Source organism: Gobio gobio (genome assembly GCF_949357685.1).
Source record: "Gobio gobio genome assembly, chromosome: 15".
In the NCBI taxonomy this organism is placed as follows: Eukaryota; Metazoa; Chordata; class Actinopteri; order Cypriniformes; family Gobionidae; genus Gobio; species Gobio gobio.
In genome coordinates, this window is record NC_137108.1 from 24,118,947 (window position 1) to 24,191,035 (window position 72,089).

Consider the following 72,089-nt stretch of genomic DNA (forward strand, 5'->3'; position numbering starts at 1 on the left):
TATACACCTATATAGACCACGGCGACCTCATAGCTGACTACGACCATGATAACAGTCGTGTAGGCAGCCTATAGTTTACCTCAACACCTCTGTTCACATGGTCGGCTGGTTCAGCTAGTTTCGCCACAGTTTCTATCACTTCAATAGAGCGGCGAAAGCGCCAATAGAGTTTGTCAGCGCTGTGCGTGAGATGGTACGACTGCTGGATCTATTTATTGATTAACTTATCTGAGGTGCCAGAACGCAGTTCCGGCCCACTTTAACCCCTGTTTATATACATAATAATTATACACAGTACACACACACGTGACATATATTATGTAAACTTTATTTTGGATGCGATTAATCACGATTAATCAATTGCCCAGCCAGCACTAAAAAGAATGCAAGAGAAAGGAGCTCTAGGAAAGGCTCGCCGATGCAGCGCAGACGGAAGGCCTTTGGTATGATAAATGATGCGTGGCACTGATATAGAGGTAAATAGTACTGAACTACTGTCAAAGTAAAAACAAAGGCATGCCACACAGACACATGAGCGTAGAGCTGCGCAACTCACGTTGCAGTTTCCTGTCCTGTGTGTGTGTGACTGAGTGTGTTTGGAAGAAAATGTCAGTGTAGCTCTGAGATCCTTAACAGAACACACACACACTCTTTTCATCAGAACTGTAAGTATTCTAAAGCTCTGTTACTATGACAAGCACAAACTATGCTGGTTTTTGTTATTAGTCTGCATGTCTGTTTTCTTGTATAAAGCCAAGGTGTTTTGTTTTCAGCTAAATCTTAGACACAAACGATGAGCTATAAAGTATTCCTTACAAAATGACAGCGGTAGAGAGGTGTTTGTTAGTGATTGATGTTTACAAGCAGCTTGTTTTATTCATTAACATAATATGGTCCTATTTACTGTTTTAACATTGCATCGTAGTGTGAAGTTTTGCGCAAAGGTTTCAGATGCCGATCTGACGTTTATTGGTGTTCTGTCTGTAGTAATCATGGTACTGTATGATCAGAAGTTTAATAGCTGGATGATAAAATTTTTGTTTTGGTGTATTGTCTGATATACAGACATAGTATACTACATCTTTGGGGTTTTTTTTTTTTCTTGAAGTCTTACTGTATAATAAGTTATTGTGTTTGTCAATGTGCATTTGTTATGTTTTATTAGTACTCGTTGTTGTAGACATACAATATTTAAATGTGTTAGTCTTCACTGTGCAGAATATTAACAGATATTAGGCATCGTGTTAAGTAACTCGTGTTTAACTCTAACTGTTCTGTAGGCCAAGGCCTCAATATGGAGCATTACTTCAAATATTATTTGTTGTCGACAGACAAACTCTTATAAACTGGGTGAAGATCAAGTCAAAGACTTTAAGTAGTGTTCAGGTTTAGTGTTTTATAGTCTTGCGTGATAAGCTGAACTTCGGTTTGTAGTTTCGTGATGCGTTGAACGTTCACAGTCCGATTGAATACTTTTTTATTTGTCTTTTTGTATTTGCTACATTTACTTTCAATCATTTGAAGTCATTGAGATACGTAAAAGTAAAAAATGTGTACATTTAGGTAATATTGAACAGAAACAGCCAATTTTCATAAACGTAATTCACAAAATTAGACCATTTTTACATTTAAATTAGATTTTTTTCCCCATGTTTAAGTCACTAGTATACATATATCACATAATTTATATATTGTTTCAAAATTTCAAGGTACGGGTTGCTCTAAAATGCTGGCCTTTCTCTGTTTGTTGCTGTCTGTGCAGGAAGCGAAGACTGTGGACAGTTTTTGTACTAGGAATTATTCATTTTAATAGACACCATCCTCATCCTCCACCCAATTTTAATAACGGATATCCATCCAGATTAATTGCAGTTTATCAGAAAGTATTCTATACAATGACCACTTAAAAATGAATGTCATTGCGTTAGATACAAAATATCAACGCAAGCGGTATCTGCATACAAAATGCGGCTAGAGCTTTCCTCATTAACTAACTTTTCTGATTCCTGTAGCTCAAACAAGGCTTGATTCCCATTGAGGGGCTGTATGAACCTGATCAAATGCAACTGAATGCAATGCAAGGTGCTTTGGATGAGAGTCTGCCAAATGTACACATTCAAAACTGGTATTAAGATGCTTTTTAGTGGATGTATGAAGTCAGTTCCCAAGTTCACACAGGTGTCCTACCAGAGTAACCACAGGTGTAGCTCATCATAACTCGTCTGACAATCCAAAAGTATCCAAACACTCTTCTAGTCTTCATTTGAACAAGTAAATCTTTTGTTTTATCACTTAAAATAACTCATTAAAAAACAACAATAACGTTGTTGGATATTTTGTTATCTAATGCAATGGTATTCATGTGTTTAAGTGTCAAAATACGTTCTGAGACCACTTTGTGTTCTGCAGGGAAAAGGAGTTATGATAGAAATACAAACAGATCATAAAAAAACTGCGTAATTGTCAGACATCGCTGCCTTTTTGTTGAAGATCTGGTTTTGTTTGTGGATTGTTGAGGAAAATCACAAACAAAACATAAAAGTAGGTCTGCTATCCGACGTAATAACATCAATATAGGGATTTTTTCAAGAGTACAACACATTACGTTCCATCAGGTGAATAAAATGTAGCAATGCATGCAAGCATGTCGAAGATGTTAAGTAGATATTCTGTTTGTCAGGGTATAGCAATGTACTCGCAAATGCCTGGGTATGGTTATCTTAATGCTTTTTATATCATGCTAATTTTATCCTGAAAATATCATTTCATGCATGACTTCACAGATATGCACTGACTTTATGCAGAGACAGCTGCACTGTAGGAGCTTTATTAGACTTTGCCGACTTTGTCTCGTTGTGTCATGGCCAGATGTACCGTCTGAGAAAAAAAAACAGTTTACATGCAAATCATCAAAACATCTTTCCAAAATTCAACACATCAAGAACGCTTTTGACCTCAGCTCATGGCACACAGTGAAAAAAATGTCAAATATACTATTGACATTTTTTTTTTAAATAATCACCTTGGGTTACACTTTATTTTGAGGTGACATTGTTCAAGTGAAATTGCACAAATACGTACTAAATTTTTATGAATTACATGTACTTATTTTATGGTTTGGCTTAGTTCCTTGTAATTATGCATAATTTACTGTTATTACTATAGTAAGTAGTAAGTACATGTAACGTGTAACTACGTCACCTTAAAATAAAGTGTTATCCCAACTTTGTGTTGTTTGTGACAGATTATTTAGTTCCTAGCCGTTTGCTGTTTAATGCAGCGGCCTGTATGTGGAGCGGCACTTGTTCAGTGATAGAAACAAAACTCTGAAGTGGAGGACAAAGTACTTCAAGACATACACTAGCACAATGAATGTATTCAATGAGCACAATCATAAAATCTAGCATCAGCTGTTTGCGCACACATTGTGTATACCAAATGCATTACAATGTGTGATGCATAATGCAAAACAGCTTCATTTTTTATAAACCTTTTATAATAAGCCATTAGCCATTCTATATAATGTATATGATAATATATATATATATATAATATATATATATATATATATATATATATATATATATATATATATATATATATATATAGTACTGTGCAAATGTCTTAGGCACGTTTGTATTTTCACACACACACACAAAAAGGTTTTAAGCCAGTTATTTACATCTTTTGTTGTAGTGTCAGTAGGACATATCAGTTTACATCTCCAAACATTCCTTTTACCTTTATTTCGTAATAATACAGTGAGATTTTTTGTATGCACAAGGAGTCTGATAACAGCCGGTATGTTCCACACAGAGATCGGATCTCATTATCATCAAGTCCATCTGGGATTACATGAATAAACAGAAAAAACTGAGACAGACTAAACTGCAGCAATATCTCCTGAAGAAACCTTCCTGCAAAGCTACCTGAAAAACCTGTTTTAAACGCAAAGGGTGGTCACACTAAATATTGATTTGATTTAGTTAATAGACGGTAATTGAGGTAATTGAAGGCAAATAATCTATTTATGACATTATTTTTGAAATCATCCTTTACGCAAGTACTGTAGCTTTGCAGGACGGTGCCGCAGTTCTGGTGTATTTAGTCTGTTTCAGTTTTCTTTAGGTAATCCCAAATGGACTCGTTGATGGTGAGATCAGATCTCCGTGTGGAACATACCGGCTGTTGTCAGACTCAATGTGCATAGAAAAATCTCACTGGATTATTACAATTAATGGTAAAAATAATGTTTGGAAATGTAAACTGATATTTCCTACTGACATACTACAGCAAAATATGTAAATAACTGGCTTAAAACCAGTTGTGCATACATGCATTTTGTCAGCTTATGAAAGAGAGTTTGGACAATGTACATAAGCAATATGCCTCACATAAATAATCTTTAATATAATGGCACTCCTTCATTAAATAAAGTCCAGTCAGCAGATGTTTTGACCCTAAATTTAAGGAATCAAAGGAATCAGTCGGACAAACTATGTGGAAAGAGTAGTTAACGGCACAATGATGTAACATTTTTAGAGCTTTAATTAAAATCTAAAGAACATTAAGACCTATTCCTTATGTTAATTATTTCAGTTGATAGAGTCATTAGATAGAGTCATTAGGTGTTATCAATATAATGAAAGTTATGATTAGTATACAATATTTTATGTACTTTTAAATACGATCACCGGACAATATCTCTTGATGTTCTGAGAATTCAATCCAGCATACTTCTCTGACTGTAAATGACGAAAAATAAGTCAGTAAATCATTAAAGGGATAGTTCTCCCAAAAATGTAAATTCTGTCATCATTTACTCACCCTTAAATTGTTCCAAACCTGTATACATTTCTTTCTGCTGCTGAACACAAAAGAAGATATTTTAAAGAATGTCGGCCTCATTGGCTTCCATAATATTTTTTATTTCCACACCATAATGGCTACCGTCAACTGTTTGGTTACCCATATTCTTTAAAATATCTTCTTTTTGTGTTCAGCAGAAGAAACAAACAAAACGTTTTGGAACAATTTGAAGGTGAGTAAATGACAAAATGTTCATTTTTGGGTGAACTATCCCTTTAAGTCAGCATCCTGATTCCAGAACACATATGTGTTTCATAGATTTTGCATTGGATGAGGTCTTAAAAGAATGGGATAAGTGTGTTTTAATAGTCAAGGAAACCTTTTTGAGTGGTCCAGTGTTACATCACAATGGGTGTGGCCCTTCATTTTCATTTCTGCACCATGTGAGTGTGAAAAGGTGACCTTTACAAGTTAAAAATAGAGAGTGAATCTGTGTTTGATTTTGTTGTTAGAGTGCTGCTGTTATGAAGGAGGGAGCGATTTTCATAATGAGAGCAGGATTCCCTCTTTCACAAAGTGTGTCATACAGACATTTTTCTCTATTTCTCATCCTCTCACTTCAGCTTTGTCCCACACACATACCACACAGTTTGTCAGAGTGTTTTCCAACCTGACCGTTAGTTTCATTCTGGAACAGGAAAATGTAATTCATGAGAAAGAAACCAACAAATCGGACTTTCAAGAGGCATTCAATAGGCTTTTTGTTTTTGAATGTTTAATATTTTTTAACTTTACCTGAGGATGTCAGGTGATTCATTAATCTCTGTTCAATAAACAAGTATCATCTTAACCAGATGTGAAATGTATGGCAGCCACAAAAAAATATTTGTAATATATTTTGCATTCAAAGGAAGGCTACTTCAAAACAAAAATGAGAACAAGTATAGGAAATGACGTTAGAGATGGCATATTTCTGAAAATATGTATGAATTTTATAAGCATTTCTGTTGAAATACATGAATAGAAACGGCCATTTACTGATAGGCCCATCAGCAGGAAAACACAATGTGCAAGAAATAAAATGACGTGAACGCACCAATTACGCAATGGAACAGAATCATCATCTATACTGTGAGGTTTCGAAATGTACAGTCTAAAATATGATCTAATCTTCTGTACATTAATCTAAAAATACACATTTTTGTAAGCCTCAGACCAAATGTCAGTAATCTCTCGTTCTCTCGACATCTCTTTCCACTGACATTTAGCTATACTTGCATTTCAAACCTACAGGGCTTCATTAAATGGAGGAGGTTTGTAACTGAAAAGTCAAGAACGAAAGAGACAAATGCAATTTGTCTTTCTATGTAATTTCCACTCACTTTTCCAAAACAGCCTGTTCACCATGTGAAACTATTACACTAGAAAACCAGAAGCTGTTGCCTGCAATGGCGTCCATCTTAGCCTTCTTCAGCACTCTGCACTCCTCAGACTTCTTCAACATTTCCTACGGCCCACAGACTAAGCAGATTTGTGTGATTCACTAAACATTTCTGAAATTTCAGATCGGGTAGTGGGATCCCCTGTTAGTCACGCTGCCATGGCCATTCTCTCACAATATATGCGTACAATTATTGCTAATTTTAGCAAAACAGGCAAAGATTGTAGATAAAATGGCAAGAAAAAAGAAAAGTGTTGATTATTTGCCTCAAAAAGTCCTTCGTACAAGTTATAAGGTAAAACGTGTGGGAGATGAAGACAATATCAGTTATCTTCAGTCAAGAGCACACAGAAATGACTTGCTGAAGGGGAAACACGTAACGAAAACCTGTATGGGACATATTGAAATAAATCGCCCACTTTTCTTGCTTGCTTTCTTTCAGTAATGATTATGTTGGTGTCTTGACACCTTTTCAGCCTGTGTGAGTAATGAGGGATCCCTCTAAAATGGGTCTTTCCTTTCAGCTCCGCGAGAAAAAAGAGAATCAAGGAGAATATGGATGTAAGGGTAGATAGAGAGAAAGACAAAATAGTGATCTAAGGAGTAAAGAACTATGAAGCTAAAGGTTTTTTTTTTTTTAACAAGATGAACTGAGCATGGCAGGAAGAGCGAGAATGACAGAGAGGTGAAACCTCAGACACAGATGTGAGGCAGGCAACATGTTTGTTTCAACCTTCATGTGGTTCCCCTTAGCAAACCACCCCTGTCCTATACAGCGCTGAAAGATGCTCTACCGTACCTGTCGCTCTCTCTCTCGCTTTTCTTTAATGTATATTCTCTTTTCAAGGCGGATGCTTTATTCACTCTTAAACATGTTACAGTTTTACACACTGATGTTGTTGGATAGTCTTTGAAGTTCCACAAAGAACTTTTTCTTAACAAAACTGAACAGAATCAATGCGCTTTTGCTTTAAAGAACCCAGAAACTAATATGCTGACATGTTCTCAGAATGTAAGAGCATATGACCAACTCAAAAACCTTTCAGCGTTGGTTCTTATTAAGAAAAGCATTCTTTGCCAAACCCAACTTGCTGCAAAGAACACTTTTCTTAATTAGAACCAAAGCAGGTTTTTGAGTTGATCATATGCTTCTTTGGAGATGAAGAAAGATCTTTGATTATGAGTACATCATGTAAGAATATTAGTGCATTGGTTTTGTTCAGTTTTGTTAAGACCTACCCAGAAAAAGTTCTTTGTGGAACTTCAAAGCCTATCCAACGACATTAGTATGTAAAACTTTAACATGTTTAAGAGTTTCTTATTAAGAAAAGCATTCTTTACCAAACCCATTGTGCTGCAAAGAAAGGCCGACGAACCTTCATTTTTAAGTGCACCTTGTTACGGTGTGTATTAAGACTTGTTAATCGCTTTAACGCAAATCTAACACAATAATCAGAATACGAATCAGAAGTAAATGAATTTGGGCTTATGAGGTATTTGATTTGGTGAGTTACAAACTATAAATGTAAGAGATAAATCTAAAGAGAAGAGGAGCTTTAAAGAGAATAATTGTGCAGAAATACGCTGACTTGACATGATACTTTTATTTGGCTGTCTTGAAAAAAACATTGTTCTCTTTTCCTAAACATTGTTTGGCTTTCTATCGTATTCTTTAGCTTTTTTTCCTCTAAGGAAGCGCATTGTTCCACCGAATTAGTTCCTCTTATATCAGAATTGATACATTACAGAGAAACCTTTTAGTCAGTAAAAAATAAAGTTAACACACACCCTGTATGAGATCAGTCCTTTTTTAGAAGAAGTTGATTCATTTATTTTAATAATATAAAAAAACAGTAATCTTCAGTTTATTCTTAACAAAACTAAACAAAACCAATGCACTTTTGCTTTAAAGAACCCAGAATCTAATATGCTGACCTGATGCATATGACCAATTCAAAAACCTGCTTTGGTTCTTGTTAAGAAAAGTGTTCTTTGCAGCACGTTGGGTTTGGCAAAGAATGCTTTTCTTAATAAGAACCAACGCTGAAAGGTTTTTGAGTTGGTCATATGCTTCTTTGGAGATGAAGAAACATCTTCATCTTACATTTATCTTACAGTTTATCTTCTTTAAAAGCAATTCATTCAAATCTATATTTGAATGCATTTTAATCTTCACATTTGCCTCATAATTGCATATTACAAGTATAAATGAAATAAGTTGCATTTGCACTTATACTTTTCAAAAACTGTTCCTGTGTTTTAGTTTTTTATTTATTTAATGAAATAACATTTAAATCAAGAAAATATTATATAGAATCTACATTTTATTCAAATTCTCTGTCAAATAAAATTAATCTGTGAACGTATAGCTAAAAAAGTCGGTATGTGATGTTATACGCTGATTTAGCACACTGAGATAATTTGTACAGGTTACAATTTTTAAAGTTCTTTTACAAATTACACTGATTTATCTGTCATTATATGGTGTAACATCCCCCTCATATTTGCTGTAGCGGCGTACACACTCAAGTTCAAAGTGCAGGTTAATAATATTAGAATTAGGCATCTGATCACTTTAAAAGAATGATGCTAAACATTTTCTGCATAATGCAGAAAAGTAAGGAAAATGGAACAACTACAAGACAACAGAGGAAAAGAAATTAAATAGAAACAGAAATGAATAGAGTTTGTTCTGTCGGGCTCGGAGGGTTGCGGGCTGATAAGGATATTCATTCGTAATAAAAAAGTGTTTTTAAATGGAGTGGATTATATAACTTATCAATAGCTCTAAACTAATAGGACACAGACATTTAAAAGTATAAATAGACATGATTGAGTCAGTTAAACGATGTGGCGAACAAACAACGAACCATGAAAAAAATAAAATAAAATAGGCTGTTCAGAATACATAAAGGTTTCAGAAAAAATATTGTCCTTTATTTGATAAATAAATCAGATAATAATTCTCAGAACTTTTTTGGACGTAACATGACAATGTCTCAGTTTTTCTGGCTATCATTGGAAAACTTAGAAAACGAATTATTGTCATTTAAACTTTTATTAATCTGATTGTAAAGTTCCCTACGAATTTGAAATGTATTATAAATAATTATGTTGTTCTAACAATAATGTTTTGGAAGGAGAAATAAAGCGGTTTAAAAAAGTAATTATCATACTCATTTTCAAGCGACAACTTTTCCGTGGAAAAAGGGGAAAAATGTATAACCAAATATACTTAAAAAAAAAAACTATTTAATTCAACAGCCTCATGTCAATAACCGGACGTCTTCTTTTACCTCTCAGGCCAATCAGACTGAGGGGAGGCGTCAACGAAGGTTAAATAGAAATATTTTGGCCTGAAAGTGAACACATCCGCTGCACAACTTTGAAGAGGAACGATAAAGTATTTCGCTCATAAGGTCAGTATATTTACACAAAGATGTACATTTAATTATAAACTGTTTAATTACACATGGCAACTTTAATCAGTTTTTATTATGAATGATTTTATTTCATTTAAACTTTTTTTATGCTTCTCTAGATCAGAATAGGGGATAAATTCATTTTTCTACTTTTTTAAAGTTACATTTCCTTAAAAACAAAAAACTAAATGAACATACATTATTTACTGTGTATTCTATAATGCTGTAGAAATTAATGAATTACATTTTTAAAAAATGAATAGGAATGAAACTTTGCACTCTTTATATTTTCAGTTCGATTAATTTGACGGCATATGTGTTACATTAAAAACTTTTGAATACACAATATATAACATAAGACATGAGATGTACAAGGGTTAGTAAAACAGATGTATATTCTCCTGGTGAATGCGATGCTGTGAAAATGAACTGAAGGACTGTCTTCGGATCTATTAAAACATGATCATGATCAAACATTCATGATATCAGGACATCAGTGTTTATATTTCCACCTTCCTTAGTAGTACTAAACTGAATGAATAGCACTCGAGTATCGAATTTTTTTTATCTCAATCTCCAAAAAAATAAAGTCCATTACTTTTTTTCTGAAAGTTTTGTTTCAAGTTCTTAGTCTTACTAATGTTCCCCTCCTTTCTCCTCCATCTCTGTGTGTCTGTTTACTGTTTAACCTCCATCCTGACCACAGCCCTGATCATCTGTCTTTCTGGGTTAGTTGTTCAGGTGCAGTCTCTGGCTGTCTTTATCTCTACATCTATCGTTTGTGTTTCTTTGTGTGCTTCTCCTTCCTTTGTTTCTCATTCTTCACAAACTTTTCCCTCATTTCTTACAATTTTTTTTTTTTTTGCTCCTCTAGAGACTTAAAACGTTCATCAAGTGCTAAGTTCACCATTAGACAGTTTTATAATTAAAAGCAGCAAAATGAAAGAAAAATGTTGTCACTTTAAATTAGAGGCCAAATCTCACTATTAACTATTGCCTCAATAAACTCCTAATTACTGCTTATTAATAGTTAGTAGTTGTTACGTTTAGGTATCGGGTAGGATTAGGAATTTAGAATAAGATTATGCAGAATAAGGCATTAATATGTGCTTCATAAGTACTAATAAACAGCCAATATCTTAGTAATATGCATGCTAATTAGCAACTAGTTAATAGTGAGAATTGGACCCTAAACTAGGGTGTTACCGGACATTTTAATTCAGAATCAGAGCAACAAAAACATTTTGACCTTACACACAAATGCTTGAAACTATTATAATTGCATGTCTCCACTAAAGGTTTTACATGTACTTTTATTCATATGACAGACTTTTTTTTATCTAAAGCAGCTTACATTCCCAGGATTCAACCACTGATCACCGAGAGCTGCGGATTAAAGATTTCTTAGCCATTGATACATCTTTTTTTGAAAATGGCACTTTTTCAATATATCAATATATATATATCAATTATATCAATTTAAGCCATATCATAAATGGCCTTTAGCCCGATGCCCACTTAAATATTTAGAATTACACTCCGCATTAAAATATAATTTCCATATGCCTAATTATGCATGATTTTGAAATATATGTTGTTAAAAATGTAACTGGCATGAACAAAAAGTAAACTATTCTATGCATTGTACTTTTGTATATGCAACTATATGGGTGCAAATTATCACATGAAGTGCACTCTAAAAAAAAAAAGGTTCTATATGGCACTAAAACTGGTTCTTTGTCATCATAGGGGAACCACTTTTGGTGCTATATAGCACCATATCTTAACATGTTCTGTATATGGTAGCGGTGCTATATAGCCGCTTAGTCAGTGGAACCGGTGAAGAACCGCTGAAGAACCAAGATTGATGCTATACAGCACTTAAAAAGGTTCCCCTATGATTACGAGCCAAGAACCACTTTTAGTGCTACATATAACCTTTTTTACTTTTGACTTAAAAGACAGACCTTTTTTACAAGTCCTACTTTTTCAAAATGGCTCGCTTTAATTTATATATACATTAAATGCTTCATACTTTGAATCTTGATAGACTGAATCTAAAGAGCCACTTGTTGTTCTCAGTAGTGGACAAGCTTTAAAGAGAAGAATTGTGCAGAAAGACGCAGACTTGGCATGATACTTTTATTTGGCTGTCTTGAAAAAAACATTGTTCTCTTTTCCTAAACATTGTTTTGCTTTCTATCGTATTCTTTAGCTTTCATTTCAGTATTTGTTTAGTTTTTTTTTTCCCTCTAAGGAACCACATTGGTTTGAATTAGTTCCTCTTATATCAGAAGTGATACATTACAGAGAAACCTAGCTTGCTTTATTTCATATATAAATTAAATGCTTCATACTATGAATCTTGATAGACTGAATCTAAAGAGCCACTTGTTGTTCTCAGTAGTGGGAAAAAATTAAACCAAAATTGTGAAAAAAATGAACAATTAGATTTTCTTAAATGTGCATCTATGTTTGAGCTTGTTGATCTTAAAATAGTCATAATTTACATTTATGTATTTGGCAGACGATTAATTCAAAAGTGATTTACATTGCATTTAATGTATATTTCATCATTTCATGCATCCCTTAGGAATCAAACCCATGACCTTACCGATGCTGATTTAGAAATCTAAATATGAGAAATATAAAGAACATTGCAAATTAAAGTCAAAAGCTAAACAATTCACAGAGCGCGCATTGTAAAAAGTCAGTCTGCATTTTTTTGTTTGAATAGTCAATCTCTTCAGGGGTAAAAGGAGAGATTTGTGTGAATCGCATGCACAAAAAGAGAAAAAAGCCAAGATCAGATATAACAGACATAACGCACACCGCACTCCAAGCTCAGCGACACCACCAGCAGCGCCATGTGGTGTTTTTTTTCTATGTGTAAGCGTGGAGAGATCCGCCTTTCGTGGAACAAGGGAGGAAGAGAGGGGGTGTTTTGGAGGAGGAGGTGAAGAGGTGAAAACGAGAGGGATCTGAATCTCCTCCCTATACAATCTCAGCCCACCACAGACACACCTCTCTGCGTCTCGTCTTTGTCTCTTTCTAGCTGTTGTTCTTTCATGTTTCTTCACTGGCACTTGTCTTCCTTTATGTCTGTAACCCATAGCCCACCACAAAGTTTCTGTCTCCCCCTCACCATCCTGCTCTGTTTCTGTTACTGTTTCCCTCATCACTCAACAAATCAGAGCCCACCACAAGCCCCTTCCTTCCTCTATGTTATGTGATGCTCTTGGTGATGCATTTAGACTATGGCTATGTCTTACAGATCACCCTTCATCCTCTCTGGCTCAGCTCTGAGGACAGAATGATGTTTCGTTGGATACTAATATCACTGTTCGTTCGATTTCTCAAAGCGCAAGGTAAGATGTAAATACCTTGACAGTTGTTATATGGCGAAGAGCATGAAATTCAGCCTGTAAGCATTCTACAATTCTGACCGATGTGTTGTTCTATCATCAGAAAGCCACATAGTAGTTTACGCACAGATAGATGGGACCGCTACCCTACCTAGAGATTTATCGGTAAAAAACGAAAATGTGTATGTGAACTGGATCCGCGGGTCAGATCAAAACCCAACTATCAGCAGGAACCCTCAGAGTGTGAACCAAAAGGGTGAGATGCATGTTTTTTTTTTTTTTTACAGAGTTCATGCCTTTTTACTCCCCAATAATAATCCGGCTACATGTTTGATATAACTGCACATGTACTGTATGTTTGTCTTTTGTAGGGAAAGATGTTAACACGCATTTGTCTCTGTTACCGGATTACTCTCTCCGAATCTCACCAGTACAAGATTCTGATTTTGTAGTTTGGCGTTGTGAACAACATGTATTATCGGCTATTTCCACCAAGACCTACAAACTGTACCATGGTAAGACAAAGTAAAAAGAGAGAGAGAGAGAGAGAGAGAGAGAGAGAGAGAGAGAGAGAGAGAGAGAGAGAGAGAGAGAGAGAGAGAGAGAGAGAGTGTGTGTGTGTGTGTGTGTGTAGAAAAGAGACGTATACAGGCACATCATCTCTTAAAGAGATCACTCAAAAATTGCGTCATTCTTACTTCTGTGAAACACAAAGGAAGACATTTTGAAGAATGTTTTTGTCTATACAATGAAAATCAGTGGGGTCACTGGACAACAAATCAACAAAAAACATAAGTAAATAAATAAACCTTCTTTTGCATTCCACAGAAGTCAAATATGTTAAAATAAATGATGAAAGAATTTTCAATTTTTGTTGAACTATTCGGTCAAGTTCTACAGTTGGTTTTTCAAATAGATGAGGGCATGACACCTATTGTTGAGCTTGATTCAGTCAAGATGTGAACACTATAACCCCCCCCCCCCCCAATATATTCTATAATCATCAATCTCCATACTACACTCATAAAGGCAAAGATTAAATTGTATATTATATTACTCCACTCACACATACATTTTGACATTTTTGATAATTTGTGGTGTAGGCTATAACTTTACACATTACACGATAAGATTCTCAAACATTGCAGTATTGCACCTCTCACCCCCTTTTCTCTGTTTCAGTCACTATTCCCGAAGTGAAGACCATGATGGCTGGTGATTCTCTGTCTCTGGAATGTAATCTGGACCCTAGTTCAGCCACGGCCAGTGTAACATGGATTTCACCCAAAAACTCAGATTGTGATCAAATCAAGCTTTACAGAAAGAAAATTTCAGTCAAAGATGTGTCCAGGTGTCATAGTGGTGTTTGGACATGCAATGTGGTGTATGATGGGAGGGAAGCTCAAGCAACAACAACTGTTTCTGTAATAGGTGAGATTCCGTGTGTTAAACAAGCAGATGCAGTGTATCTATCCACTTATTGGAGTTGTCACATTCTGAGAGTTGCTTACAAAGCAATAAGGAATGTATAATAATACACAAGAAACATAGATGATTACAGTCCAAATCTAAGGAGGAATGTAGTGTAAAACTCATTTTTTTGTAATGCTATTACAACTTAATATAACAATTTAATATAATTTCAATTTGATAATTATACACGTTATTTTATTTGTATTATTCTATTAATTTTGTTATTATTTTTTGTTTGTTTTATGACAAAAACTGGTACAAATTGTTAATAGTAATAATAATAATAATCTGCCCTTTATTTTCATCTCTTTTCCTTTAGACCTCTCCCCTTCTCCACCAGATCCGATTTATACCTCTGTCTCCTCGTCCCCTATAGTCAGCATTCCATGTTCCCTGTCTTCTAACATTCCCTGGTCCGTGTTAAATAAGACTGGCCTTCAGGGTGGTAACTGGAGCTTCACTCCTCTCAGCGACCAAACCCAGCAGCAGCCTCTCCTCAGCCTCAGCGTTGGTCCCGTGGTCAGATGGGATGTCACACAGGGCACAGACATCAAGGTCATAGGAAGAGAGTTAGAAGACCATGATCTATCAATTCGTAATCTGCCTGTATCAGAGAAGATCAGAGGGGAGTACAACTGTAACCTGAAGTTCAAAAGCAGTACCCTCAGCAGGAAAGTCAAGGTGGAGGTTTTGCAAAGTAGGTGAAATGACAAGTGTCGGGGGTCTAGTCTAGAAATTAACGATGCTACTAACTGCTACTTTCAGTCATTATTCTGACAGCACTTCCATAATAGTGTAGCTTTCAAAGTCCTTTTGATAGAACGTTTGTTCACTCTGTGGCCATTTTTGAAACGCCTCGGGAAGCTATTTCAGGCCAAGACCAAGTCCTATCTAATTGAATGGGGATATCCTGAAAACTCAAAATGTTTGCAGTTCTCAAATGTAATTAATTTCCACTCAGCAAATTAATCGGATATGAACTGTCCCATAAATGTTGTTTCCTATGCTTAAATAGCATTAAAAAAAGTTGATCTTTCAGGCTAGACCAGCGCGTCTCAGGACACCGTTTCTATAGCAATTTTAAATTAACAGTTTAAATTGAAGGTTGGACTAGATGTAGTGTTCCTTACAACTTACCAAAGATCCAGCGATCCATGACATGCAGCCAGGAGTCGTGTTTCCTGACATTTAGGCTATATGTGCCTGCATTTCAACGCTGGGGAAATACATAAAGCAAATTTCCCTGTGAATGCTTTATATAAATATACAACAAACGTAGGTCTAAGTACAGGTGATGATATCTTCCTATCGTCCAGCCCTAAAACTTGTATAATTTTTGTCAGTGTTTTTAAAAACATCCAATTTATTCAGAATATAAGCTGGTTAATATTAAATTGATGAGTTGTCAATACAATACATAACAATACAATATAGGCTATGATTTTACCCCAAAATGATGTCCAGTTGTTCCTGCGAATTGCAGCTATCCATTTTCACTTTTCTGTAGCTTTCGGCAGTCTGTAAAAATGAAGGCTACATCAGATTTCTGGTCAAATCTATTTATACAGTCAATCTCAAATCTCTTTCCCTTTTTTAGATGCGTTTTGTGTGCTTTTCGCGGAATTCACGCAGTAAACCAATGTTGCCTTTCAATCTTTTTGCCACTCAGTGGGTGTAATCGCAGCCACTCTGGCCGACGGTGACGTCACGTGCATAGCCTATACACTAAAAAAAAAAAAGTTCTATATGGCACCAAAAATGGTTCTTGGCTCGTAATCATAGGGGAACCTTTTTTAGTGCTATATAGCACCAATTTTGGTGCTTCAGTGGTTCTTCAGCGGTTCTTCAGAGGTGCTATATAGCACCTTAGTCAAAGAACTGCTGAAGAACCACTGAAGCACCAAAATTGGTGCTATATAGCACTAAAAAAGGTTCCCCTATGATTACGAGCCAAGAACCATTTTTGGTGCCATATAGAACCTTTTTTTTTTAGAGTGATAGCCTACATATCTATGATTGCAATAAGTCAAGATCAAACAGAAATGTACTTATACTGACACCTAGCGGTGTGGGTGCACATTTAAAAACAAATTTTTTTTTGTTGTACTATTATTAATTTATTTGACATGTAAAGGTGTCCAATAAGCTTTTATTAGACTGTAGTTAGCACATAGGCTATATGAGTGATTTTAAACATTTTTTAAAAATGTTATTCGAAGTAAAACTTTTTAATAAGGAGAAAAGTACAGTGTTCCTTTAAATTATGAGCTTGCCTTGTAGCTTCCCAACAAAATTGACACTGGACATTGAAATGACTTTGGATGAATAAAGGTTCACTGTGTGTCGTTAATTATTACAAAATTATGGCTTGAAACTTCATAATCCATTTACAATGCAAACATTTCTTGACTTGTTCATTCTGAAGTCTGTACATTTCTCTTTCTATTAGTTTCCTTATCTGGAGGTTCTTCTCGAGTACTATATGAAGGCGAAAGCGTGAATCTGACATGCACATTAGGACATCCAATTGGGGCTGACCTTCAGATGAAATGGAAATATCGCTCTTCCTATACTTCTCACTCTTCACCTTTTCTGTCCATCCCTGAAGTGACAATGAACGACAGGGGCCAACGGATATGTGAACTCTGGAAAAAAGAGACAATGCTGACATATGCTGCGCTATCATTAAAGATTGGTAAGAGAAATGATAGAAAAAGGGAGGGTGATACATGGGCAATAAAATGTGTAACGCTTCTGCTGTCAATAAATTGTTTCACAGAGAAAGCTCCAGTGGACATCTGGCTTTGTGTCGCCATTAGCAGTGGAGTTGTGGTCTTCATCTTGCTCCTTGTTGTCGCCATCATATGCATTCGCAGACACAAACAAGTAAATGTTCACAAGTGGTTTTAACACATTGCCGTCATTCAGGAAGTGTTTGAAAGGTGAAAATCAAATGCCTTATTTCTTTCATTCTTCTTAACAGATGATGATGTACAGACGACGCAAGACCAGATTCTGCTGCTGCAAAAAGTGAGTTTGGTGGTTGTTGGATATGCTGATTTCAAAATAACTTAAGCTACTCTTAAAATATGGTATTTCATTATACAACTAAATATCATCTTTATCAATTTTATACTTTAAAAAGCGTTTATACTTATAAGTTTGCTAGGATTCAAATAATAAACAGTAGATAAACGGTTACAAATTTTCATATGGACACTTTTTGGTTGCGATATGACAATTCATTACACCTGTGGTTACTCTGATAGCACACCTGTTTGAACTTGAGGGGAACTGAAACTCAAGTTTGTTTAAAATAATTGCAAAAATTGCTCAGAAAGGCCTATAGTATAATTTGTTTGCAGATGACACATTTTGCCAATGCACTGAAATCATGTTTACATAACGTTTTAAATGTGCAAATGCCTTTTGTGGTTACTGAACTTATATATGAACATGCATCCTCATCATCATGTTTGGTTGTCTCTCTCTGTCTCAGTCCTCAGCCAAAGGGATTCTACAAGACCTGAGGATCCTCTGCTTTTCAGTTTTATTACTGATTTCCCAAATAATCGTGTTAATGTACAGTTGCCTGAACAAAGCCTCTGGTCTTCATTGTGCAGATGATACTGGTATTTCTTTGTTATTGTTTTTGTAAAATACTCTCATAACCACACTATATTATACTTGAACATGCTTGATAGGAAGCAATATTATATGGAACTCAAATAATATGCTGTATTTCTTTAGGTGTAAATAACATGCCATATTATAAACTTGTCTGGAAGATAAATGGGCCTAGCATATTGTTACAGTAAGGATCTGTACATTTTATATTAAAATTGCCTAAAGTGCCTCCTTATATTGTGCTGATATTTTTCATCTATACTTATTAACTTTATTTTGCTCTTCTTTGCTTGTATTTCTTTAGAAATTAGAAACATTTTAAAAAACCGTCTGAAAAATATTGACAATGTAAAGTAAATAAAAAATTATGAAACAAAAGTGTATGGCCATTCTCACACCAAAATGTCTTCATTTAAAACTGATATGAAATGGAAGAGTGATTGTAATATTGAGAAGTAGCCTACCGTTGCCAGTTGTCATTTGTTTTCAGAGGACCCCATGACTGGAATAGACAGTTCCAGCAGAACTAATTATTAAAACATATAACTAAAATGTCATTGTGCCTTCTCTAGAAAGTTAAAGGGTTAGTTCACCCAAAAATGAAAATAATGTAATTTATTACTCACCCTCATGCCGTTCCACGCCCGTAAGACCGCCGTTAATCATCGGAACATTTTTGTTGAAATTCGATGGCCAGCAATGACATTTCCTCTCTCACAATCCATTAATGTACTAAAAACATATTTAAATCAGCTCATGTGAGAACAGTGGTTCAATATTAAAGCGACGAGAATATTTTTGGTGCGCCAAAAAATAAATAAATAACGACTTATATGGTGATAATAACCGATTTCAAAACACTGCTTCATGAAGCTTCGGAGCGTATGGAATCAGCGCCGCGGTTCGGAGCGCCAAAGACACATGATTTCAGCAGTGTGGGCGGTTCAACAAAAATATCTTAATTTGTTCCGAAGATGAACGGAGGTCTTACGGGGCGTGGAACGGCATGAGGGTGAGTAATAAATGACTACATGACTACAAAGACTACATCCACATCAGATTCAGAACGATGATCAACAGATGGAGTAGATCGAGTCCATAAACACCCCTGTCCTGGGTCCACATTTCATTCAGTAACATTTGGCAGTTTTGATTTATATGATGTTTAATGTTGATGATCACGTTATTTTATATATGCATCTGCTTACATTATCGCTTGTTTTGTTTTTCTGTTTTTTGCGTTTTCCTCGACTGTGTTTTGTTCAGGAGATTCAGTAGCCTACTCATTCAAAGATGCGTAATAGCGCCCCCTGGTGTATAACAGTGAAAACACGGAACAGCAGTTTAAATCAATATTAATATAGCAGTAAATATAAGCTGTTTTCACATGGATTTTGTCATATAATCATTTAATATGCATATCATGATGTACAATGATCAAAATGTTAAAACATAGCCTATTGATCAATGAATGGACATACGCAGTAGTTTATACTTCATGGATACAACTATACACCGTTTTTATTTAAAAAATAAATAAATGTGTAACATTTTACACTACCGGTCAAAAGTTTCAGAACGGTAATTTTTTAAAATGTTTTTAAATAAGTCTCTTCTGCTCACCAAGGCTGCATTTATGTTATTAAAATATACAAAAAATGTAATATTGTGAAATATTATTACAATGTAAAATAATTGTTTTCTATTTTAATATATTTTAAAATGTAATTTATTCCTGTGATCAAAGCTGAATTTTCAGCATCATTACTCCAGTCTTTAGTGTCACATGTTCCTTCAGAAATCATTGTAATATGAACATTTGCTGCGCAAGAAACATTTTTGATTATTAGTAATAATGAAAACAGTTGTGCAAATTTTTCTTCTGAAATAGATAGTATTTATCTGAAATAGAAAGCTTTTGCAACATTGTAATACTGTACACAATAATACTGTTTTTACTGTATTTTGGATCAAATAAATGCAGGTGAGCAGAAGAGACTTCTTTAAAAACATTTACAAAATCTTACTGCTCCTAAACTTTTGACCTGTAGTGTAGCCTATGTTGGTATTATTTCCTTCACATTCATGTTACAAATAATACTGACACAAAGAATGGTGAGATTTAATGTTAATGGACACAAACACTGTACTGTTACTGTTACTTCAACTATACAACTTTTTTATTATTTAAAAATATGTTAATATATGTGTAACATGTTGTAAAGTGTTTCCCATTTGACTATATTCAATAGTATTATTTCCTTCATGTTCATGTTGTTACAAATTATATTTAATGATAGCACAGCATGTGTCAGCCTCATCGCTTTTTTTTACAGAGAATGTGACAAATTTCAAATTTTCAAATGTCAAATAAAAATAACCATTTAATACAAGGCCTAGAACAAGTGATGTTTCCCTGTATTAAAAAAAAGGACATTTATAAAATATTTATATAGGTTTAAAACGTATTTGAACGGCTCATAAAAAAACAAACAAACAAAAAAAAAAACATGCAAATAACAAATAACCATCTTAAAACACAAAAACTTGTGACTATTAAGCCCATATCACGGCAATATTGTTTGTGACGTATTAATTTCTCATTCGGGGTGTCAATCGACTCGGTTATTAACATAACCTTCCAGAGTGAAGGGAGCGAGTATTGCGTAGTCAGTATGCTAGGGGGACTCCTAGTTCCTTGAGAATTGAAGCAAATTTTATCCTTAAAATTATACATGTAAAACGCAGTGAGGCTGCAGACCTAGCAGAGCGTATAAGTGATTGACTGATTGGCTGTGCTGCGGCAACTGCACGAACCTATGGCGGGGCGACTGAGCGGGGGGACCAATGAGGTGGCTCCCGCCCAAACAGTCTGCCTGAATTTGCATAGCGCGTCTATAATAGGAACTCAGTTTATAAATCGGCTGAAGCGACACACTGAGCGAGCACAAGCACGGCAGGCTACGCAATACTCGCTCCCTTCTCTCAGGGAACCGAGGTTATGTTAATGACCGAGTCGTTCCCTTTGGAGAGAATCACTCGTATTGCGTAGTCAATATGCTAAGGGGCCCAATGTAAAATGCTGTGCGTGCTAGATCTCCCACATAAGGCTTGTAGAACTACAGCACCATGTAGAGAGAATGTACCCTAAACTGCCAACCGTGGTGGGCCTCGAAGAGGGTAACCAGACAATATATGTGGGCCGGATAATATCGGGCCTTATATAAGGTGTAATGGAGCCGGACATAGTCGGGCTTATACATGGATTTCTCGGCGACGTCATCACTGCTTGCGCACGCACCCGAGAGGCAGAAAGAAGAAACCTCTCGTGTTGTAGGTTGGTAGCGGCGTGTCTGTAAGTCAAAATGCCAAGGAGTTGCTGCGTGGTTAATTGTACCAACAGAGCCAGTGCTTGGTGCCTGATGTTTAACATACCTAGGGGGAAGCATGCGTTTGCCAAAAAATTATTTTTGTTATTGCAGGTACATTTTGATAGACGTACCCTGCCATGCATTTGCAGTTAGCCGTGAGGATGTACCCAAGGGCCTTGTGGACATACACCCAGGCATCATAAGGCTTGGCTTTAATCCCTTGCCTTTGACTAGGGAGCACACCTGACCTCAACACGCAAAAATCCGGTGCAGCATCAAAGTATTTAACAAGCTGCACATGACCGCACGTAGTTGTATGCATCGAGGGATTTGTACGCTCTAATACTTTCTCTAGTATACACACTTGGTGTCTGAATTAGATAATTGTATATATCAGGCGATTCATTTGCTGGCCATTTTTTGTCATCCACAATCCACAGATCGTCATGTATAGCGTAGGATCTGGCAAGATCTCACCATTGCTGAGAGTAAGTTTTTTTATATAATCGGCACGGTCGGAGGTAGCCTACTAAGGCTTCCCACGTAATCCATTGTCAAATATTTTATTTACAGTTTAGTATTTTGTGTATATATGTGCAGTCATGAAATGTGGCATGTAAATAAAAACAAATTCGCGCTGTCCAGTAGATGCGGCTAGTACATTACTAGCCTAACATGATCATTCATACATGTATCACAGCAACACTGCAAAATTAAAGACAGACAAACAGATCCAACTAAAATCACGTTTTATTGAGTCAGCAGTTATATACAAACAATAAGGAAAGCTTCAATACTTAAGGTTGTTGCAGTAGCGGACCAGCTCAGCGATCTGTCTTTCTGCCTCCAGGATGCGCACGCACCCTGTAATGTTTGTAAACAGGAAACCCATGTATTGAATTAGTATGCTTGTGATTACGTATGTGTGGTTCACAATATGTCATTTGGAAAGAATACCCGCTTGTAAAGCAGGAACCTCCAAATTATAGAATTTGATAAACGTGGACGGTGAGGCCCAGCCTGCCGCCGCACAAATATCAGCCAGTGGTATCCCACTAGACCAGGCCCATTAAGAGGCCATGCCTCTCGTGGAGTGAGCTCTGATGCCTATAGGGCAGTTGAGGCCCTTAGACTGATAAGCCAACGATATTGCGTCGACTATCCATCTAGACAATCTCTGCTTCGTGACCGGACTACCTTTGGTGCGGGGGACTACTGCCTGAAGGGGGCAGAACGCTCTATATATAATCTTCTCAGAGCCCTGACCAGGCAGAGCAAATTGCGTCTGTTTCACCTTTTGATGAAGGCAGCGCTGAAAGCGTAATGACTTGCGCTTTGAACGGAGTGGAGAGTACTTTAGGTACATAACTAGAGGTCGGCCGATTAATGGTGGATCAATCGGTTATCTGCAAAAATCCACATCGATAGTTTTTCCGAGTTGCATCCGTTGCTGGAACGGCTGAGACGGAGGCGCTGTCATTACACAGTACAAGAGCTCTGAGAATGGTTTGCTGGCATTATATAGCACGAGAGCGGCCTCTAGAGGCGAAATAAAAACTTACTGACGATTTTGTTTACATTAACATGTGAGGCTGCGCTGCACGGAAAGCACACGCTGGACGGAGAGCACTGACACATCAGATGCGCGTTTAAAACACGACAGCGAAACGGTATGAATACACAACACTACAGTACTTGTTGGCAAATCATTATAAAGTAATTAATTTCTTGACTAGATGCTGCATTAACAGGGAAAGAACAGCAGTGTGTATGTTTGTCGATGAGACTGAGAGAACCTCAAGCAGGTAAATCAATGTGATAACACGCAAGTCCGACCCAAATGTTGCATATATAAAATTAGTGATGTGAGAAAGCAAACTATATCATCATGCTGCCAACAGAAATATAAACAAAGCAGAAACGCATTCGTTTTTTATAGGGCTGTCAAAAGATTAATCGCGATTAATCGCATCCAAAATAAAAGTTTGTGTTTACATAATATATGTGTGTGTACTCTGTTAATTATTATTTATATATAAATACACACACAAGCATGTATATATTTAAGAAAAAAATATTATTTTTTATATATAAAACATTTATATTTATATATATTATAGATTATATAAATGTATATACAGTATATACATGCAAATATTTCTTAAATATATACATGAATGTGTGTGTATTTATATATAAATAATAATTAACAGAGTACACACACATATATTATGTAAACACAAACTTTTATTTTGGATGCGATTAATCGTGATTAATCTTTTGACAGCCCTAGTTTTTTATTAGATAATCTTTTTATAAAAAAGCAGACTGTTTGGATTTATATGAAATGGTAACTCTACAATAAGATTCCATTTGTAACATTAACTTAGGTTAATAAATGCTGTGGAAGTATTGTTCATTGTTAGTATATTCATTTCAACATTAAATTCTGCGAGGCGGATTCAGCCTTCTGGGCCCTTTAAGGAATCGTATTATGAGCTCGCATTTCCCCAGGGACTGACCCATCACCTGGATGTTATGCGCCGCTATTGCGGCCACATATACTTTGAGCGTGGAGGTGGAGCGACCTCTGTCCAATAGCTCTTGCAGGAAATAAAGCACTTCTGAGACCTCACATGACTGTGGGTTCAGGCTTTTTGCCTTACACCAGTCTGAGAAGACTGACCATTTCATAGCATAAAGCTGCCTGGTTGTGGGGGCTCTAGCCTTTGAAATAGTGTTTAGTATCTTTTCGGGAAAGTTCCCTGATAGCTGTTGATAGGCCATACATGCAGGGCCCATAGATTGGGTCTGGGATGCCAGATCTTTCCTTTCGCTTGTGTGAGGAGGTCCTTCCTCAGCGGTATCGGCCATGGGGCTGTTTCCAGCATCTGAGTCAGTTCTGCGTACCATATCTGACTCCTCCACAGCGGGGCTATCAAAAGTACCACACATTTGTCCTCCCTGATCCTTCTGATTATCTGAGGTATCATTGTGACCGGAGGGAACCCATTCAGAGGGAGTCTGGGCCAAGCGTGGGTCAGCGCATCCTTGTGTTTTGAGAAAAATATTGGGCAAGAGTATTGTCTTCTTAGGCAAACAGTTCTACCTTCGCCTCGCCGAAGATACTCCATATCAACTGAATCGTTTGAGGGTGGAGTGACCATTCCCCTGGGGGAACGTTGTCCCTAGATAGCATATCCGGCCCCTGATTCAGGATACCTGGCATATGAGCTGCTCTTAGCGAGCTCAGGTTGCGCCTCGCCCATAGAAGGAGGTGCTTCGCCAAACGATACAGGCCGTATGATTTCAGGCCACCGTGGCGATTTATGTAAGCCACCACTGCCGTGTTGTCCGTTCTGACCAGCACGTGGTGCCCTTTTAAATATGGGAGGAAAGTTCTCAGCGCTATAATGACCGCTTTCATCTCTAGACAGTTCTCTTCTCTGCTGAATGCCAGTGGCCGGAGAGTGGCTTGCCCTGGTGCAGGTTGAATGCATCTGTCGAGACCACTTTCCGTCTCGTGATCGAGCCTATGTTCACGCCCGATTGGTACCAGCCGTTCGCTAACCAAGGAGCCAGAGCTCTGATACAGCTGTGATTCACTTTGATATGTAACCGGCCCGACCGCCACGCCCCTGCTGGGACGCAGCCCTTTAACCAACGCTGGATTGGGCGCATGTGCAATACGCCCAGCTCTAGCACTGTCGATGCTGAGGCCATCTGACCTAACATCCTCTGAAACATTTTGAGAGGAGTGTAGGTGCCAGCTTTGAACGACGCTGTCAGACTCTGAATGGTGCACGCTCTGACGTCAGCCACGCTTTCATTCGTGTTCAGTCTATACATATCCCCAGAAAGGCAATATTTTGGGTTGGAGATAAAGTACTCTTCTCCGTATTGATCCTGAGCCCCAAACATTCTAAATGGTTGAGGAGCCAGGATTTGTGTGTCATCAACTGAGTCTCTGATTGGGCTATGACAAGCCAATCGTCGAGGTAGTTGAGAATGCGCACTCCAGGGGTGCTAGTGCTGCGTCCATGCATTTTGTGAAAACGCGGGGCGCGAGAGATAGTCCGAATGGCAGGACTGTATACTCATAAGCCTGCCCCTCGAAGGCGAATCTCAAGAATGACCTGTGATGGGGCGCTATCTGAATGTGAAAGTATGCATCTTTCAGATCCAATATGAAAAATCAACCTCCCTTTTAACTGAGTTCCTATGGTGTGACAGTCTTTTATAGACGCGTTATGGAAATTCAGGCGGACTGTTTGGGCGGGAGCATGGTAGCCACCTCATTGGTCCCCCCGCTGAGTCGCCCCGCCATAGGTTCGTGCAGTTGACGCAGCACAGCCAATCAGCGCGCTTAAACGCTCTGCTAGGTCTGCTGTGCAGCTGCACTGCGTTTTACATGGATAATTTTATATGTAAAATTTGCTTCAATTCTCGAGGAACTAGGTGTCCCCCTAGCGTACGGACTATGCAATACGAGTGATTCTCTCGAAAGGGAACTAACGCTCTCCATTGACTTTGCATTGTGTGAGGCTGCCTCCTTGTCATTTCGGGCCTATAACAAAAAAAACAGAACAATGTCTAAAAGCTGCTATGTGACAAAGTGTACATCAAACAAGCCAAAAATAAGGTTTTATAAGCTGTCCACCCAAAAAAACGAGAGACAAAAGTGGATAAAGGCAATAAAACGTGAAGCTTCAGCAGGAAGAATGGGTACATTTTGGGATCCTGACTCTCAGTATGCCTCAGTATGCATATGTGTGCAGTAAACATTTTGTCACTGTTAAGTCAAATATCCAAATGTCAGTTTTTTATATTATATTTCGTGTCGCCGTTTACGTTCCCCTCCAGTGGGCTTAGTTCTCAGTGTAATATAACGTGTCGCGCTCTGTCTCAATGGCCTGTATCCACTTTTGTGTCCTTATAAGCTCGTTTTTTGGGTCAATAGCTTATAAAAACTTCTGGGTTTTTGGTTGTGGGTTTTGCCTCTATCTCTGTCTCTATAGGAGGCGATTTTGAACACAGCATAACCGTGATTTGTTTCCCCCTCATATTTAAAATAAAGTATAAAATATTTAATAGAACGTGTATGGTCATTTTACACAATTTTCTCCCTGGATAATAGTTGGTTCTGTACCAGTTTTCTCCACTAGATGACAGCAGAGCCAATAAAATGCAGTTTATTGCTGAGTTTTGGAGAGAAATGCTGGCATATCCTGAAACCAAACAGTTATAGAAGCTGCAACCTCACATATTTACATATTTGTATTCAGTGTTTTGGTTGTATTTAATTATCTTTAACTATTCTAAAATGTATCTAAAAAAAGTTCCACGCAAGGTGCTAACAATGGTAACAACATATGGATCTTAAGTCACTGATAAGTCAGCAAAGTAAAAATAAGTAAGAATAATGAATTCCAAATATTAAAACAGAAATAAATTAAAAGACACGGTTGTTCCTTGAAAATAAATTCCAGCACAGAGCTACAACATTCCAATAGTCATTTGACTATTCCTGCCAATATACATATTTCCAAAAGTTTTGGGACATCTGCCTTTACATGCACATGAATGTTGATGACATCCCATTCTTAATCGGGTTTAATATGGAGTTGGTCCACCCTTTGCAGCTATAACAGCTTCAACTCTTCTGCGAAAGCTTTCACAAGGTTTAGGAGTGTGTTTATGGGAATTTTTCGACCATTCTTCTAGAAGCACATTTGTGAGGTCAGGCACTGATGTTGGACGAGAAGGCTGGCTCTGCTTTAATTAATCCCAAAGGGGTTCTGCTGCGGAGCCAAGATCTGAACTCCGCGTTCCAGCAGCACAGCTGACGTGGCTGAGGAACGTACGTCTCCGTTCCCTCCTCAGGGAACGAGGGTTACATACGTAACCGAGACGTTCCCTTTCGTTCAGTCACTACGACGTACGTTAGTGACTAACGAATGGGGGTTCCAATATAACCGCGGCACTCAGCTGTCGTCCAGTGCCCTGCGTAAGTGTGAGATTTACCCGCCACTTAAGGCCGTAGGACTACCACTTATCACAGGATTACCAAGGTACACTGGGAAGCATATCCCAGTGAGGGAATGCCAAAGATGCCTACCCGTGGGGAGGACTTAGAGAGTACACATATGACCCGCTGTGGGCTGCATATGGGAAACTCTAGGGTACCAGCCGAAGGTGGATTTTTAACCCTAGGGGTGGCAGGGGCTTGCCAAGGGAAAGACACCTGCTCACTGAGGAGGCTTACGGTGGAAATACTCGTGTGGGTGTCGCGTAGACTCTGCCCTAGCGGAAGTGATGGTGGCGGCCACCGTAGGTGGCAGGCCACTCAAACCTGCCGCGTCCCGTCCAGAAGCCACACGTGGAGCTTCCAGAGCGCTGGACGCGGGTGCCATAGGGTGCCCCGTCTCTGAGAGAGAAGGTCCGGTCTCAGAGGGATAGGCCAGGGAGGGGTTGTCGCAAGGAGTAGCAGTTCTGAGAACCAGGTCTGGCCGTGCCAATATGGGGCGACCAACATGACCTGCTCCTTGTCCTCCCTGATCTTGCACAGTACCCGTGCGAGAAGGCTCACTAGGGGAAACGCATATAAGCGTAGGCCCTGGGGCCAGCTGTGCGCCAGTGCATCCGTCCCGAGCGTGCCCTCGGTCAGGGAATAGTACAGGCTGCAGTGGGAAGAGTCTTGGGAGGCAAACAGATCTACCTGTGCGTCGCCGAACTGTTCCCAAATCAGCTGGACCGTCTGGGGATGTAGTCTCCATTCTCCAGGAAGTGGCTGAATCCGTGAGAGCTCATCGGCTGCACGGTTCAGGTCTCCCGGGATGTGGATAGCACGAAGGGACCTCAGGTGCTTCTGACTCCATAAAACGAGATGGCAGGCGAGTTGAGACATACGGCGGGAGCGTAGACCGCCCTGGTGGTTGATGTACGCTACTGTGGCCGTGTTGTCTGTCCGGACAAGTACGTGTTGACCCCTCAGCAACGCTCGGAAGCGGTGCAGGGCGAACCGTACTGCCAGCAACTCGAGGCAATTGACATGCAGAAGGCGCTGGGGTCCTGTCCAGGAGCCCGCGGCTGCTTGTCCATTGCACATGGCACCCCAGCCCGTGGAGGAGGCATCCGTTGATACAACAACATGCCTGGAAACTCGTTCTAAGGACACGCCGGCCCGTAGAAAACTGAGGTTCGACCATGGAGTGAGTGTCTGTAAGCAGGCCCGGGTTATTTGGACCCGGAGCGTGCCAGACCGCCATGCCCATCTCGGGACTCGATCGCGAAGCCATTGCTGAAGCGGTCTCATATGTAGCAATCCGAGCGGCGTTACCGCGGCTGCAGATGCCATATGCCCCAGGAGCCTCTGAAAATGTTTCAGTGGAACCGCACTCTTGCTCTCGATTTGACGGAGGCAAGTCAGCAGAGACTGCGCGCGCTCGCTCGTAAGCTGCGCGCACATGGCGACCGAGTCGATCTCCATACCGAGAAAAGAGATCCTCTGCACGGGGCAAAGTTTGCTCTTCTCCCAGTTGACCCGAAGGCCCAGACAGGCTAAGTGGTGGAGAACCAGATCTCTGTGTTCGCAAACCTGCTCTCGAGAGTGACTAAGTATGAGCCAGTCGTTGAGGTAGTTCAGGATGCGAACCCCGTGCTGCCGTAGGGGCGCAAGGGCTGCCTCGGCAATCTTCGTAAAGACGCGAGGGGACAGAGATAGCCCGAATGGGAGGACCGCGTACTGGTATGCCCGCCCCTCGAAAGCAAACCGTAGGAACGGTCTGTGTCGAGGTAGGATGGAGACATGAAAGTAGGCGTCCTTCAGGTCGATCGCTGCAAACCAATCGCCGGGACGAACGCATTCGAAAAGGCGTTTCGCTCTCAACATCTTGAACGGAAACTTGTGAAGGTAACGGTTCAAGATGCGCAGGTCCAGGATTGGTCTCAACCCACCGGTCTTTTTGGGTACAATGAAGTAGGGGCTGTAAAACCCGGACTTCATCTCGGCTGGAGGGACAGGTTCGATCGCACCCTTCGCCAGTAGGGTGGCAACCTCCGCTCGCATGGCAGGGGCATTGGCCCCGACCATAGTAAAGCGGACTCCCCGGAAACAGGGAGGAACCAACGCGAACTGAATCGCGTAGCCGCGCCTGACTGTCTTCGCGACCCAGCGGGACAGCCCTGGAATCTGAAGCCAGGCTCCCAGGAACTGCACCAGCAGGGTCATTCGGACTACAGGCGTACCCGGTGTGGGGCAGCGATGCAGCGTTACCGACCCGGACAAGGGAGGCTGTTGGGCGTCCCGGTGTGGGGGTGCGGTTAAGTGCTGCGTCCTGACAGAGGAGACCATGGAAGGACGCACGTTCCACTGGGGTCTGCTCTGCCAGGAGGCTGGCGACAGAGTGGGATGCGAGTGGCGGGACCCGTGGGTGGCGCGCACTGACATCACCGATCTCTGGGGGCTCAGGGATGGGAGTGTTAATTCTTTCTTTGACCAAATTAGGGTGCTGCTGACCCGGGGGCCAGCAGCTAAACAAAGGATTCTCCCCCGGCCCTCCACCGGGGGAAGGAGTGGTCCTGCTACCATCTCCTCGAAAGAATTTCCCATCCCTGAGCCGTCCGTCTCAGGAGCGCCGCTTGGCCTGGCGTTTAGCGGGGCGCGGGGCGGCCTGAGGGGACTTGGACGCCTTCCTACGGCTTCCTCCGCGACCCGGCCCGGGTGAAGGCTGCTGCTTGGACCAGGTGGGAGGGGCGGGAGCCTTAGGAGGGCGTCCTCGGCGGCGAGCAGGCTGAGACGACTGTGCCGGCGGCTGGGTGGAAGCAACAGCTGGCCGCCGGGGCAGTACATGTTTGAGAGCCTCAGTCTGCTTCTGGGTGGTTGAAAACTGTTGGGCGAAGTTTTCAACCGCTCCGCCGAAGAGGCCAGCCTGGGATATGGGGGCATCGAGGAAGCGTGTTCGCTCGGTGTCCCGCATATCGGCCAGGTTTAGCCACAAATGTCGCTCCTGGACCACATTTGTGGACATCACTTGACCCAGGGAGCGTGCGGTCACCTTCGTCGCCCGGAGAGCGAGGTCGGTGGCGGCACGCAGCTCATTTAAGAGCCCCGGATCAACTCCACCCTCGTGCATGTCCCTGAGGATCCTGGCCTGGTAGACCTGTAGGATCGCCATGGCATGCAAAGAGGCGGCAGCCTGCCCCGCAGCTCTGTGCGATTTCGCCACCAAGGTTGATGTGAATCGACAGGCTTTGGAGGGGTGCTTAGGGTCGCCTCGCCAGGTCGAAGCGCTCTGAGGACACAGTTGCATCGCAACAGAACGTTCAACCTGGGGGACCTCAGTGTACCCTTTGGCCGTGGCCCCATCAAGGATGAAGAAGAAGGTGGAGGAGACTGCAGACCGGTCACGGGAAGACAACGGGGACTTCCAGGACCGGGCAATCTCCTCATGCAGCTCGGGAAAGAAAGGTATTGAGGGCGGGGACTGACGTGAGTCAGCGCGGGCCCCCAAAAACCAATCATCGAGCCGCGAGCGTTCGGGACAGGGCGGAGGGTTCCACTCTATCCCTAGACTCGCGGCTGCCTGAGACAGCATGGCTGTCAGCTCTGGGTCCGACTCGGGCAATGCTGGTGCGCCCGAAGGCGGCAGCACAGCCGAGTCATCATCCTCAGAGGACTCGAGCCCACCTTGTGATGCGGTGACCGACATCGCATCATCCTCTGGAGCGCCAAACGAAATGCGCGGAACGCTCGAACGCTGAACGCTCAGCCTGAACGCTCACGGGTTGCGGAACGCTAGAGGGAGGTGTGGCCCGAGGCATGAGCGTCGGGGCTTTGTTCCACACCGTAACCCTCAGGTCACCCTGACCACCAGCCGAAGTACCGGCCACGGGGGGCACGGTAGATCGGGGTGTGGTTGAGGGGACTCTCACTTCATTACGAAGATCCTTGAGTCTTGACCGCAGGACCGCGATGGTCATGTTCCCGCAGTGGGAACATGACTCATCCACGAACGCTGCTTGAGCATGCTGAACGCCCAAGCATACCAAGCAGAGATCGTGCCCATCAGAAGAAGTCAGCGACCGGCCACACCCAGAAGTACACGGGCGAGACATCCTGAAAAGGACGTGCCACGTGTAAGCTCTTTTATGAGAGGAAAGCTTCGCAGAGACGCCGAAGCGCCCAGGGACCACACACCAGCTGTCAGACGGACCACTGCGCAGATCAGCAGGCAGGCAGTATGCGATCACTGGAACACGCCGTAGATCCAACGCCTCTGGAAAGCTGCTCGTCTCGAAGGCTTGACAAAGACTCAGTTGTAGGCTTGAAGGAGTGAAGAGGTTCTCTTGGCTCCAAAGCAGAAACATAATGCGATGTTGCCAGCGTACTTCCTTATATACCCACGCGGTGGGGCGGAGTTATGCATGCAAATTTCGCATGCCCATGGCATTGGCACGCCATTGGGCGCTGTTAAACACCTCGAAGGTAATTGGCTTCTAGGCGAAACCCCCATTCGTTAGTCACTAACGTACGTCGTAGTGACTGAACGAAAGGGAACTCGCTCATCCATGTCTTTATGGACCTTGCTTTGTGCACTGGTGCATAGTCATGTTGGAACAGGAAGGGTCCATCCCCAAACTGTTCCCACAAAGTTGCAAGCATGAATTTGTCCAAAATGTCTTGGTATGCTGAAGCATTAAAGGGATAGTTCACCCAAAAATGAAAATTAGCCCATAATCTACTCACCCTCAAGTCATCCTAGGTGTATATTACATTCTTCTTTCAGACGAAGAAAATCGTAGTTATATTACAAAAGTCCAGGCTAATCCAAGCATTAGAATTGCAGTAATAGTGGCTCTGTTTTTGAAGTCCATAAAAAGTGCATCTTTCCGTCTAATAACGTGCTCCATGCGGCTCTGGGGTGTTAATAAATGCCTTCTGAAGTGAATCGACGCGTTTGTGTAAGAAAAATATCCATATTGAAAACTTTATCAGGTAAATCTTCCATGGAAAAGTGTTGAATGTTGAAAGTGAAACTCACGATGCGTACGTGACGTCATGACGAGCGTACCTGGTTGCGTTAGTCTTTTGATCGGCAGGGGAACTTTCAACAATTTTTCCATAAATTGAACAGGGAAGGCGGTCGGCCGAAAGTTTACTTTATAAAGTTTTAAATATGGATATTTTTCTTACACAAACACATCGATTCGCTTCAGAAGGCCTTTATTAACACCCCAGAGCCGCGTGGAGCATTTTATTTGATAGGCAGATGCACTTTTTATGGACTTCAAAAACAGAGCAACTATTACTGCAATTCTAATGCTTGGATTAGCCTAGAATTTTGTAATATAACTCCGATTTTATTCGTCTGAAAGAAGAATGTCATATGAACCTAGGATGATTGAGGGTGAGTAAATTATGGGCTAATTTTCATTTTTGGGTGAACTATCCCTTTAAGAGTTCCTTTCACTGGAACTAAGGAGCCAAGCCCAACCCCTGAAAAACAACCCCCACACCATAATCCACCATCCATCAAACTTTACACTTGGCACAATGCTGTCAGACAAGTACCGTTCTCCTGGCAACCGCCAAACCCAGACTCGTACATCGGATTGCCAGACATGGAAGCTTGATTCGTCACTCCAGAGAACATGTATCCACTGCTCCAGTGGTGGTGTACTTTACACCACTGTATCCAACGCTTTGTATTGCACCAGGTGTTGTAAAGCTTGGATGCAGCTGCTCGGCCATGGAAACCCATTCCATGAAGCTCTTTGTGCAATGTTGCACTTGAGCTAATCTAAAGGCCACACAAAGTTTGGAGGTCTGTAGCTATTGACTCTGCAGAAAGTTGCCGACTTCTGTGCATTGTGTGTCTCAGCATGTGCTGACCCCGCTCTGTGATTTTCACTTTGTGGCTGAGTTGCTGTTGTTCCCAATTGTATCCACTTTGTTATAATAACACTAACAGTTGACCGTATTTAGCATTGAGGAAATTTCACAAATGGACTTGCACAGGTTGCAACCTATCACGGTACAACGCTTGATTTCACTGAGATCTTGAGAGCGACCCATTCTTTCACACATTTTTGTAGAAGCAGTCTGCATGCCTACAATCTAAAAAATAGTACTAAATAGAACTAAAATGGGTTAATTTACTTGTAATCATAGAGAAATCAGTGCTGTATAGCACCTACAGTGCATCCAGAAAGTATTTACAGGACTTCACTTTTGACACATTTTGTTATGTTACAGCCTTATTCCAAAATTGATTAAATTCATTATTTTCCTCAAAATTCTACAAACAATACCCATAATGACAATGTGAAAGAAGTTTGTTTGAAATCTTAGCAAGTGTATTAAAAATAAAATCCCCAAAACTAGATGTACATAAGTATTCACAGCCTTTGTCATGACGATCATAATTGAGCTCAGGTGCATCCTGTTTCCACTGATCATCCTTGAGATGTTTCTACAACTTGATTGGTGTCCACCTGTGGTAAATTCAGTTGATTGGGCATGATTTGGACAGGCACACACCTGTCTATATAAGGTCCCACAGTTAACAGTGCATGTCAGAGCACAAACCAAGCCATGAAGTCCAAGGAATTGTCTGTATACCTCCGAGACAGGATTGCATCTAGGCACAGATCTGGGGAAGGGTACAGAACAATTTCTGCAGCATAAGGTCCCATTGACGTTTGGAACCACCAGGATGAGCGATCAGGGGAGAAGGGCCTTAGCCAGGGAGGTGACCAAGAATCCAATGGTCACTCTGACAGAGCTCCAGCATTTCTCTGTGGAGAAAGGAGAACCTTCCAAAAGAACAACCATCTCTGCAGCACTCCACCAATCATTCCTGTATGGTAGAGTGGCCAGACAGAAGCCACTCCTCAGTAAAAGGCCGTCTGGAGTTTTCCAAAAGGCACCTGAAGGACTCTCAGACTCAGACTTTGAGAAACAAAATTCTCTGGTCTGATGAAACAAAGATTGAACTCTTTGGATGGCAAATGTCATGTCTGGAGGAAACCAGACACTGCTCTCATTACCAATACCATCCCTACAGTGAAGCATGGTGGTGGCAGCATCATGCTGTGGGGATGTTTTTCAGCGGCAGGAACTGGGAGACTATTCAGGATTGAGGGAAAGATGAATGCAGCAATGTACAGAGACATGCTTGATGAAAACCTGCTCCAGGGCACTCAAGGTTCATCTTCCAACAGGACAACGACCTGTTGGGCACACAGCCAAGATAACAAAGGAGTGGCTATGGGACAACTCTGCGAATGTCCTTGAGTGACCCAGCCAGATCCCAGACTTGAACCCGATTGAACATCTCTGTAGAGATCTGAAAATGGCTGTCCACCGATGCTCCCCATCCAACCCGATGGAGCTTGAGAGGTCCTGCAAAGAAGAATGGGAGAAACTTCCCAAAAATAGGTGTGCCAAGCTTGTCGCATCATACTCAAAAAGACTTGAGGCTTTAATTGGTTCCAAAGGTGCTTCAACAAAGTATTGAGCAAAGGCTGTGAATACTTATGTACATGTGATTTTTCCCCCCAGTTTTTTATGTTTTAATACATTTGCAAAGATTTCAAACAAATTTCTTTCACATTGTCATTATTGTGTATTGTTTGTAGAATTTTGAGGAAAATAATGAATTTAATCCATTTTGGAATAAGGCTGTAACATAACAAAATGTGTAAAAAGTGAAGTGCTGTGAATACTTTCCGGATGCACTGTATCTTTAAAGGTACTATACAGCACCTTTGTCAAATGGTGTTATGTAGAAGCTAACCATCCCATTCTCCTCCTTAGATTTTAGATCTGTTACTCCATATGTTATCTCATATGTTTGCTATGAATGGGAACTTACTACAATGGCAAAAGCTGTTTTGAATCACTTTTATGCTTTTATGAGGTCAAAAAGTCTCGTGTGGGGGCCCTGGAATATTTCCTTATAGCGGGACCTTGGGGGCAATATGTTAAGAACGTAATATTTTCAGGAAATACACTATATTTTAATATTGTTTTAATCCTTTCCCCAACTAAACTAAGAGACTAAGAGAGAGTTAGAGAACCTTTAAAGAACTATACAGGGGCTTAACGGATTTGTAATATGGCAATAATTTGTATATTATTATTGTTGATTTTGCAAATAATAATTAAAAGTATTATTTTGTAACTTTCTTTGAGAGGCAATTCTGATAATTCCTTTCCGTTTCAGTAATATCTTATATATATTTCAGTATTATTTCCTATGTTTTCTGATGTATAATTTCTGTTCTGTTTCTTTAATGGTTATGCACACTTGTTGCAGAGTCGCTACGTCATATTCTCGCGCATGCGTCGTGGAGGCAGACACGGAAGACAAGAACAAGTTGGATAAAGGTGTTATTTTCATTTTTTTTTGCGCACAAAAACTATTGTCGTCGCATCGTAAAATTATTGTAGAGTCACTGTGGTGGGATGGACTTTGTAACAACGTTTTAAGTGCCTTTTATGGGTCTTGGGAGTGTAAATGTACTGAATGCCAATGGAGGCCTGTCTGAAGCCTTTCTCAGCCATCAGCTTTCAACAAAAATATCTTCATTTGTGTTCCGAATATGAACGGAGGTCTTACGGGTGTCGAACGACATGAGGGTGAGTAATTAATGACAGAAATTTCATTTTTGGGTGAACTAACCCTTGAAGTTAACCTACTTTGCATCAACAGGATTCTTTGTATGGTAGGGTTGCTATATAGCACCTTAACCACCCCAAAGAACCACTGAAGAACCGCTGAAGAACCATCAATGACCAGCAATGTTTCGGTGATACTTAAGAACCACTTTTCCTGGTTCGGAGCTGGTGCTTTGGGTGTGGAGGTAAAGGTGCTATATAGCACCTCAACCACCCCAAAGAACCACTGAAGAACCATTTTTTTTTTGGTGTGTGTGTAGGTGCTTGATGTTATACATCTGGCCATGGAAGTGATTGGAACACATGAATTCAATGATTTGGAGAGGTGTCCCAATACTTTTGGCAATAAAGTGTGTGTGTGTTAGGGATGTCAATTTACACAAATTCCCATGATTGATTAGGGATGTCATTTTACACAAATTACACATGATCGATCGTCGTTTAAATTAGCGATCAATTAATTGATTAACCGATAGCCTTAATAATGCAATATGCATCTACAGCAGTGACTTATAGCAACAGCGTGATAGGGTGTGCAAATGTGGATCAAAACGTCATGTTCCTCATCAAATGCAGCTCACCCAGTCTATTATTGGTCCGAACTGATGAATGGTCCATGAAGCATAAAAGAGTAGAGCAGTTTCGTTTCGCTTTCATTTCGCTTGCCATTTGATGTTGTTGGGCAACGTTGTGGTCGCTAACAAAATTTTGGTCACACAGGCAGCAAAAATGGTCGCAAAAATGCCCTGCTTACAACATTCCCTGTTCTCTTTTCTTTTTAAACTGTTGATTTCCCATAGATTTAGCATGTTCCATGTCAACCTTTCTTGCTTGCTGTGACAACTAACCTTCCACTCACACTCAAGCCTGAGCAACTATTCTCTACTTACTGATATGACAAAACGGGTGAGTGACAATTTCCAGCGATACCATCCCAACAGGTCTAAAATATAACCAATTATAAAAGGCTTACCATAGTTAATCATGTTAAGACAAAAACACGTTTTGGAAGAATGATTGATTTATTGAAGATTTTCATTTTGTTAATTTTAAACAAAAAAGTTACATAGCGTACCTTTAAATAAATTGCAAGGGCCTACACGTCAAGCAAAAATTCTCTCAATCTTTCACCATGTACTCGCCATCATGTCATTCCAAAACCATTGCTTTCTTTCTTCTACAGAATAAAAAAAAACAAAACATAAATTGCCGTTGTAATAAAAGTAAGTGGGGAATAATGAAAGATTTTTGGAAATGTGAAACTAGTGAAAGACCACAGAATATTGAGTTTGACGTGTTTTTGTGTAATAGTGCTTGACATCTTGCCTTATATGATTCTAAGTTAACTGTATTTCTTCAGGGGAAAATATCCATCAATGCTCATATTCTCTTGACATGATAACAGGATGATACCAACCTTTGTTAACATGTTTACAAGTAGTGATGTTGAATAATTTTGTCCTTTATATCAAGGGTGCTTAATGGAGATCTACCCTGCTGAATAGTTTTTTAAAACATTTTTTTGGATGAGTTTTGAGTTTGACTCGAGTGGGAACTATGGAACTACTTCAGTAAAAAAAAAAAAGTCCTAATGCAAAGTTTTTGTAGGAAGTTCAAGAGTTAACACACTTACCGTATGTGCTGAAAAGAGGCCAGGGGCTTAAGAAGAAAAGTGATATTTCCTGTCTGCAGGTTTTTTTTCCCCGCACAGCGCAGGAAACCACAGATGTGTAGAGGGTATATGGAGACTCAAACATGTGTTTTTTTTTTTTTTTTTTTTTTTTTTTTTTTTTTTTTTTTTACAGATGTCACTTTTGTCATGAGCCTTACAGAGCAAAATACACACATCAGAGGTTAACAACACAGGTCAGAATGTGGAGAAATAGTTTGTTGTGCGGTCATACTCACTGCCACAGTTGCTCATCCCACCTCTCAAAATGGGTGAGAACGTGGTAATGTGGTATGCATCTTCTCATCGTGTATATCGAGGAAGTGAGGGGGTTTTGAATTATCAATGTGGCAGTGTTGTTGCTAAGTTTGTGTTGTTAAGTTTGTCTGAAACTGCATTTCCTGACAAAAGTCTGAAGCAGTCAATAAAATAAACAGCAATAAAATACTTAATAACAAACCCATTTCCTATAAAGGTCGATAAACAGCAGTTTTCCCTTAGCCTCAGCAATTCCCTCTCTTTCCACTTCTCTATTTTTTTTTAAAGCCAGCCTTAATGATTTGTCAGGGGTCTTGCCGTTGCACTCAACCTCTTATAGCTTTTGTCATGTGCCTAACAACTAAAGAAAAGAAAAAAACATTATCCTCTGAGCAGCAAAAAAAAGTGTAATTTCTGCAGGATATTGCCATGACAATACTGTTACACAAGGGTAACAATTACATGAGAGTCTTGTTATAGAAGTAGTGCAGTGTCATGAAAGTTACTTATCGTCTTAGTATTCTCAGTTCCTCAAATGAAACAAAGGACCATGGCAACAACACCTGCTGCATTCAATATTATTTTGTTTTACATACTAACAGAACAACCCATACTGAGATGATATTGTTACTGAAAAACAATAATATATATTGAAAATAATTGTTGTTTTCCAGCAAAAATGTATTATCTGTAAGCAAGATTTACATGTACAACCTTAGGTTAAATTGCTTAATATATTAATTTATATATGTAAAAAAAAAAAATACTAATACATGTTTTTATTAACACTCCCTATAGTCTCACACAATTGATCTTAAATATTTACCTAATAATGACTAATTTCATATATATAATTCACTTATTTTTATTTATAAGTCAAACAGTCCAATAAGACATAAAAAGTTAGTCAAGCTTGTGCAAATGAGATTTAAAATAAAAAGGGCTAAATTGACCCTGAGTTGCATGTACGGAATAAGTTATTTTCTATTTTTAGTTTTCTTATTCTTAGTTCACTTTAAAATGAAAATTACCCCATGATTTACTTACCCTCAAGCCAAAGGTGTATATGACTAGGCCTGCCACGATAACTACTTTTTGTTTCGCGATATATCGTCCCAGAAATAATTGCGATAAACTATATTATTGTCATTTTAAGACTATTTTATGCCACTGAATATACTAAAATAACAGCATAATAATGCAAGTAGACCTAAACACTTCCAAATGACAACCTTTTCATTCTTTAGATCATGGAAATTAAGGGTAAAAAATATATTATCCTAAATATTTTTTTTTTTTTAAAAATTGAATAAATAGTAAATAAACATTTTCCCTTGTGAAACGGCTTTAACACTCGTCATTCTGCGTTGACATTTATATGTGCACCGGAACGGGGGATTGCGGCTTTGAAATCGAGTCCATTTGGGCTTATTCTTCCAAACTGTCAGTAGTTGTCAGGAAAACACTATAACGCCTCAAATGGCGCCTTTTTTTCACCTGTCGATAACCACTCTGTGTATGAAGGAACTGCCCGAGAACCACTTTCACCTCTGTCACGGAAAACATACAAGATGACAGCACAATCGAGTACAATGTTGGTGACATTGATTATCATGTAAACATAATGGGCAATATATTGCATCACAAAACATTATTGAGTCATGTACATATATTGTGCGATATATCGGTATATTTATGCGACAGGCCTATATATGACTTTCTTCTTCAACTTACGAGAAAAGCGAAACTGGTGTGACATATGACATTGGATGTAACGCAAGCGCTTTGAACTGCAAGAGGCTTTACACTTTCTGCGTGAGTTGAATGCAGAAGGCGGTCTGCCGGAAGCTATATTTTACTTTATAAAGTTTTATATATATGGATATTTTTCTTTCAAAACTCCATCGATTCGCTTCAGAAGGCCTTTATTAACCCCCCAGAGCCGCGTGGAGTACGTTTATTATGGATGGATACACTTTTTTTGAGCTTCAAACTCAATGGACCCTGTCACTGCCATTATAAAGCTTGGAAGTGTCAGGATATTTATTATAAATATATAACTCGGATTGTGTTCATGAGAAAGACGAAAGTCATATACACCTATGGCTTGAGGGTGAGTAATTCATGGGGTAATTTTCATTTTAAAGTGAACTAAGAATAAGAATAGAAACTAAAAATAGAAAATAACTTATTCCGTACATGCAACTCAGGGTCAATTTAGCCCTTTTTTATTTTAAATCTCATTTGCATAAGCTTGACTAACTTTTTAAATCTTATTGGACTGTTTGACTTAGAAAATAAAAATAAGTGAATTATATATATGAAATTAGTCATTATTAGGTAAATATTTAAGATCAATTGTGTGAGACTATAGGGAGTGTTAATAAAAACATGTATTAGTATTTTTTTTTTTTACATATATAAATTAATATATTAAGGCTTAAGCAATTTAACCTAAGGTTGTACATGTAAATCTTTAATCTAACAAACTCCAGAGAGATTTACTTTTCAGTGATGACACAAATGCAAACTAACTACTGACTCGCCAATGTCATCAGTAGCCTACTGTTTACTAGCACATGATTTTTAACCACTAAGGTAACATCATAGCAACATGTTTACAAGTCAAATTATGTGTACATTAATTTGTAATGCTATGAATGTTTTTTTTAATTATTATAATTTTATGTATATGTAATACTACCACATCTATCCTTAGTTTTTGAATTAAATAGAAAAACAGAGACAAATATCCATAATTTGTCACTGAAATGTTTCAGCTACAGAATTAGGTCAGACTTCCTCTGACTGCAGGTTTAATTTCTCAAATGTTGCTACTGCTAAAGAGGTTAGTTAGAGATAACAAACACCATGTGAATCCTGTTCTGCCACAGTGGCGTCATGTATACTTAGTCACCACTTAATTATGTACAATGGCTTGATAATGCAAATGGGCAAAAAGCAATCCAATGAGAATGTTGCTTATAGGCTAAATGTTACAAGTAACCGATGGAAGATGTCTGTGTACAATCATGTCTCATCTGAGCTTGTTTCCACTGCCTTGTTAAAGGTATAGTTCACCCAAAAATTATCATTCTTTCATCATTTACATGTAATTTATTTTGTGAAACAAAAATAAGATATTTAGAAAAATGTCTTTTTGTTCCAGGGCAGTTTCCTCAGAGGAGGCAAGGGAGGCAGTGCCTCCTCAAAAAATTGGATGAGAAAAACCACAGTACAAAAATAAAACAATGTAAATAAAACGTCTCGGTTACGTATGTGACCCTCGTTCCCTGAAGGAGGGAACAGAGACGTACGTCGGAACTGACCGACGAATTGGGATCTATTTTCAGAGACCAATCTACTTTGAGTGTATAGAAACGAGCCAATAAACATTGGCATGCGGTTCACGCACCGCCCCGCAGCGCGGGTATAAAACACGGACGTGAACAACGCATACCGCTTTTACAACTGAGGCGCCGAGATGTGACTCGGGCCTGCAGCTGAAGCACAGCACCTGGCGACAGGACATACGTCTGCGTTCCCTCCTTCAGGGAACGAGGGTTACATACGTAACCGAGACGTTCCCTTTCAGTCGGTCACGTTCGACGTACGTCGGAACTGACCGACGAATTTGGATCCCTACAAAAACGCCAGGGTGCTGGCCCTTCCAGCGCCCTGCTCAAGCTCACTGGGTGCTCCTAGTTGGAGCAGCAGACAGGGCTTAAGCAGGGAGGTCCGACACTGCTGTTTCTGCAAGACCCACTCAGCGTGACTATTGGATAATGCTGGGAAAGCGTGCCCGTCTCGGGAGATGGTACACTGCGGAGCCACGTCCACCGGAGGAGGAGGGTGGAAAATACTCATACGGACTAACCTATCTGGGTAGTAACAACATATGGCAGTCTCTGGGGTGGTTCCAACCTGGTTCCAGGGGGGAAAGAACACCGCCAGAGACGACAGAGCGGGCTCTGTCAAGGGAAAGACAAGGGGCTAGCCGAGTAGGGTAGCAGGTACCGTGGAAATACACATATGGGGTCACCGTGAGGGAACCGCTACATATGGACCCAGCCTAACACACACGTTCCACAAGCATACGGGTGCAGGCCTGGTGTCAGACGGCCGCCACGTCTTGACACGAAGGGGTGACGGAGGAGCTCGACAGGGTTCACCATTTCTGGGGAACACAACTGGAGAAAAAATAACGCACGTATCCGGCCATAGGCGGGAGTGGCGTAGCAAGCCGACACAGGAACGGGCACTTCGCGTTTACCGGCCGTTGGAGGCGAGTACACGGGAAGAAACCGGCTCCACACGGAGGCTATATAATCTAGCGAACGTGTTAGGTGTCGCCCAGCCCGCAGCTCTACAGATGTCTGTCAGCGAGGCACCTTGAGCCAGCGCCCAGGAGGAGGCAACACTCCTTGTGGAGTGCGCTCGCAACCCGAACGGGCAAGGCTCGTCTTGCGATTGGTACGCTAAGACGATAGCATCCACTATCCAGTGGGCTAACCTCTGCTTGGAGACAGCCTTTCCCTTCTGCTGGCCTCCGTAACAGATGAAGAGCTGCTCTGAGGTCCTAAAGCTTTGTGTCCGGTCAACGTAAGCGCGAAGAGCACGGACGGGACATAACAAAGCCAGGGCTGGGTCTGCCTCCTCCGAGGGCAGCGCTTGCAGGTTCACCACCTGGTCCCGAAAGGGAGTGGTAGGAACCTTGGGCACGTATCGGTCTCAGGATGACGTGAGAGTTACCGGGCCCGAATTCTAGGCACGATTTGTTGACCGAAAGCGCATGCAGGTCCCCCACCTTCTTGATTGAGGCCAATGCAGTCAGGAGTACCGTCTTCATAGACAGGATTTTTAACTCAACGGACTGCAAAGGCTCAAAAGGAGGGCCCTGAAGTGCTCTGAGCACCAGGGCTATGTCCCAAGAGGGTAGCGAGATAGAACGAGGAGGATTTAGTCTCCTCGCACCCCTGAGGAACCTGATGATTAAGTCGTGCTTCCCTAAGGATTTACCTTCCACTACATCGTGATAAGCCGCTATTGCTGCGACGTACACTTTCAGGGTGGAGGGAGACAGCCTTCACTCCAACCCATCTTGTAGGAAAGAAAGCACAACATTAATCGAACACTTCCGGGGGTCTTCGCGGCGAGAAGAACACCAGTCAACGAACAGGTTCCACTTCAGGGCATAGAGGCGCCTTGTAGAGGGGGCTCTAGCTGAAGTGATGGTGTCTACCACTGCCTGTGGCAGGCCACCTAGAACCTCCGCGTCCCGTCCAGGGACCAGACATGGAGTTTCCAGAGGTCTGGACGCGGGTGCCATAGAGTGCCCCCTCCCTGAGAAAGAAGGTCCTTCCTCAGGAGGCGACCGAGTCAGGATAAGGGTCGGAACATTCCGAGGTGGGGCAGTGTGTGGGAGAGAAGGCCCGGGGGCGTCCTCTAGCCTCACACTGCCCCCTTGCGAGAAGAGGGGAAGACTGGAGTGGCAAGGCCCGGGGGCGTCGTGCACAACGATCTTGGCCCTCTTGGGGCCCAGGGACATAGGAAACTGCTCTTTTATTGACAATGTGGGTACCACTGAGCTCCGAGGAGCTAGTGGCAGAGATGTTATGTTGTTGGCCCCCCGGTCCTCCTCCGGGGGGGAGGAGTGCGGACACCATCTCCCTCCGAGCAGATCCATCCGTCCCTGGGCTGCCCGTCTCAGGGCCGCTTACCCTTACGTTTACCGGCAGACTTAGCGGGGCCCTGAGCGGGTTGGGCGGCCCCCTTGCGTCCGGCGCCCTGCTTCCCGGGTGGAGGCTGCTGCTTGGGTTTAGCAGGGGCGGAGGCGGACGAAGGAGGACGCCCTCGGCGACGAGCAGGAGGAGGCGCTGGACCCGGCGGAGGGGTGAAGGCAGCAGCGGTCCGCCGGGGCAGGATGTTCTTGATCGCCTCCGTCTGCTTCTGGGCCACCAAGAACTGTTGGGCGAAGCTCTCGATGGCGTCGCCGAAAAGGCCGGCCTGACTGACAGGGGCGTGGAAGAACCGCACTTTGTCGGTTTCGCGCATATCAGCCAGGTTCAGCCAAAGGTGGCGTTCCTGGACCACCATAGTGGACATCGCCCGACCCAGGGAGCGGGCAGCGACTTTCGTCGCCCGGAGGGCGAGGTCCGTCACTGTCCGCAGTTTCTGCATGATCCCTGGGTCGGCACTACCCTCGTGCATCTCCTTGAGCGCTTTGGCCTGGTAGACCTGCAGGAGCGCCATGGCATGCAGCGATGATGCGGCTTCCCCGCAGGCAGCGTAAGACTTGCCCAGTAACCCGGACGAGAACTTACACGCCCGGGAGGGGAGACGCGGGGCATTCCGCCAGTCGACCGCGGCCCTGGGACACAGATGCATCACCACGGCACGCTCGACCGGAGGTATCCCCACGTAGCCCTTAGCTGCACCCCCGTCGAGGGTAGTGAGGATGGAGGAGTCAGTCGATCGATGGCGGGCGCTGTAGGGCGCCGACCACGACTTCGTGAGCTCCTGATGCACCTCCGGGAAGAATGGCACTGGGGCGAGGCGCTGAGAACCAGCACGGGCCCGGGAGAGCATAGCCGTAAGCTTTGGATCCGGCTCGGACAACGCTGCCACACCCGAAGGGGGCAACGCAGCCGGGTCGTCATCTCCAGAACCCATTAGCTCATCCTCCGATGCAGCCAGCGAAATCATATCCTCAGCCGGAGCCCCAAAGGAAACGGTCGGCCCCCTGTGGGAAGAACCAGCACGCTCCTCCGAAAGCTCCACCGGCGCAGCGGAGGGTGGGAGGGGCCCAAGGGGTTTTTGGCCCATCGGGGAAGCCCTGACCGTCACCCTCAGATCTCCACCAAAGGCATCCGCCAAAGTAGCAGCCCTCTGCTTTGCAGCGGGAGGACCGCTAGATCGGGAGATGCGCATTGGGACTCCACCCCGTTTGAGGTATTCGTGCCTAGATCTAAGCACTGCGATGGTCATGTTCCCGCAATGGGAACATGAGTCATTCACGAACGCTGCCTCAGCGTGTTGAACGCCCAAACACGTGTGACAACGATCATGACCGTCAACTGGGGACAGAAAACGACGGCATCCAGAAACACACGGTTTGAATGACATCTTGAAAAAGACGCAGGGTCAAACCGTGTATTTTGCACTTTTATGAATGGAAAAATGCTCTTTTATAGTGCTGAAGCACTCAGGGAGATGGCCGCGGCTCCCCGCGGTCCGATAGTGCAAGCCCGCGGGTGAGCACTCAAAGGAAACGCCCAACGAACCAACACCGGAAGTCTTTTGCAGCCACTCGCTGACTCGCGCCGTCACGCCAACACCAGGAAGAGCACTCTCCAGACTCGTTCTCTTGAACACTCTCGGCAGAAACAGTCTTGTGCAGGTAAGCAGCAAAAACCATCGGCTCCGAAGTTGAAAGCGGTATGCGTTGTTCACGTCCGTGTTTTATACCCGCGCTGCGGGGCGGTGCGTGAACCGCATGCCAATGTTTTTTGGCTCGTTTCTATACACTCGAAGTAGATTGGTCTCTGAAAATAGATCCCAATTCGTCGGTCAGTTCCGACGTACGTCGAGCGTGACCGACTGAAAGGGAACAAAATGATATTAAAAAAGTGTATAAATCACTTGTTTTTCTAAAGTGACTCCAGAGCAAAAAGCAACACCAGCAGTAAAAGTTACAACGTGAGGCAGCACCTCTCTTACCTCCCTTGAGCCCATTGAGTTTTAAAACAGTCCGTGGGTTTGGCGGGGGGTAATTGAGATTGAATGGGCAAAAGTCATTATAACTGGCTGCAATCCCACCACTTGTTTCCGTGCACGCCTTCGACATCTGCAAATGAATAAACAAATACTGGTGAAGAACAAATCAAAACGTAAACTCAACCACTTGGATATCTCCACTTGATGTCACGTCAAACTCACTTGAAACTACTAACACAATCTTTGAGTTAGTAGTTTACCCCTTCCAGAAGTCTAGATCAAGATCAAGGGACCAGAACCTTCTTTTTTGTCCCACACTCTGGACTCAAACTAGGGGGGATCGAGCTTTTTCTGCGGTTGGGCCACAGTTGTGGAATAACCTGCCTTTAGAGATTTGATTGGCACCTTCCCTAACAATTTTTTTAAATCTCTTTTACTGTTCTCCCTGGCTTGTTAACATCATCATAGTTCAAAACAATGTGGTTAAATCTAAATCTCGGGCATTCATGGTCTTCTAAGAAATACATTCAGAGGTTCAGAATAACACAGCTGAAGACAACACACCCCTTTCTTTTCCTTTTCTGAACATTTACTCTCAGTCTCAGTCGCCTGTTTTTCATTGTCTCATAAAAGCTATGAACTCCATCCATTTTTCAGATATTCTATTTTAAAGATTATTTTGTAAATTCCAAATAAGCTTTACAGATATTTATTGGAAAGGGTTTAAACAAAGTGTTTTTCATGCTTGTTCAATCAACCATAAACAGTTATTGCACATGCACCTGTGGAACAGTCATTAAAGGGATAGTCCACCCAAAAATGAAAATTGTCATAATTTACTCAATCTAATGTCGTTCCACACGCGTAAGACTTTGATTCATCTTCGGAACACAAGTGAAGATCTTTTTTAAAGAAAAACCGAGAGCTTTCAGTCTCTCCATTGGGAGCAACACAATTACACATTCATGGTCCAGAACGATAGGAAAGACATCCATAAAGTAATCCATGTGACTCCAGTGGTTTAACCTCAAATTTATGAAGTGACGCAAGTGCTTTGTTTGTGCAAAAAAAAAGTATACCTTTATACCTCCTAAAATATACCACTATATTTACAAAATAATTATCCAAAGCACGTTCATAGTAGAACTTCCGGTCTTCAGTCAACACAACACGCATGGTCGTGGTGCTCCCCCTACTGGATTGCAGGTCAATATTTTCGTAAATAAAGTAGTCAATTATTATTAAAAAAAAAATTATGCAAACAAATCACTCCTGTCGCTTCATAAACATTTAGTTTAAACCACTGGAGTCACAGAGTGGTGCAGGTATGACATCACTTTGTAGGCCAAAACGCAGAAGCGAGTTAGCATTTTAGCACTTCCGTTTCTATTGTCCCGAAGTCAATTGGTTTTTTGAATGGGATTTTGTTTAAATGGCTGAAATAAGGTCTGTGGTGAACACAAGCTCGAGACATTAAATGCATCAGTATTACCCCACTTGGGATTTTTTGAAGCTGTTACGTGTCTTGAAAAAGGCGGTTGCTAACAAGTGGCTAAGTGGGACTACAGAGGCTGTCGCGGAGATTAAACATCATCACAGAAAAGCTCAGTCACTGTAACACTTAAATCTGGTGGCCACACCATTATATGGACTGCTAGCGAAGTCCCTTTATGAAAAGCCATTTCACTTGGCGGCCATCTTTGAAACGCCTCTCGGGCATGCAAGTGCATCTCTTTGAATGGGGGAACATCAAATTCTCCAAAGCGGTTTGCCAAGCTTTTGATTAAATTTCATATTTGAAATTAGCAATAAAATCTGACCACATCTGTCTTATAAAATTTGCTTCTAAACATTTGAATCATGAAAAAAGAAAATATATAATTTTTAGCCTGGACAAAGCTAATGTGCATGGGCAGTCCTAAGCGCGTCTCAGAACACTGCCTGTTTCTATAGCAACCGGGGCAGTTGCAGTGGCAATGACTTTACTAATCAAGGATTGGCTCTTTAATTTGAAAGGTGGGGCTTATTCGCCATATTGGGCGTTGCACTTTCTCCCATAAACGGAGTGCTCCGTCTTCCTATATATAAAGTCTTTGCTTCTACTTTTGAAATCGGATTCATTCAGGGATTCATTATTTTATTACTGTTCGTGAAAATTTTTCAGTTTATGTCTCAGTTCTTGAATTATGTTCATACAAATATTTACACGTTAAGACATTTGCTGGAAAAGAAGCAGTTGAAGGTGAAATGACATTCCTTTTTTTGCTGAGTTTATATGTAAATGACATCACTAACAATAGCATAGCATTGGCTAGTGGCTTACCTGGCAAGTGTCTTCTGCTAGTTTGCTAAGCATTAAAGAACCATCAAAACTGGTAAATAACAAATGTGAGATTAAAATAATAGCACATTTGTCCCATTTTAAATAAGCACTAAAAACTGAGATGAAAAATGAAGAGATGGTTAAATTATGTTCCGATATCTTCCAAAGATTTTTGAATATTGGCATATTTGTTTCTATACAGTGAGTGTTGATATGGCAACTAGTAAATACACATTAGTTTGTGCCCTGCTTTCCTCTACATAGAAGTAAATTGTAACCTTTGGGTATTAACAATTCGAAAATATCTTCTTTTGTGTTCCACAGAAGAAAGAAGTCACACAGGTTTAGAAGTGACATGAGGGTAAGTAAATCATTTTTATCTTTGGGCGAACTGGCCCTTTAGATCGCCTGAAAATCCTGAAAGGGAATCACCACTGTAGTGACAATTTGACTACAGAGTGATGTTTAAAATTAGTTTCAAAAGTGACAATTCCTTAGCCTATAAGAGTGTGTTGCCCTACTAAGTCCAGCGAGAAGTTTTGGTTGGTGTGGGCTGGTATTTTAAGCGTGAGGCTGTTTTTTTATTGTCTTGAGGTTTGCAAGTACAACAAAAATGGACAGGTTGTACGTCATAATCCCACATGCAACTTCAATATTTGACGTATACTGTAGTACCTGTTTAAGAATTGAATATTTTGTCAAGATTACCAGTCTTTATCTGAACTGAGCATCTGATCTGCTGGTTTATCTTTAGCTATCTATCACCACTCTCTAAAGCTATATGCTCATCATCTCCCAGTTCCCTTTTCTTTTGCTTAAAAGAACTCTGCCAGATTTCTCTTCTCTATTCTCCTTCAAACTTTTTCATTTGTAGCTTTCACTTGGCCTTTAATAGTAACAAGTATACAATCTGACACAATAAAAAAATCTCTGCACGTAAGGTAGAAAACCAAAACCAGACAACAAAAAAATACAAATGATCATTTGTGAGCAGCGATGTGTGCAAGTGAGAATGGCAAGAAAACTGAAGAACAGGACGTGGTGTAAAGGTGTGAAAAAAACATCCCGTTGCATGAGCATCTGTGACATTAGGATGAAACAAGTAGATGAGACATCTACTTTGCAAGACGTTTTCTTTGCAACAATTACTTTTACAAAATCAGCAATGGAGAACTTCATACCGATGGAAAATAAACTCACTTGAAATATTTGTAATATAATAACAGATAACTGGTGATAAAATAACAAAGTTGGCCTGATTTTATTGTGTTCTGACTGAAATGTTGATAAAAGATTGAAAGATTATCAGTAAGCATACAGAACTGCTTGTAGTTGTCAAGTTTGATGACAATGAACAATCAATGTCTGGCATCTTGAATCCTATTTCTGCATTTCCCAGAGCATATATTTCATTGAGAAGGCAAAATGAACATTTGAAAAAGAATTGTGAATGAGTGACAACTGATCGTTATCATATTTCCTCTTTTAAACTCCGGGGCTCCCTTCCACTGTCGTCTCCTCCTCCTCTGTCTCTCTTCTGCGCATCTGCATGCCGTGACCTTTTGGTCTATTAATGAGTAACTCTCAATGTGTCAATCATTTTGCCACTTCTCAACTGCTGTGAGATCCTACACTTGCACGGGTACGTTTTCTTCCTTCCAAAACCTTTTCCTTTTTTAGTTTACATCTCCATCCGTCATAACCATAGATCCATAATGCTCACATTGTATCATTGCTCAAATAAATATTAATTTTACATTTGAAGATTATCAGTGATCGTCTAACTATATTTCATTATTATTGGATTTATTTCTTGGCATACTATTTAGTGCATTTTGCTTCCCTTGTGTTGATATACAATACGAAAGAGCTTCGAAGAAGCTTCGCTTCCAATTACGATGCATGATTTTAAGACTTATATTTTAAAAGTTAAATGTATATTTCCCGCACAAACAGGCTGACATTATTGCGACTGCAGGATGATACAGGGGATTTACCAGGGGGTGTGAAATATCACCTCCAGAGATTTCAGGTTTCAATTACAGACATTCAGAACATTATTGTAAATAACATTGTTTCGAATAAAGTGTAGAGTTCATGAGAATAGATACTACACTATACTCAATAAAGGTTCTAAAAGGGGGTTTTCGCAAACATTTTGGTGTCCCGTTCATTGAACAATTCTTAAAAGCCATTGTTTTCTTAGTGCGAAGAGCATTTTAATAATCTAAAGAACCTTTTTCCACCATAAAGACCTTTTCGGGGAATGCAAAGGTTCCATGCATGTTAAAGGTGGAATCATTGACGCCAATAAAGAACCTTTATTTTTAAGAGCACATTTAAACTACCCACAGTCTCATTTTCAGTGAAATGGTGCTTTTAGGAATGACCTCTCAGGGAGGTGATAGATGAGGTGTTATCGAGTAATAAATCCACTTGGGGTTCAGAGTATTTTTACCCCATTAATTTCACACGTCTAGTGCAATTATGTGGTTTTGTTTCATTAATACAGTGTTTACTTTTTTCTTGATTTAACCCAAAAGAATGGAAGTGAAATGTGACAACATGCCCCATAGGTTTAACATGTGAGGGGCACATTGTAACATGACCATATGACAGCTTGAAATGTTATCTGATACAATCAAAAATATACAAGACAAATTAAAATATTTTGACAATAAAATACAGTGATTAACTTTTTCCAAATAAAATAATGGTATTTTTTAATAATTAAAAATAAAGAAATGTTTGAATTGTGAAAACACAATTTGTGACGCTCACATTTGACTCTCAGTCTTTATTCAGCTTTTTCTCATGGTTTCTCCATAGAAGTATAGAATAGAATAGTACAGTTCTAATAGCGGCTCATTGTAACACCTGCGCAACTGGGATTTAAACCCCAAATCATGTCTTCTGCTGGTTAGATCAGCATTAAAGAACTGTCTCAACTGTTAAATAACAGATATAGGATTAATTAAAGAGCGTATCTAAACTACCCACAGTCTCATTTTCAGTGAAATGGTGCTTTTACCAGGAATGTCCACTCAGGGCGGTGTTAGACTGTTAAGCAACAGCAACAAATCTGAAGGTCATAGGTGATTCAGCTTAGTTTCAATGACGAGGATCTGAATTGCATAATGACTGATAGACATCAGCGATGAATGTGCTTTGTGGCCAGTGTGGTTTTTCATTTTCTCTTATCTGTTGAATCGAGTCATTCACATAACTTGAAAACATCTGAGTTGAAAAACAGCGCGTAGCCTACCTGTGCCTGTTTACATCATGTTTCAAACCTGTAGAAAATATCCTTCAGCAGTACACAGAAGAAGATATTTTTATGAATTTTTAATGGGGTCAGTGGGCTAAAAAAAAATAAATAAAAATATTTGACCCAACTTTCATCTTATGTACAAAACAAGAAGCAAACGAAAAAAAACAAAAAACAAAAACCCAAACAAAATATGTTCTTTTGTGTTCCACTGAAGCAAAAAAAGGTTTGGAGCGACATGACTGAGAATTAATGACAGCATTTTTTATTTTTGGGAGGAGGATCCCTTTAATTTAAGCGTCTCTATGCCTGCCACCATGTCTCATCATTGTCCCCTTCTGGCCAAACACGTTACTTCAAACGCTTTTTGACTTTCTCAGTTTGTGTAAATCCACTTGTTGTTCAGAATATTTATTTTTTCCCACATTAATTCCACACGTGTATAGTACAAGTATATGGTTTTGTTTCATTAATACAGTGTATACTTTTTCGTTTTCTTGATTTAACCCAAAAGAATGGAAGTGAAATGTGACAACATGCCCCTGGCAGGTTTTTCAAATAAAATGGTAATTTTTTAATAATGAAAAATAAACTAATTTTTAGGTTTGACAACAAACACCCCGCAAAACACAGCTATACAGCATAGTTCAAAACATAATAATAATTTATGAACATTGACTCTCAGTCATTATTCACCGTTTTCTCATGATTTCTCCATAAATTCATAAAAGTATAGAATATAATAGCGTAGTTCTAATAGGGGCACATTGTAACGCAGTGTTACAACACGCCCCACCTGCGCAAATGGGATTTAAACCCGGCTCTTGTCTTCTGCTGGTTAGATCAGCAGTAAAGAACTGTCTCAACTGTTACATTACAGATATAAGATTAAAATAATATCAGATTTGTCTAATTTTAAATAAACACAAATTTAATTGAGATGAAACATTTATTTAAAGGTATAGTTCACCAAAAATGAAAATTCTGTCATTAATTACTCACCCTCATGTCGTTCCAAACCTGTAAGACATTCGTTCATCTTCAGAACAATCTGAGATCTCTCTGACCCCTCCATAGACAGCAATTTAATTAACACTTTAAAGGTCCAGAAAGGTAGTAAAACATTGTTTAAATAGTCCATGTGACTCCAGTGGGTCAACCTTAAATTTATAAAGTGACGAGAATACTTTTTGTGACAAACAAACAAACAAACAAACAAAAATAGCCACTTTATTCAACAATTTTTTGTTCTAGGTCAGTCTCCTACGCAGTTTCCGTTGTAAATAGTGCAGCGCTCTTGAGATCTACAACAGCCGATGCGGTTCACAATGCGGTTGATGGAGGGGCTGGGGCTGGGTGGTGTGGGGTGGTGGTGGTGGGGGTTCGACAATACGCAGCACATTGCATCAAATTTTTTCTTGGCTGTCGTCCCAGAAGGAAGCCTCTTCTAAAGATAATGCACAAGAAAGCCCGCAAACAGTTTGCTGAAGACAAGCAGACTAAGGACATGGATTACTGGAACCATGTGGTCTGATGAGACCAAGATAAACTTATTTGGTTCAGATGGTGTCAAGCGTGTGTGGCGGCAACCAGGTGAGGAGTACAAAGGCAAGTGTGTCTTGCCTACAGTCAAGCGTGGTGGTGGGAGTGTCAGTGTTTGGGTCTGCATGAGTGCTGCTGGCACTGGGGAGCTACAGTTCATTGAGGGAACCATGAATGCCAACATTTACTGTGACATACTTAAGCAGAGCATGATCCTCTGGTGAAACTGAGCCGCAGGGCAGTATTCCAACATGATAACAACCTCAAACACACCTCCAGTAGCTGAGGGCAAAGGTGATGGACTGGCCAAGCATGTCTCCAGACCTAAACCCCTATGAGCATCTGTGGGGCATCCTCAAACGGAAAGTGGAGGAGTATAATGGTGGCCTCACAAAATATTGACACTTTAGGCCCAATTTGGACATTTTCACTGTGTTTACTCACTTTTGTTGCCAGCGGTTTAGACATTAATGGCTGTGTGTTGTTATTTTGGGGGTACAGCAAATTTACACTGTTATACAAGCTTTACACTCACTACATTGTAGCAAATATGGGGTGAGTAATTAATGACAGAATTTTAATTTTTGGGGTGCCCTATCCCTTTAAGTAGGAAATGTACTTTTTCTATGGTTAAAAAAATGTTCAGTGATTTATCTTCCAAAGATTTTTTTTCATTTTTTGTGCATTTTTTTCTATATATATTATTGATATGGCAACTAGTAAATACACTATGTTTAGTCATGCTGTCATGTGTGGAACGTTTTAAACCATGTGTGTTACAACTAACCCCGCGTTGGGTTGTGCCCCGCTCACCCCTACTTCAGACGTAAGATATAAACTACAGTAAATGTAAGGTTAAATTTAAACTACCCTCAGACTTTAAACCGCACATTCAGACAAAATGCTGCCAAACACACAAAATAACACATTCACTTGTTTAACATAAACACTTAAAACACTCTTGACTCGTGAACAATCATGAAATTGTGTAGCTAAATAAATAAATACTGTATTGAAAATAAATTATAGAAATAGATACTAATTTTAACATATGTTTCTTTGCAGAGGATGACTGTTGATACAAAGATCACCATGAGCTGGGAAGACATGAACTTAACTGATGATTACAATGGCAACTACAGTTATGACGGGGACTGCTGTGGAGGACTTGTGTGCGATCAGGAGTCTAGCATGCACTTCGATTCCATTTTTATTCCGGTCCTTTACTCTCTGGCGCTGGTAGTGGGGCTGGTGGGCAATGGGCTGGTTTTGGTGGTACTGTGGAAGAAAAGGCGGAACTTGAATGTTACAGACATCTTCATCCTTCACCTGGGTCTATCAGACACTCTACTGCTGCTGACGCTGCCCTTTTGGGCTGTAGAGGCAGTGAAGGGGTGGCTCTTCGGGACAGCGATCTGCAAAATGACTGGAGCTCTGTTCAAGGTAGGCGAAATCTTTGAGGCCAAGAAGTTTTGGCAGCAGTCAATTTTATTAAATGAATTGGTCCATTGCTTCTCCATTTTATTGTTTTATATATTCAGTGATGGAACTGAATGAATTACAATAAATTCTATTCTAGACATTCACATTGGTAACCTAAAAAGGATAACATCTAACTGGGGGGGTTTTTCCAAGTCAAAAATATGATTTAATATTGCTGCGTCAACATAAAAGCATTAATTTATATTAACACGATTATTTTATATGGATTAAATAAAGTAAAAAAATGTATTAAAAAAACAGCTCTTCAAGGTAACAATGGCAGGTTACCGCTTTTAACAGTAGAGTCGGAGTAGAGTACATTCTTACATTTACATTTAATCATTTAGCAGACGCTTTGGATAAAAGTGACTTGCAAATGAGGAGAACAAAAGAAGCAATCAAACCAAAATAGGGTAACAGGTTTATTTATTTATTAAATATATAGAATAGTAGGTGGTAGTATTAATTATCTAAATAATATTTTGACACTATAAAGAAGCTGTTGTGCAACTGATTTGATTATTTATTTATAGATTATTATTTTTCATGAGTTTTATTATTTTTTGAGCTGCATAACTGTTTAAATCAGTTTCTCAGTTTTAGACTTTACGGCATTTCATGGCAACAGTTGTAAAATTGTATAACTTTACACGGAAATGGTTAATAAGGGATATTTTCACATTAAAATAATGTTAACACATATTGTTTACATCTCGTGGCTATACTATTGAAAAAGTGAGCGTTTGAACAGATTTGACGGATTGGCCCTATTCACTTCTATTGTTCCTCAATGTAACCCAGATGTTTGCTGTTTTTAAGAAAATATATTTTTTTCTGTTAAACAACAAATGCTGTTGATTGAGCTTAACTTGTACTACTGAACCAGAAATATTGCTTTAAGAATCAACTTTGGGTTTGCAGTCTCTCATTGTCACGTTTCTCCATCAGATCAATTTCTACTGTGGCATTTTCATGCTTTCCTGCATCAGTCTTGACCGCTACCTGTCCATCGTCCATGCAATGCAGATGTATTCTCGTAAAAAGCCCATGGCGACTCACTGTTGCTGCCTTATGGTCTGGCTCTTCTGCCTTCTACTCTCCATTCCCGACTGGATATTCCTTGTGGCAACGGAGGACAGCAGACGTCAGTATAAAACAGAATGTGTTCCGTTTTACCCCTCTGAATCTTGGCGTCTGGGCACTCGTGTGCTCTACCATCTTTTGGGTTTCACTCTCCCAGCAGCAATAATGCTGTTCTGTTACTCTTGCATCCTCCTGCGGCTGCGACGTGGCTCCCAGGGCATGCAGAAGAAGAGGGCCATCCGTGTCATCGTAGCCCTCGTACTGGCCTTTTTCATCACCTGGACACCCTACAACATCACCCTCATGGTTGACACCATACAAAACCAGACCTCCAATTTCAGTAATCTAACATCCTGTGACAGCACCAAAGCATTGGATGTAGCTCTTACAGCAACTACCACATTGGGCTACTTACACTGCTGTGTCAACCCAGTTCTTTACGCTTTCGTGGGGGTGAAATTTCGCCAGCACTTGCTGGACATGCTGAGACCCCTGGGTTTCACGCTGAAGGGCCCAGCGGGCCTGGTGTCACGGAAAAGCTCTGTCTGGACAGAGTCAGTGGACACCTCTCACACATCTGCCTTCTGAAACATCAATATATGTACAGTCAGGAACCATGTCATCTTTTTCTGCAACCTTAATATCCGTATCAGTGTTATGTCAGAAGAGTTTGGCTTTAAGTTCTCGAGCGTTTCTATTCACACCAACAAGGGTAATTAATAATCATTCCAATTCTATGAAAAAGTGAAGTCCACACCACAACTATAATAATAAAAACGCACTATATAATTGGAATCACTTTCAGAATGACTTTTCCCAGCTGACAAATAAAACCATTAACAGACAATCAGAATCCACCATGTAAGATGCATTCTATAAACCAACTGACTACTATTAGTATGCCATTCATGGGTTTATCTCCCATAAAAGTGTAAACATTGAGCTTCTCAGGCACCATTAAAACATTGAGAGCGATTCGCTCAAATCCGTCAATCTCTTTCCAGCTCTCCAGGTGGAGCCAGAGGGTGTTTAGCCAGTTTGGGTAGGACCATGACTGACTCATTACATGGGAAAAGACATTTAGCTTTGATTACAGAAGTGCAAGCCTTTTATTTAGACCTTTAAGTAATAAACAGGTCATGAACATGTCGAAGCGAATGCTTGTGCTACAATGGACGCTTCAGTATCATACAGCATCATCATGCACCCGTTCAGAAAGACAAATGTACCCGTTTAAAATGTTACATTCAATGTGTTGAGTGTAAACAGCCTCAAACAGTTGTCATGTCAAAATGAGCCCTGGGAATCCTGAAATCTAAAAAAAACTGCTTGCGGAATTTGAATTTAAATAATATCCTAAATCAGCAACAAAATCTGACATGAACTGTCGATGTTTTTATAATACTCCATTTTTAGGCTAGACCAGCCAATGCGCATGTGCAGTCCTAAGTGCTGGTCACAGGACACCGACTGTTTCCATAGCAGTTTAGACTTTTTTTGGAGCCCCTTATGTTTTATTTGTCTTTTTTCTTTAAACGCATCTTTATAGTTATCGCTCTTGGTGTGAATTGGTCTTTAGTCTCGTGACTGCTGATTAGCATGCATAAATATAGAGAAATCTTTAATTAGACAAGTATTCTGTGGCAGCTACTTTAGGTTATGCTTTGCATTTCTCAAGCATACTTGCAGCTCACATATTTTGGAGAGAGATTAAAGTTTCTATTTTGTCAAAATGCATCACTTTCTAATACTTGGCAGATCTGCCCACTGGATCAGACTTTTGAAAAAGTGTAAACAGCTGAATTTTACTGTTGTATGTTTTGAAAATCTGGAGTTATTTTATAGTGTTTAAATTGTTCCTAAATTGGTTTGTTAATTGTTGTATGTTTTTATTTTTTATGTTTTTAAATATCTCAATTTGCTGTAAATGCATTTTAAAACATCTTAAAGGCTTGTCGTGAAGCAGAACTGCAAATGTGAATTTTTTGTGTAGCCTACTTCTTATAACTTTTGTTGAACCTTTGTTTTTTCAGTTGTGTTAGCATAAAACCTGTACCTTACAATGTGAGATGTCTGTCTCAATAATGCTGTAAAATTGCAATACAATAAAATAGAAGACATTTGAAAACATCTTAAAGGCCTACTTGTCGTGAAGCAGAACTGCAAATGTGATTTTTTTTGTGTACTTTTTATAACTTTTGTTGAACCGTTGTTTTTTCAGTTGTGTTAGCATAAAACCTGTAGCTACAATGTGAGATGTCTGCCTCAATAATGCTGTAAAAATGCAATACAATAAAACAGAAGATAAATTAGAGGATTACACAGTATATGACTTAATAACATGCTAACTTACTGATGTGAGTAACAATACAATTTGGAGTAAGAAATGTTCATTTATAATAAGCTCAAATATAAAGGCCCTGATAGCCAGTTAAGGTCTTTCTCATTCTTCGTTTAGGGGTAAAAAGAAGTTTGAAATACCCTTGCAGCAGTATCGTCCATGGCTGCTTGGGTCAGCACTTATACAATAGATTGTGCCAAACCAAACAGCTTTACAGTATTAAACATGAAAAAAAAGTGTCAGTTTTGCTTTCAATTATAATTACACTTCAGCTTCTACTATAAAGCAGCTTTCCAGTGTTTATACTTTCATTTGCAGGCGTCTGACCTCGGCATACACAACAGTGGAAATGAACCGGAGAAGATTTCCACATCGAATAGGGCAGAGACCCAGCGTGCACCTACCTGTTACGTAATCTGGAAAGTTTGCTTTGGCAAGCTGTTTTGAACTTCATTTTGGCCTGATTTTGATCGAAATGAAACTGGTCTTGATAGATTCCTTGAGCTATACAGAGAATAATGAGACCAATTTGGAGACATCGCCACCTATTGGCCAAAACTCATAAGCAATTAAATCATACATAAGTGATTGTATTTCAACCATTTAATTAAAATAATTAAAACAAAAAATTTAATTAGGCTACTCGTTGTTGCAGTTGGTCTGATGCTTCCAGCCATGCTTGCTGAAAATCAGTACAAACACAATAGGGTTCAAGCACCTTCAGTGCTTGGATCCCTAAAAACCCATGAGGTCCATGGAGCCACCTGCAGAATGCAGAAACCAGCACAGAGCCTATGGCTGCGTCCGAAAACTGACTCGCTGCCTTATCAGACAATGACTTGTAAGGCAGCGTTTGTGCATGAAGGCACCTCACGAAACTAATCTCGGACAGACTTCTGGGGCAGTGTAACGGTTTAATGATGAAAAAATAGAGAGAGCTTTGGTGAGAACTAAAGAAATATTTAATTACTACATTAGCAATTTCTCGCTAGAAATTACATCAGAAGTGGAAAAGGTTGATCAAAACGTACATTTACACACAAACTGACCAGCAAATGCAACTTTCGGACACCATCTTTTTTTTCCAGCTCAACTGTCACAGAATGGAACGCACAGGATTGTGGGATATCAAAGGCGGCGAAGGATACATTTATACTGCCTTCAAAAAAAAAGGTCTCTCAGGGGACAGGAAGTGAAGCTAACGTTAGATTCGGACGTGCCTTGGTGTCTTCCTGCCTTGAAATGTGTCCTCCGAAGGCAGCATTTTCCAGGTCTCGGACACAGCCTATTTCTCACAGATTTAATAACACATAGTAGGCATATAATGTACATATGGTTTCCTTTTCACTGAAGCCTCTATGGAACTTCTGATGGGAGTAAATTAATATTAACTCATTGCCATAACATTACTGGTGGTATTATAATGACCTTTAGAGTCATATTTGTGATTTGCTAAGTAATGGTAAGTAATTGAGTTTAGCTGATCTTCAGCACAGCACTCTGCAAACTGACTGGAGCTCTGTTCAAGGTGGGCAAAATCTCTGAGGACAAGAAATTCTACCAGGAAGACTCAAAGGGCAAATGAAAGTTTACATGTTATTTATTCCATAAGGATTAACAGAGGGCAGTGAGCTACAATTATTCATGTCTTGTATAGACAAGTTATTTGGCGTAGGCCCTGTCCTTAGCCCAAATCTAAGGGGATACAGATTTGGCTGGTCCTGCCCCAGCCAACATTTGTATGTGGGGCCCATATGGGTATGAAATGACCTGAAAAATGGGCCCCATATAGGATTGTCCGCGGGTTCCATAATGGCCCCATGTTAACTGCCCAGATGGATTTCATGTTGGATTGCATTTGCCACTAGGTGGGAACCAAGTGGGCAACACGCACAAGACCCATCTTGGTCCCAGCTTGATGAATGCAGGGGTGGAGCCTAACCTCGGCGGATGGACAGGGACCAACCTGGTGGTGGTGGGGAGAATGGAAGGGAATGTCAGCGTCATCGACTGCGAACCTAAACGAGAATGTTCTGTACTTATATACTCCAAGTGTCAAGCAATGATTGGCCAGACTTAATATGGTATGATAATAATACGGTGTGAGATTGTGATGTGCAAGAATAAAACCACATTTGCAGGAATAATTATAATTCTTAAAGCTGCAGTCCATAACTATTTTTGGTTAAAAATGATCCAAAATCAATTTGAGCAAATACATACATGTTTAATAATACATGTTCAAAACTATCTCCTTACCTTAGCCAGATTCACAACGGTAATAATGTGTCATAATTTGAGTGGTACTGGTGGATTTCCACTGGAAATTCGAGCATGTCTTTGCATCATGTCAACCCGGAAATTGAAATCTACAGGTAACGCTAATACACAAATACACGTAGTCACGCAATGCTGATGTTGTTAACATTAACAATTTGAGAACAAAGTATAACAATAATAATAATTTGCATGGTTTGATGTGATGTGCACTAAGCAATCGTTAGGCTAGATATAATCACAGTTGTAGCACGATTTATTGTAATGCTTTTCTTCCTCAGTTGGTCAGTGTTGTTCAGATGACATTTTGCAAGGAAAATTCTTTATTTGGTCAACCTCAATTTAAAAAGATTTTTTTTTACAGATAATATGCCTAGGGCATTTGGCTACAGCTGTCAGCCATCTTGAATTAATGATGTCATCAAGCAATGGCCCTGTCCCAATTGGCACCCTAAACCCTCACGGTGTTCCTTTGAGTCTGCACTTCCACTACGTAATGCCGCTTTGACTGCCAGGAAGAAGTCCGCTGCGTAACCACCAGTGCGGGCTTGGCAGAAGTGCGCATCGAGGACGCATATCGACCGCAAAGGGGATGCTCACGAGCACATTTCTGAGACCTAAAATGACAAATGGGACACCCATACTGTCTCATGGACTTAACTGACACGCGCACGCGGCAGCCATTGTAGCTAAGTCCACAAGACCGAAAGTGCACACTCTGCCTTTTGGGAACAGGGCCTTTATGACGGGTGCGTAGCCCACCTCACATATTTGGTTATTTTGGGAGTTGAATTTAATATTTTTGTTACTTTATTTAAATCCCTGTATTATAAGAACCACAAAGGACAAGAAAATTTGTTAAAAGTTTATTAAAATCTTGAGAAAGGAGCACACTTATTATATTTGTCTTTGCTGTTTAACTTTACCTGAGTTCTAGATTAGTCTACGCTGGTCCATGAAGTGACGGGCGAAAACCCCCTGGGCGCCTGTCGAAACTGCGTTTGATTGAAAGGGGTGGGAACAACCCACACAGTCAAATTCCCCACAGTTTAAAAGGGAAGTTAATCCATCTTCACCTCGTGGGTTTTTATGAGAGGAGAGATATAGTTACACATTCATATAGGATAAGTTAGATAGTGACAGCATAAGTTAGAGATATAGAATTATATAGATTTAGATTCGAGATATAGAAGTGAAAAAGTACCGCATTTTTGCCCAGAACGCATGATCCATAAATTTATTGGAAAGAGAGAGCAGTAATTTTCCGTCATTTGTATGTAGGCTACTTGCTAAAAAATATTTGTGCATGCCAGCAACAAGTGCACTGTGGGAGGATTTTTTCAAAGGCTGGAGAAATGATATGTAAAAAAAAAAAAAATCAGCTAAGTCCTTCAACAGCAGAGCAAATAATATTTTTGAATAATGTGAAACATTGTGGCTTTATTTATTTTATTAAGCTTCATTTTTCATGACAAAAAAACCCTATAGTTATTCACAATGAGGAGGCTATAGGAGGGTTACAAAACCAAGATCATGTAGTTGTCAGACAGATGTTAAAAACTTTTTTTTTCATGGATCATTGTCAAGGTTATTTCAGATCAACACATGCAAGTGACCACTAGGTGTCGCCGTAAAGACAGGTGTCGGATTGATGAACAATATGGCACATTTGCTTCAACTGTTTCACTGCTTCACGAAGCCTCGGTCGTTGTCTGCCCATTGTAGTCCCTGCGTCACTGAGCACTCACTGCAGCCACCTGTTCCTCTAGGTCTTCGTCGAACTGAATCTCTGAGTTACCTGCAGTCTTCTGTCTTCAAACTAATTCTCTGAGTTTATCTGAAATAAACCTGTTCGTACTCGCTATTGGATCATCTGTGATTCGTTTACAGTGTGTCGTGACAGCGCCGATATAATCGGCTTTACAGAGTCGCGACAGCAGCTCTTTGAATGCACCGTGCAGCACCGTCTCTTATTTGCACAGATAATTCGTTCAAACTGTGTGCTGGTTCGTTTTAGCCTATTTATTATTTATTCCACGGTAAGAACAACGTAGTCTTGTGATCTGTGGATGAACAATTTCTAAAAAAGGAAATGATGATGACATTAAACCGAGCTGAAAGGTTCGGTGTGTCTTCTTTAGCGCCCCAAACACTATGGTGTGTGTCCACTGGTGTGGAGCAGAGTGAGTGTTTTAATTTCATTCCTATAGAAGCTGAGCTTCACGCTCGCTCTGCTCCACGCCAGTGGACACGCATGCCTATTCATAGTTTTCAGTCACGTGACTGTTGCGAGCCCTGGAGGGCAAAAGATGCAAGTTTTGGGCACTTGTGGTCCATATACAGCTCCTGCTGAAGTATTTCAGTCACTAAAAACAGCGGGATGTTTTTAAAATTCTTAACGTGAAAAACATTATAGGGTGAGTTGCACCAATAAGGATTCAATTAAAGGGTTAGTTCACCCAAAAATGAAAATTCTGTCATTAATTACTTATCCTCACGTCGTTCGACACCCGTAAGACCTTTGTTCATCTTCGGAACACGAATTAAAATATTTTAGTTGAAATCCGATGGCTCAGATAGGCCTCCATGGCAGCAATGACATTTCCCCTCTCAAGACCCATAAAAGGTACTAAAGACGTCGTTGCAAAGTTCATCTCACTACAGTGGTTCTACAATCATTTTATGAAGTGACAAGAATAGTTTTTGTGCGAGAAAAAAAAATCTAAATAACGACTTTATTCAACAAGTTCTTGTCTTCCGTCTGGGCCTCTGACGTGAACTCACGAAGCATCACGACTCATGCGCGAGAATATGACAGAGCCGAACGAGAGGAACTTTGTTAACAAGCAGAGGAAGATGCCCCATATATGCTGTTGAATTCTACATTGATTGTGCTTTAGGTCTTGGCGTAGTGCTCAAAATGGTGCTAAAGTGTGCATTTCCTGGATCCCCAAACGACGGCTCTAAGTCATATTCTCGCGCATGCGTCGTGGTGCTTTGTGAATGGAGGCCTTTCTGAGCCATCGGATTTCAACAAAAAATATCTTAATTTGTGTTGAGCAAAGGTCTTAGTGGACTAATTTAGCATCAGATTTCTATTTTGAATAAATGTTGTTGAATTAAAAAAAAACTATATTAAGCAGCACAACTGTTTCCATTATTAACTGCAGCAAATCATTAGAATGATTTGTGAAGGATCACGTGACACTGAAGACTGGAGTAATGATGATAATTTCAGCTTTGAACACAGGAATAAATTACACTTTAAAATATATTCAAATGGGAAACAGCTGTTTTATATTATTTCATAATGTTATTTTCTTTACTGTAGCCAACTTTTAATCAAATAAATGCCGTCTTGGTGGGCATTAGAGACTTTTTTCAAAGACATAAAACACCAACACCAAACATTTAAACATATGTATGTTTGAGGTTTCACTTACTAGGAGATCCGCTCCAAATCTGCTATGGTGCAGGGGATCAGCATGGAAAGCATCAACATAAACAACTGATCACAGAGCCAACAATATTTACAATGCAGGTGTCTTAAAAGGAAAGAAGCTACAGCAGAGGTGAAATGTAGAAAAGATGGGAAATGGATGCGTTTCGAGGCCTCAGTTAAGAAAAAATGCTTAAACTTAAAGTAGGCTAATTACTAAATATTGATGTCAATGTGATGTCAATATGACATCAATTTGATGGCTAAAACATGACACTGATTTGATGTAAATTGGTACATAAAACCAATTTAAGTGTGGGATTAACTTCCGATTTTCACCCAATTAACACTGGAAGAAATTGCGGTCCAAACTGAATTTAAAATGGTGTATCAGTAGTAACAAGTCTTGACTAATATTTGACGTCAAATTGACATCAAGGTGCCCTCTGGGAATTAAGAAGTTCCTACGTGGCCACTATATATATGTTTTTCCACATAGCCTATCATGTGCAGGGCTTCATATAAAAATGAGTTTACAACCAGACACCAACTCCTAAAACTAAAAGAAATGTGGAGCGCGGTACTACATGTGGTACTCAGTCTGTAGCCTACTACATGTGAAGGGAAATCAACTGCTGTACCCAAAATAACCACAAGATGTCCCTATTACAGCAACTATTTTGCAAATTATTTTTTCAATATTCAAGCCCTTTATGTTGCAGCCTTATGCAATAATCGCATAAATAACAGAAAAAGGCAGATCTGTGATAACTTTGACAAATTAAATATGACACATTATACAATTCAGGTCATCCCATTTTGATTTGATTTATTAGACAACATAATAGTGAAAATACACTCATTTATCAAGGATAGCACAATAATAAAGCTTATTTCCATTGTGGTCCTTGATGTAAAGCACATCTGGATCATTTTTGAAATGTTTCTACACTTTAACTGGAGCTCACATGTGACTAAAAGCTGAAATGCATAGAAAAATAAGCCACGATGAGGTCCAAGGATCTACCTGCAGAACGCAGAGACTATTTCTCACAGATGTACACATAGGCTATGGTCTTCATAATATGCTTTCCTTTTCACTGAAGCCTCTAGAGCCTAGAGGGCAGCTGCCAAGCGCAAATAAATATGAACACATTGCCATGACATTATTAGTATCATAATCACCTTTAGAGTCATATTTGTTAATTTGCTAAGTAACTGAGCTTACCAAACAATGCTGGTGTGGTAAGCTTACACACATGACCAGTTCTCAAAAGTTGACAGACCAGTTAGAACAAGACATGTCAAAACAGGTTTTTTTAAACTTACGAAACGCGTGATGTTCAATCTATTCAATCGCTCTCAACCATCATCTACAACCATCAGGGTTACGACAGCACACACTATTTATTTGTAGTGTCTGGCCAAAAACAAACAAACAAAAACACATTTCAAAACATTGGATGCAAAAACTGGGCAAACAGCACTGACTATCAGTCCACTAGAAAAAGAGATAAAAATAAAATTATCTATATGACTATGAACAATATTGTACTTCACAAATGTCAGTAAAAACTGTCACCCGCAGTCACACGATCACACAACAGAAATTAACACTTGACTTTGCAAGTTCCTCATATACCGAAAGTGGTGTTTATAGCTAAGATTTTCAAAATTCACCAATATTCACTTTTTGTTCATTGCTCTTCAATTCCATTAGATATTTTCCATGACTCATGGGAAATATCTGATAGAATACTGATGAAATAAGATCGCATGACAGTGTCATGCTGTCTTCTTCACCATATGCTCACCACATGTTCTGTTTCAGAAAAAGGAACTGAGGGTGTGTGCATACCATCAGACTGCCTTACCATAGAAAGGTCAAATATCACTACCTTCACAGAACTTTCTAAGAAACTAAAAGTCATTGGGGTGGATCACATGTATTGAAATGTGCTCTGGCGGTTTACAGATACGTAAAGAAAATCGTAATGTTTTTTCTTTGTGTACTACACACAGGCCTTTCTGTTGTTCAAGATGATGTCATCCTCAAAGCATTTAGAAGAACATTACACCACAGTACAGTACAAAGACTAGAGCACATACAAATCCCCTTTTTTCTTCACTCTATCATCACTTCTGTCCTTGGGGATATTCCAGTCATGAGAACAGAAGTATTTATGCCTGAAAATCCCAACAACGGTCTTTCCCAATTACCAATTCACCCTCTAAGTGCTATGAATACCCAACAGGAAGAAAGTACTTCCCCCAAAAGGTATTAAGATGAAAACTTATGTAATATGGGGAAAGAATCTTTCATGACCCCATCTCACAGGAAACTACAAAAACGTCAAATCCTCATGACGAGCAATTAAAGGTGAACTATGTAACATTTTTTCAGTAAAATATCCAAAAACTACTTGGCCAGTGTTATATATTTTGTTCAGTTGAGTACTTACAATATCCCAAATGTTCCCAACTATTTGTAAATCGTGAGAAAATTGCTATTTTAACCAAGGAACCGGGACATGTGAGGGAGTCGCCTGTCGATGGCGTCATATCTGCGTTCCCCTCGGTTTCCGGTTTTATTTTCGCTTTACTCTTACTGCAGTGTGAACAAGTGTCATAGCAGCCGCCGAGCGAACGCACAGAGTAACGTCATAACATAATTTTCAACACACTCAGATGTATATAATATGATAAACTAGAGCTGTGTTACCTCATACTCATGGCCGGAAAAAGCGGAAATGGCGCCAGCGACTGTGGCATAATAAAAGGCCCGCCGGCGACTATGTCATAATAAAAGTCCCGCTGCTCGCAAGGCTTGTGTTGCGCTCTTCTTATTAACAATCGCTCCTGCTTCTGCTTCATACTACAGTAACGTTAATAATCACACCCATGAACATGATTTCTGCCCGAGTCCTATCCCAATTCTTTTCCACCGGTTGTGAGGTGGAGACCACATGTCCCAAGATTCTGCGCTCAAACTTGGCGTCATCAAACGCCTTTGTTTTGAATAGGCGACCTCTAGTGGACGGAAAAGTTACATAGTACAGCTTTAATAAACAACCGAAATCTATTTATATATATTTTTTCTCTTTCATAAACATTTACTTAATATTTCCAGTTCCAAATTAAAAGGACATAATAAGCTTTCACCTACAAAGTGAAGAAAAGAATTTGGGACATAAAAATAGCACTGTTCCCCTTCATATACTTCACAACACTTGTTGTGATGGGACCCACCCACCTAGGTCAGGCCACTGACCTAAAAAAAAACATGACTTCCTGTCATGAGAGCAGAAATGATATCTTATTCATCTGCAGATGCACTGCAACTGCGCTGAACTTTTGACATTTCAAAACTATTTCATAAATGGTGCAAACATCGATACAACACAGTTGACATTTACATTGTTGCAATATGTGACATGCCATTTTAAAATTTAATGCAGAAAATGTGTTTCTCACTGACAAGGCTGACTTTAGAATTGACAATATGGAATGAACAGTTCTGTTATCAAGCAAGTAGGCACAGTATCGGCTAAAGTCCCAAATATTGTTTCGGAACGCTATTGCAAAACACAATAGCATCACATCACAGCGAAAAAATAAATAAATATAACATTTGACAAACATAGTAACAGAGCAATAATCCCCAGTATGATAATTTTACTGAATTAAAGTGCAAATGAGTTGGCCAGCATTTTGTTATTCTTTCTTAAAGGGGCTAAATGTGTTTTTCTGAAATTTAAACTCGCGACTGACACCTGTGGCCAAAAAACAGAACTGCTCTTATTTTCTGCTCGCTCTCGCAGTGGTGGTGACGTCACGTCTGCAGACAGCGCGGGAAAAAACGACCCGCCATAAAATAGGAAAAATAGGATACAGGCTTATAGGTGCACCCACTGTGAGCGGACAAGGTGTCAGAATGCTCATCAGGAGATGTTTGAGTCATAAATGGTAAAATAAAAAGGCTATTGTTACGTTTATTTTGGGGAAAAAGTTGCATATAGCCCCTTTAATAAGACAAGCATAATTTTTATAATGCTAAAGTTAAATAAAGTAATACATTTCAGGAATTATGAGATTAGGAGCATCCAGCAGTCAATGTTTTATGTTTTTATGCTTCACAATCCTGGGTTTTTATTGTTGGTTTAATGTCTTTCAAAGGTTGAAGTGAACCTTGTTCCTCTTGGACGGAAGCATTACCGTTTACTCCACTAGAATCCCAAAGCGAAACATCATTACTGTCTGTTTTACAAGCACTGAACTTTATCATAGTCAGTGCGCGTCGCCGGAACTCTTCAGAGAGACAGAGGTAAATAACAGGATTGATGATGCAATGGAGAAGCCCAAAAATGGCTGTTATTTTGCTGGCTGTCCACTGCCTCCCTTCACACTCGTCCGCCCCTACTGAGAAGACGCTGTCCACTGGCTGAGCCGTGTTCACCATGAAGGTAATGTTGTAGGGTGTCCAGCAGATGAAGAAAGCCAGCACAAGGGCTGCAATGATTGCTGTACTTCGACCCTTCTTCTTCTGCTGACACTTGGAGTCGTGCCATTGTTTCAGCAGAATGGAGAAACCACAGAACAGCAGCAGTAGAACAAAGCTCACAAGATGTGGGAAACGAGAGGCAAGACGCCAGGAATCAGGTGGATAAAAGTGAATGCATTCCCCTTTACCCTGACCTTTTCTACCACTGATGGACCTTAGAAAGATCCAATCAGGGATGGAAAAGAGCAGGCAAAAGATCCAGATAATCAGGCAGGAACCGTAAACCACCACAGGTTTTTTACAGGAAAACATCTGTACTCCACGGACGCTGGACAGGTAGCAGTCAGCACTGATGCAGGCCAATGTGAAGATACCACAGTAGAAATTGATCTGAAGAGATCGTGAAAGAGAACAGTTATTACAATACTATAGCAGACAGTCAATGACACACATATACATGACCACAATACAAAAAAGAAAATATAATTTAAAAACTAGTTTAAAACATGTTTGTTTTTAGAAGTGTTTGTATTCATGTTGGTTCCATATGGTTTTCAAAAACTTTCATTATATAATCAAAATATGAGGTAAATATGAAAGAAAAACAAAACTAAGGTTTAACTGACAAAATTATTTGGCAGTAGAGGCAAACTACAGCTACTTAATTTTACTACGCAAAACAAACAACAACAAAAAAATGCATGGAAAAGAACAAAAAACTCACAAGAAAACACATGTAATGGTTACAATATAATCAGTCATATTATGTAATCAGTAATATTTTGTTGGTTCTCTCTTGTTTTTGCATGTTTTTCATTCATAATTTCTTTGTATGGCAGCCTGGCCAAAAATGATGTACATAAAGGTAACAGTTTTATTATTACTATTATTTTAAACAAACATTATGAATTATTATGATTTCAAAAGTATCACTAATATATACATTTTTAGGGAGTCACACCACATGACATTTTACACCAAACAACTTAGATTCAGCAGACAATTTAAAAAGAATGATATGAAATGTTAAAGATTTAGTTCTTCACTATATCAGGATTGTTGTGTCACCCTGACAATGTATTTAGGAACACATTAATAGACAATAAGCTCACGTCATAGCCTCACGCCACTGTTAAAAAAAGGTTGTGTTACACTAAGATGCTAAGTTGGTCTCCAGATCCCATAAGAAGATATCCATTTTGCCTGATATCCAAAACCTGTCATTCCATACACTCTGACTTTCAGAGTGTCATTACTCTTCCAACCATATCTGATCAGACCGATGCATTTAAGGCTAAAGTAACTCACCTTGAACAGAGCTCCAGCCAGTTTGCAGAGCCCCGTGCCCATGATCCATCCCTTAACCGCATCTACAGCCCAGAGAGGCAGTGTAAGCAGTAGCAGACTGTCCGTTACACTCAGATGAAAGATGAAGATGTCCATCACACTAAGGTTCAGCCTCTTACGCCACAGTATTGTCAGCACCAGTCCGTTTCCAAGCAGCCCCCATAAGAACCCCACAAAGTAAAGCAGGGGAATGAAGACTGCCAAGCCACCAGAGACTGTGCTGGACGGGCAGACCACCTCCTTGTACTCATAATCGTCATAGTCGAAGGTATTGTTATCCTTAAACAGTCCGTGCAGGTCCACCTGCATGTTTGGCTGAAACAAAAACAGACTTAAGGGTCAATGACTAAAATAAAAACAGACTTAGCCAGGCTCAATGACAAACTGTGCAGATTAATGTCTGAATGCAGCTACTTATGAGTAGACTGGTGTTAAAATAGTGGTGTTAAATGTGCAAGTCACATGATGGGTTTTCACATGATGTTGCAACAAGAGCCAAATGGAAAGTAAAACGGTGGGGACTAGGCGAGACAGCTGCTGACAGCTGTAGGCTACATCGGACGACGGCGCACATACAAAACATAAACGAAACCTCCTTTGACATTGAGCTGCTAATCAGCGGAGTTTGACAATGCGTTTGACAATACAGATATGTTGGGTTTTAAAGTTTGCAAAACATTTTAGCTGCTATAAAAGTCTTGAACTATACACTTGGTTTGTTTGGTAAATTGCGTTCTAATGTCAGCGATCCAATTTGTACAAGAAAGGTTAAACACAATAGTACAGCAGTGCGTAGGTAGCTTAGTTTGAACCGATGGAGACAGCATCATAAAACATTACATACAAGGGCTGAGAACAACTTACAGGTGTTTCCATGTTCTTGATTCTCTTTGTCTCGGTCTCTTCTTTTCTAAGCAGTCTGCATTTTCTTTAGTTTTACGCAACCCATCTGCTGAGAATCTTTTGTTTGCTCAATGCAAATACGATGGTTAGTTACAGTGCATGCGCAGGGTGAAAGAGGAGGAGGAATAGGTAAAGATGATCTGCCCTTGTTGTTTTTCTTCGTCTTTACCATTACTTCATCCGGATAGCTCTCTAGTTCCCTCCTACCACTACCACGTGTAGTCTCTCTTGCCCCAACTGGTTATATCTAAATATATCTCACGAACGCGCTTTGTAATCGACTCGTTATACTTGCCCCCAACGCTCCTTGCGCCACCATGCGGCATGCAGCTCACAACACGATGAACAGGATCCGTCTTCAATTTGAACTACACGCCAAAGGTATTTCAAAGTAGGATCCCTTTTCCCCTCAAGTTTTTAGAAATATTTCTTATTAAATAGTTCTCAATAACACCATTATTCCATAGTCCATTAACACAGCAAAAGAGATTAGATTTTTGCATAGGTGCGAGCGGGGCACAACACGCTTTTTGACTTTCTCAGTTTGTGTAAATCCACTTGGGGTTCAGAGTGTTTATTTTTTCCCACATGAATTGCACACATGTCTAGTACAATTATGTGGGTTTGTTTCATTAATACAGTGTTTACTTTTTTCTTGATTTACCTCCGAAAGAATGGAAGTGAAATGTGACAACATGCCCCATAGGTGGGGTACATTGTAACATGTGGTGGGGCACAATGTAACATGACCAAATGACAGCTTAAAATGTTACCTGATATAATCAAAAAAATATACAAGACAAACTAAAATATTTTGTCAACAAAAAACAATTATTCACTTTTTAAAATAAAATAATGGCATTTTTTAATCATTAAAAATATACTAATTTTTGAGTTTGACAACAAACACATCACTAAATACAGCATAGTTCAAAACATAATAATAATGAATCATTTCTGAACATTAACTCTCTGTCATTATTCACCCTTTTCTCATGGTTTCTCAAAAGAATTCATAAAAGTTTAGAATATAATGGCATATTTCTAATATGTAACGCAGTGTTACAACACACCCCGCCTGCACAACTGGGATTTAAACCACGGCTCGTGTCTTCTGCTGGTTAGATCAGCATTAAAGAACCATCTCAACTCTTAAATAACAGATAGAAGATTAAAATATTATCGGATTTGTCTTATTTTAAATAAACACAAAAAACAGAGATGAAAACTAACCTTAAGTAAGAAATTTACTTTTGCTATGGTTAAATACATGTTCAGTAATATCTTCCAGATATTTTTTAATTTTGGCGCTATTTTTTCTCTAAATAATGTTGATATGGCAACTAGTAAATACACTAAGTTTCGTCATTCTGGCATGTGTGGAAAGGGTTAAAACATGCGTGTTACAACTAACCCCACGTTAGGTTGTGCCCCGCGCTCCCCTACAGTAGGCTACCACAAAATGTTTTCAGATAACTAACACACACTAATACCAATAGGCCTCATGGTCCACTTTCCAGCAAAGGTTAGCTCCAGCCCTATAAACACACCTGAACAAGCTAATCAAGGTCTTCTGAAGAAAGGGCTGAATCTGATATCGCCCCCTACCCTCATTCGCTATTCCCTATGTTAGTCGACTATACAGTTCACTTGAAGGAGTGAATGAAAACGAGTGAGTGAATTCGGACAGCCGTTGAACGTACATCGGCTGTACACTCATTACTGTGCAATGTGAGATTGAACGAGTGC

General features: G+C 40.2%; 3 protein-coding genes and 1 long non-coding RNA gene across 4 annotated transcripts; 2 read left to right on the plus strand and 2 right to left on the minus strand.

The window, feature by feature from the left end:
• The first annotated feature begins 521 nt into the window (after nt 1-521).
• Nucleotides 522-18,496, plus strand: cd4-1 (CD4-1 molecule). Its single transcript, XM_079836277.1, has 11 exons — nt 522-665; nt 9,554-9,669; nt 12,947-13,040; nt 13,141-13,293; nt 13,409-13,552; nt 14,220-14,468; nt 14,830-15,207; nt 16,960-17,205; nt 17,290-17,396; nt 17,494-17,540; nt 18,010-18,496. The coding sequence occupies exons 3-11, from the start codon at nt 12,986-12,988 to the stop codon at nt 18,038-18,040; spliced, it is 1,410 nt and encodes a 469-aa protein (XP_079692403.1). The 5' UTR covers nt 522-665; nt 9,554-9,669; nt 12,947-12,985; the 3' UTR covers nt 18,041-18,496.
• LOC307138127 lies at nt 14,063-17,156 on the minus strand. The gene is made up of 4 exons (XR_013817999.1): nt 17,049-17,156; nt 15,958-16,028; nt 15,648-15,726; nt 14,063-15,114 (listed from the first exon to the last, which is right to left on the minus strand). It is a non-coding gene; the product is annotated as an uncharacterized lncRNA (long non-coding RNA).
• A 31,225-nt stretch (nt 18,497-49,721) lies between the features above and the next one.
• Nucleotides 49,722-57,849, plus strand: cxcr3.1 (chemokine (C-X-C motif) receptor 3, tandem duplicate 1). The gene is made up of 3 exons (XM_079836941.1): nt 49,722-49,799; nt 54,033-54,410; nt 55,398-57,849. Exons 2-3 carry the CDS (start codon nt 54,036-54,038, stop codon nt 56,118-56,120), a joined length of 1,098 nt encoding a protein of 365 aa, XP_079693067.1. The 5' UTR covers nt 49,722-49,799; nt 54,033-54,035; the 3' UTR covers nt 56,121-57,849.
• A 6,541-nt stretch (nt 57,850-64,390) lies between these two features.
• cxcr3.3 (chemokine (C-X-C motif) receptor 3, tandem duplicate 3) lies at nt 64,391-70,654 on the minus strand. Its single transcript, XM_079837846.1, has 3 exons — nt 70,302-70,654; nt 69,399-69,752; nt 64,391-68,480 (listed from the first exon to the last, which is right to left on the minus strand). Exons 1-3 carry the CDS (start codon nt 70,311-70,313, stop codon nt 67,716-67,718), a joined length of 1,131 nt encoding a protein of 376 aa, XP_079693972.1. The 5' UTR covers nt 70,314-70,654; the 3' UTR covers nt 64,391-67,715.
• Between the last annotated feature and the right edge of the window lie 1,435 nt (nt 70,655-72,089).

Bases quoted from the DNA above. Each gene is read 5' to 3' on its own strand.
- cxcr3.3 (XM_079837846.1), bottom strand. The intron at 68,481-69,398 runs GTGAGTTACTTT...CGATCTCTTCAG, and splicing joins TGGCTGGAGCTCTGTTCAAG to ATCAATTTCTACTGTGGTAT.
- cxcr3.1 (XM_079836941.1), top strand. From the start codon at position 54,036: ATGACTGTTGATACAAAGATCACCATGAGCTGGGAAGACATGAACTTA. The intron at 54,411-55,397 runs GTAGGCGAAATC...TTTCTCCATCAG, and splicing joins TGACTGGAGCTCTGTTCAAG to ATCAATTTCTACTGTGGCAT.
- cd4-1 (XM_079836277.1), top strand. From the start codon at position 12,986: ATGATGTTTCGTTGGATACTAATATCACTGTTCGTTCGATTTCTCAAA. The intron at 13,041-13,140 runs GTAAGATGTAAA...TTCTATCATCAG, and splicing joins TCGATTTCTCAAAGCGCAAG to AAAGCCACATAGTAGTTTAC. The intron at 17,206-17,289 runs GTAAGAGAAATG...ATTGTTTCACAG, and splicing joins TGCGCTATCATTAAAGATTG to AGAAAGCTCCAGTGGACATC.